The sequence below is a fragment of the Eschrichtius robustus genome, chromosome 16 (assembly GCF_028021215.1).
Source record: "Eschrichtius robustus isolate mEscRob2 chromosome 16, mEscRob2.pri, whole genome shotgun sequence".
NCBI classification, from domain to species: Eukaryota; Metazoa; Chordata; class Mammalia; order Artiodactyla; family Eschrichtiidae; genus Eschrichtius; species Eschrichtius robustus.
In genome coordinates this window covers 58,600,039-58,672,127 of record NC_090839.1, presented here as the reverse complement: position 1 = coordinate 58,672,127, position 72,089 = coordinate 58,600,039, and the positions used below count along the sequence as shown (strand labels likewise).

Genomic DNA, 72,089 nt, shown 5'->3' with positions numbered 1-72,089 from the left:
AACCCTAACACTAACCCTAACCCATACCCTACGCCTTACCCGAACCCGTACCCTAAGCCGTACCCTAACACTAACCCTAACCCTAAACCTATCCCTAAGCTACCTTGACTGCTTCTGCCTCCAATAGGTTTCCTAAGCACTAGTGTTTTAAGAAACAGGTTAAAAAGAGAATCCTAATGTGATTTCTTTATAATGGGTGTGTTCCTTATCTTATCCTAGTGTCTAAACTATTGTCCCTAGCTGGACCCCCAAATAATATTCCTTTACGTGCTAAAGGGTATCTAGAGAGTGGGATAGGTTTAATAACAACCCTAACCCTAACGTCTACCCTAACCCTAACCCCTACCCTAGGCCTAACCCGTAGCCTAAACCGAGCCCTAACCCTAAAACTAACCCTAACCATAACCCTAACCCATACCCTATGCCGTAACCGAATCCGTAGCTGAACCCGTACCCTAAGCCGCACCCTCACACTAACCCTAACCCTAAGCTACCCTTGACTGCTTCTGCCTCCAATAGATTTCCTAAGCACTAGTGTTTTAAGCAACAGGTTAAAAAGAGAATCCTAATGTGATTTCTTTATAATGGGTGTGTTCCTTATCTTATCCTAGTGTCTAAACTCTTCTCCATGGCTGGACCCCCAAATAATATTCCTTTACGTGCTAAGTGGTATCTAGAGAGTGGGATAGGTTTAATAAATACCCTAAACATAACACGCACTCTAATCCTAACCCGTACCCTAAACCTAGCCCTAACCCTAAAACTAACCATTACACTAATCCTAACCCATACCCTATGCTGTACTCTCACCCGTACCGCAACCCATACCCTAAGCCGTACCCTAACCCTAACCCTAACCCTATCCCTAACCCTAAACCAAACCCTATTCCGTACCCTCGCCCGTACCCTATACCGTTCCCTAAGACGTACCCTAACCCTAACCCTAACCCATACCCTAACCCTAACACGTACCCTAATCCTGACCCATACTCTAAACTTAGCCCTAATGCTATAACTAACCCTAACCCTTACTCTAACACATACCCTATAACGTACCCTCACCTTTACCCTACCTCGTACCCTAAGCCGTACCCTAACCCTAACCCGTACCCTACGCCTTACCCTCACCCGTACCCTAATCCATACCCTAAGCCGTACCCTAACCCTAACCCTAACTGTAACCCTAACCCAAATCCTACGCCATACCCTCACCCGTACCCTAACCTGTACCCTAAGGAGTACCCTAACCCTAACCCAACCCCATACCCTATCCTCACCCGCACCCTAAACAGTACCCTAAGCCGTACTGTAACCCTAACCCTAACAATAACCCTAACCCTAACCCTAACCCTCACCCGTACCCTAACCCGTACCCTAAGTCATACAATAACCCTAACACTAACAATAAACCTAAACCTAACCATCACCCGTACCCTAAGCTGTACCCTAACCCTAACCCTAACAATAACCCTAACACTAACCCTAACCCTAACCCTAACCCTACGCCGTACCCGAACCTATACCCTAAGCCGTACCCTAACCCTAACCCTAACCCTAACACTAACCCTAACCCTAAGCTACCCTTGACTGCTTCTTCCTCCAATATATTTCCTAAGCACTAGTGTTTTAAGGAACAGGTTAAAAAGACAATCCTAATGTGATTTCTTTATAATGGGTGTGTTCCTTATCTTATCCTAGTGTCTAAACTCTTCTCCATGGCTGGACCCCCAAATAATAATCCTTTACGAGCTAAGGGGTATCTAGAGAGTGCGATAGGTTTAATAACTACCCTAACCCTAACGCGTAACCTAACCCTAACCCCTACCCTAAACCTAACACATACCCTAATCCTAACCCGTACCCTAAACCGAGCCCGAACCCTAAAACTAACACTAACCCTAACCCTAACCCATAACCTAGGCTCTACGCGAACCCATACCCTAAGCCATACCCTAACCCTAACCCTAACCCTAATCCTAACACTAAGCTACCCTTGACTGCTTCTGCCTCCAATTGATTTCCTAAGCACTAGTGTTTTAAGGAACAGGTTAAATAGAGAATCCTAATGTGATTTCTTTATAATGGGCGTGTTCCTTATTTTATCCTAGTATCTTAACTCTTCTCCATGGCTGGACCCCCAAATAATATTGCTTTACGTGCTAAGGGGTATCTAGAGAGTGGGAGAGGTTTAATAACTAACCTAACCCTAATGCATACCCTAAACCTAACCCCTACCCTAAACCTAACACATACCCTAATCTTAACGCGTACCCTAAACCGAGCCCTAACCCTAACCCAAACACTACGCCGTACCCGAACCCGTACCCTAAGCCGCACCCTAACCCTAAACCCAACCCTAAGCTACCGTTGACTGCTTCTGCCTCCAATAGATTTCCTAAGCACTAGTGTTTTAAGAAACAGGTTAAAAAGAGAATCCTAATGTGATTTCTTTATAATGGGTGTGTTCCTTATCTTATCCTAGTGTCTAAACTATTCTCCCTAGCTTGACCCCCAAAAAATATTCCTTTACGTGCTATGGGGTATCTAGAGAGTGGGATAGGTTTAATAACAACCCTAACCCTAACGTCTAACCTAACCCTAACCCCTACCCTAAGCCTAACACGTACCCTAATCCTAACCCGTACCCTAAACCGAGCCCTAACCCTAAAACTAACCCTAACCATAACCCTAACCCATACCCTACGCCGTAACCGAATCCGTACCCGAACCTGTACCCTAAGCCGCACCCTCACACTAACCCTAACCCTAAGCTACCCTTGACTGCTTCTGCCTCCAATAGATTTCCTAAGCACTAGTGTTTTAAGGAACAGGTTAAAAAGAGAATCCTAATGTGATTTCTTTATAATGGCTGTGTTCCTTATCTTATCCTAGTGTCTGAACTCTTCTCCATGGCTGGACCCTCAAATAATAATGCTTTACTTGCTAAGGGGTATCTAGAGAGTGGGATAGGTATAATAACTACCCTAACCCTAACACGTACCCTAACCCTAACCCCAACCCTAACCGTAACACGTACCCTAACCCTATCCCTTACCCTAAACCGAGTCCTAACCCTAAAACTAACCCTAACCCTAAACCTAACCCGCACCCTAAGCCGTACCCTAACCCTAACCCTAACCCTAACCCTAAGCTACCCTTGAGTGCTTCTGCCTCCAATAGATTTCCTAAGCACTAGTGTTTGAAGGAAGAGGTTAAAAATACAATCCTAATGTGATTTCTTTATAATGGGTGTGTTGCTTATCTTATCCTACTGCTTAACTCTTCTCCATGGCTGGACCCCCAAATAATATTCCTTTACGTGATAAGGGGTATCTAGAGAGTGCAATAGGTTTAATAACTACCCTAACCCTAACGCGTACCCTAACCCTAACCCCTACCCTAAACATAACACATACCCTAATACAAACCTGTACCCTAAACCGAGCCCTAACCCTAAAACTAACCCTAACCCTAAACCTAACCCATACCCTACGCCGTACCCGAACCTGTACCCTAAGCCGTACCCTAACCCTAACCCTAACCCTAAGCTACCCTTGACTGCTTCTGCCTCCAATAGATTTCCTAACACTAGTTTTTAAGGAACAGCTTAAAAAGAGAATCCTAATGTGATTTCTTTATAATGGGTGTGTTCCTTATCTTATCCTAGTGTCTAAACTCTTCTCCCTGGCTGGAACCCCAAATAACACTCTTTTACGTGCTAAGGGGTATCTAGAGAGTGGCATAGGTTTAATAACTATCTTAACCCTAACGCGTACCCTAATGCTAACCCCTACCCTAAGCCTAACACGTACCCTAATCCTAACCCGTACGCTAAACTGAGCCCTAACCATAAAACTAAACCTAACCCTAACCCTAACCCATACCCTACGCCGTACCCGCACTGGTACACAAACCCGTACCCTAAGCCGTACCCTAACCCTAACCCTAACACTAACACTAACCCTAAGCTACCCTTGACTGTTTCTGCCTCCAATATATTTCCTAAGCACTAGTGTTTTAAGGAACAGGTTAAAAAGAGAATCCTAATGTGATTTCTTTATAATGGGCGTGTTCCTTATCTTATCCTAGTGTCTAAACTCTTCTCCATGGCTGGACCCCCAAATAATAATCCTTTACGAGCTAAGGGGTATCTAGAGAGTGCAATAGGTTTAATAACTACCCTAACCCTAACGCGTAACCTAACCCTAACCCCTACCCTAAACCTAACACATACCCAAACCCTAACCCGTACCCTAAACCGAGCCTGAACCCTAAAACTAACACTAACCCTAACCCTAACCCATAACCTAGGCTCTACCCGAACCCGTACCCTAAGCCATACCCTAACCCTAACCCTAACCCTAACGCTAACCCTAAGCTACCCTTGACTGCTTCTGCCTCCAATTGATTTCCTAAGCACTAGTGTTTTAAGGAACAGGTTAAATAGAGAATCCTAATGTGATTTCTTTATAATGGGCGTGTTCCTTATCTTATCCTAGTATCTTAACACTTCTCCATGGCTGGACCCCCAAATAATATTGCTTTACGTGCTAAGGGGTATCTAGAGAGTGGGATAGGTTTAATAACTAACCTAACCCTAATGCATACCCTAACCCTAACCCCTACCCTAAACCTAACACATACCCTAATCTTAATGCGTACCCTAAACCGAGCCCTAACCCTAACCCAAACACTACGCCGTACCCGAACCTGTACCCTAAGCCGTACCCTAACCCTAACCCTAACCCTAAGCTACCCTTGACGGCTTCTGCCTCCAATAGATTTCCTAAGCACTAGTGTTTTAAGGAACAGGTTAAAAAGAGAATCCTAATGTGATTTCTTTATAATGGGGGTGTTCCTTATCTTATCCTAGTGTCTAAACTCTTCTCCATGTCTGGACCCCCAAATGATATTGCTTTACGTGCTAAGGGGTATCTAGAGAGTGCGATAGGTTTAATAACTACACTAACCCTAACACGTACCTTAACCATACCCCCTACCCTAAACCTAACACATAACCTAATCCTAACCACTACCGTAAACCGAGCCCTAACCCTAAAACTAACCCTAACCCTAACCCTAACCCATACCCTACGCCGTACCCGAACCCGTAACCTAAGCCGTACCCTAACACTAACCCTAATCCTAAACCTAACCCTAAGCTACGCTTGACTGCTTCTGCCTCCAATAGATTTCCTAAGCACTAGTGTTTTAAGAAACAGGTTAAAAAGAGAATCCTAATGTGATTTCTTTATAATGGGTGTGTTCCTTATCTTATCCTACTGTCTAAACTATTCTCCATAGCTGGACCCCCAAATAATATTCCTTTACCTGCTAAGGGGTATCTAGAGAGTGGGATAGGTTTAATAACAACCCTAACCCTAACCCCTACCCTAACCCTAACACGTACCGTAATCCTAACCCGTACCCTAAACCCTGCCCTAACCCTAAAACTAACCCTAACCCTAACCCTAACCCATACCCTACGCCGTACCCGAAGCCGTACCCTAAGCCGTACCCTAACCCTAAACCTAACCCTAACCCTAACGCTAACCCTAAGCTACCCTTGACTGCTTCTGCCTCCAATAGATTTCCTAAGCACTAGTGTTTTAAGGAACAGGTTTAAAAGGGAATCCTAATGTGATTTCTTTATAATGGGCGTGTTCCTTATCTTATCCTAGTGTCTAAACTCTTCTCCATAGCTGGACCCCCAAATAATATTCCTTTACATGCTAAGGGGTATCTAGAGAGTGCGATAACTTTAATAACTACCATAACCCTATCGCGTACCCTAACCCTAACCCCTACCCTAAACCTAACACATACACTAATCCTAACCCGTGCCCTAATCTGAGCCCAAACCCTAAAACTCAGCCTAACGCTAACCCTAACCCATACCGTACGCCGTACGCGAACCTGTACCCCACGCCGTACCCTAACACTAACCCTAACCCTAAGCTCCCCTTGACTGCTTCTGCCTCCAATAGATTTCCTAAGCACTAGTGTTTTAAAGAACACGTTAAAAAGAAAATCCTAATGTGATTTCTTTGTAATGTGTGTGTTCTTTATCTTGTCCATGTGTCTAAAATCTTCTCCATGGCTGGACCCCAAATATTATTCCTTTACGTGCTAAGTGGTATCTAGAGAGTGGGATAGGTTTAATAAATACCCTGACCCTAACACGCACTCTATTCCTAACCCGTACTCTAAACCTAGCCCTAACCCTAAAACTAACCATTACACTAATCCTAACCCATACCCCATGCCGTACTCTCACCCGTACCCTAACCCGTACCCTAAGCCATTCAATAACCCTAACACTAACAATAAACCTAACACTAACCCTCACCCGTACCCTAAGCCGTACCCTAACCCTAACCCTAAAAATAACCCTAACACTAACCCTAACCCTAACCCTAACCCTACGCCGTACCCGAACCTATACCCTAAACCGTACCCTAACCCTAACCCTAACCCTAAGCTCCCCTTGACTGCTTCTGCCTCCAATAGATTTCCTAAGCACTAGTGTTTTAAGAAACAGGTTAAAAAGAGAATCCTAATGTGATTTCTTTATAATGGGGGTGTTCCTTATCTTATCCTAGTGTCTAAACTCTTCTCCATGTCTGGACCCCCAAATGATATTGCTTTACGTGCTAAGGGGTATCTAGAGAGTGCGATAGGTTTAATAACTACACTAACCCTAACACGTACCTTAACCATACCCCCTACCCTAAACCTAACACATAACCTAATCCTAACCACTACCGTAAACCGAGCCCTAACCCTAAAACTAACCCTAACCCTAACCCTAACCCATACCCTACGCCGTATCCGAACCCGTAACCTAAGCCGTACCCTAACACTAACCCTAATCCTAAACCTAACCCTAAGCTACGCTTGACTGCTTCTGCCTCCAATAGATTTCCTAAGCACTAGTGTTTTAAGAAACAGGTTAAAAAGAGAATCCTAATGTGATTTCTTTATAATGGGTGTGTTCCTTATCTTATCCTACTGTCTAAACTATTCTCCATAGCTGGACCCCCAAATAATATTCCTTTACCTGCTAAGGGGTATCTAGAGAGTGGGATAGGTTTAATAACAACCCTAACCCTAACCCCTACCCTAACCCTAACACGTACCGTAATCCTAACCCGTACCCTAAACCCTGCCCTAACCCTAAAACTAACCCTAACCCTAACCCTAACCCATACCCTACGCCGTACCCGAAGCCGTACCCTAAGCCGTACCCTAACCCTAAACCTAACCCTAACCCTAACGCTAACCCTAAGCTACCCTTGACTGCTTCTGCCTCCAATAGATTTCCTAAGCACTAGTGTTTTAAGGAACAGGTTTAAAAGGGAATCCTAATGTGATTTCTTTATAATGGGCGTGTTCCTTATCTTATCCTAGTGTCTAAACTCTTCTCCATAGCTGGACCCCCAAATAATATTCCTTTACATGCTAAGGGGTATCTAGAGAGTGCGATAACTTTAATAACTACCATAACCCTATCGCGTACCCTAACCCTAACCCCTACCCTAAACCTAACACATACACTAATCCTAACCCGTGCCCTAATCTGAGCCCAAACCCTAAAACTCAGCCTAACGCTAACCCTAACCCATACCGTACGCCGTACGCGAACCTGTACCCCACGCCGTACCCTAACACTAACCCTAACCCTAAGCTCCCCTTGACTGCTTCTGCCTCCAATAGATTTCCTAAGCACTAGTGTTTTAAAGAACACGTTAAAAAGAAAATCCTAATGTGATTTCTTTGTAATGTGTGTGTTCTTTATCTTGTCCATGTGTCTAAAATCTTCTCCATGGCTGGACCCCAAATATTATTCCTTTACGTGCTAAGTGGTATCTAGAGAGTGGGATAGGTTTAATAAATACCCTGACCCTAACACGCACTCTATTCCTAACCCGTACTCTAAACCTAGCCCTAACCCTAAAACTAACCATTACACTAATCCTAACCCATACCCCATGCCGTACTCTCACCCGTACCCTAACCCGTACCCTAAGCCATTCAATAACCCTAACACTAACAATAAACCTAACACTAACCCTCACCCGTACCCTAAGCCGTACCCTAACCCTAACCCTAAAAATAACCCTAACACTAACCCTAACCCTAACCCTAACCCTACGCCGTACCCGAACCTATACCCTAAACCGTACCCTAACCCTAACCCTAACCCTAAGCTCCCCTTGACTGCTTCTGCCTCCAATAGATTTCCTAAGCACTAGTGTTTTAAGAAACAGGTTAAAAAGAGAATCCTAATGTGATTTCTTTATAATGGGGGTGTTCCTTATCTTATCCTAGTGTCTAAACTCTTCTCCATGTCTGGACCCCCAAATGATATTGCTTTACGTGCTAAGGGGTATCTAGAGAGTGCGATAGGTTTAATAACTACACTAACCCTAACACGTACCTTAACCATACCCCCTACCCTAAACCTAACACATAACCTAATCCTAACCACTACCGTAAACCGAGCCCTAACCCTAAAACTAACCCTAACCCTAACCCTAACCCATACCCTACGCCGTACCCGAACCCGTAACCTAAGCCGTACCCTAACACTAACCCTAATCCTAAACCTAACCCTAAGCTACGCTTGACTGCTTCTGCCTCCAATAGATTTCCTAAGCACTAGTGTTTTAAGAAACAGGTTAAAAAGAGAATCCTAATGTGATTTCTTTATAATGGGTGTGTTCCTTATCTTATCCTACTGTCTAAACTATTCTCCATAGCTGGACCCCCAAATAATATTCCTTTACCTGCTAAGGGGTATCTAGAGAGTGGGATAGGTTTAATAACAACCCTAACCCTAACCCCTACCCTAACCCTAACACGTACCGTAATCCTAACCCGTACCCTAAACCCTGCCCTAACCCTAAAACTAACCCTAACCCTAACCCTAACCCATACCCTACGCCGTACCCGAAGCCGTACCCTAAGCCGTACCCTAACCCTAAACCTAACCCTAACCCTAACGCTAACCCTAAGCTACCCTTGACTGCTTCTGCCTCCAATAGATTTCCTAAGCACTAGTGTTTTAAGGAACAGGTTTAAAAGGGAATCCTAATGTGATTTCTTTATAATGGGCGTGTTCCTTATCTTATCCTAGTGTCTAAACTCTTCTCCATAGCTGGACCCCCAAATAATATTCCTTTACATGCTAAGGGGTATCTAGAGAGTGCGATAACTTTAATAACTACCATAACCCTATCGCGTACCCTAACCCTAACCCCTACCCTAAACCTAACACATACACTAATCCTAACCCGTGCCCTAATCTGAGCCCAAACCCTAAAACTCAGCCTAACGCTAACCCTAACCCATACCGTACGCCGTACGCGAACCTGTACCCCACGCCGTACCCTAACACTAACCCTAACCCTAAGCTCCCCTTGACTGCTTCTGCCTCCAATAGATTTCCTAAGCACTAGTGTTTTAAAGAACACGTTAAAAAGAAAATCCTAATGTGATTTCTTTGTAATGTGTGTGTTCTTTATCTTGTCCATGTGTCTAAAATCTTCTCCATGGCTGGACCCCAAATATTATTCCTTTACGTGCTAAGTGGTATCTAGAGAGTGGGATAGGTTTAATAAATACCCTGACCCTAACACGCACTCTATTCCTAACCCGTACTCTAAACCTAGCCCTAACCCTAAAACTAACCATTACACTAATCCTAACCCATACCCCATGCCGTACTCTCACCCGTACCCTAACCCGTACCCTAAGCCATTCAATAACCCTAACACTAACAATAAACCTAACACTAACCCTCACCCGTACCCTAAGCCGTACCCTAACCCTAACCCTAAAAATAACCCTAACACTAACCCTAACCCTAACCCTAACCCTACGCCGTACCCGAACCTATACCCTAAACCGTACCCTAACCCTAACCCTAACCCTAAGCTCCCCTTGACTGCTTCTGCCTCCAATAGATTTCCTAAGCACTAGTGTTTTAAGAAACAGGTTAAAAAGAGAATCCTAATGTGATTTCTTTGTAATGTGTGTGTTCTTTATCTTGTCCATGTGTCTAAAATCTTCTCCATGGCTGGACCTCAAATATTATTCCTTTACGTGCTAGGTGGTATCTAGAGAGTGGGATAGGTTTAATAAATACCCTAACCCTAACACGCACTCTAATCCTAACCCGTACCCTAAACCTAGCCCTAACCCTAAAACTAACCATTACACTAATCCTAACCCATACCCCATGCCGTACTCTCACCCGTACCATAACCCGTACCCTAACCCTAACCCTAACCCTATCCCATACCCTATGCCGGACCCTCACCCATAACCTAACCTGTCCCCTAAGCCGTACCCTAACCCGAACCCTAACCCTAACCCAAACCCTATTCCGTACCCTCGCCCGTACCCTATACCGTTCCCTAAGCCATACCCTAACCCTAACCCATACCCTAACCCTAACACGTACCCTAATCCTGACCCATACTCTAAACTTAGCCCTAATGCTATAACTAACCCTAACCCTTACTCTAACACATACCCTATAACGTACCCTCACCTGTACACTACCTCGTACCCTAAGCCGTACCCTATCCCTAACCCGTACCCTACGCCTTACCCTCACCCGTACCCTAATCCATACCCTAAGCCGTACCCTAACCCTAACCCTAACTGTAACCCTAACCCAAATCCTACGCCTTACTGTCACCCGTACCCTAATCCATACCCTAAGCCGTACCCTAACCCTAACCCTAACTGTAACCCTAACCCATATCCTACGCCATACCCTCACCCGTACCCTAACCTGTATCCTAAGGCGTACCCTAACCCTAACCCTAACCCAACCCCATACCCTATCCTCACCCGCACCCTAACCCGTACCCTAAGCCGTACAGTAACCCTAACCCTAACAATAACCTTAACCCTAACCCTAACCCTCACCCGTACCCTAACCCGTACCCTAAGCCGTACAGTAACCCTAACCCTAACAATAACCTTAACCCTAACCCTAACCCTCACCCGTACCCTAACCCGTACCCTAAGACATACAATAACCCTAACACTAACAATAACCCTAACCCTAACCCTCACCCGTACCCTAAGCCGTACCCTAACCCTAACCCTAACAATAACCCTAACCCTAACCCTAACCCTCACCCGTACCCTAAGCCGTACCCTAACCCTAACCCTAACAATAACCCTAACCCTAACCCTAACCCTCACCCGTACCCTAAGCCGTACCCTAAGCCGTACAATAACCCTAACACTAACAATAACCCTAACCCTAACCCTCACCCGTACCCTAAGCCGTACCCTAACCCTAACCCTATCCCTAACCCTAAACTACCCTTGACTGCTTCTGACTACAATAGATTTCCTAAGCAGTAGTGTTTTAAGGAACAGGTTAAAAAGAGAATCCTAAGGTGATTTCTTTATAATGGGTGTGTTCTGTATCTTATACATGTGTATAAAACCTTCTCCATGCCTGGACCCCAAATAATATTCCTTTACATGCTAAGTGCTATCTAGAGAGTGGGATAGGTTTAAAAAATTTCCTAACCCTAACGCGTACCCTAACCCTAACCCATACCCTAACCCTAACACGTACCCTAAGGCGTACCCTTACCCATACACTAATCCGTTCCCTAACTCTATCCCTATCCCAAAACGAACCCCTACCCTAAACCTAACCAGTACCCTAAACCTAATCCGTACCCTAATTCTTGCCGTAACCCTATCCAGAATCCTAACCCTAACCCTAACCCATAAACTAAACAGTACCCCAACCCGTACCCTAAGCCATACTGTAATCCTAAACGTAGACCTAACCCATTACCTAAACCTTACACTAACTTGTAAGATAAGCCTTACCCTAACCCTATCCCTAACCCTAAACCTAACCCTAACCCATACTCTAAGCGATACACTAACCCTAACCCTAACCCAAACCCAAAATGAACCCCTACCTTAACAATAACCAGTACCCTAAACCTAATCCGTACCCTAATCCTTGCCCTAACCCTAACCCGAATCCTAACCATAACCCTAACCCATCAACTGAGCGGTACACCAACCCGTACCCTAAGCCGTACCATAATCCTAAACCTAGACCTAGCCCATTACCTAACCCTTACATTAACTTGTAACGTAAGTCATACTGTAACCCTAACCCTAACCCGAATCCTAACCCTAAACCTAACCCATAACCTAAGCCGTACCCCAACCTGTACCCTAAACCGTACCCTAACCCTAAACCTAACACTAAACCATACACTAAGCCTTAAACTTACTCGTGACCTAAGCCATACCCTAACCATAACCCATACCCCAACCCTAACCCATACGCTAAGGCGTACCTTAACCCTAACCCTAATCCGTTCCCTAACCCTAACCCTAACCCAAAATGAACACTTACCCTAATCCTAACCCGTACCCTAAACCTAATCCATACCCTAGCCCTTGCCCTAACCCTAACCCTAACCCTAATCCCAACCCTAATCTGTACCCTAATCCTTACCCTAACCCTAACCCGAATCCTAACCCGAATCCTAACCCATAACCTAAGCCATACCCCAACCTGTACCCTAAGCCGTACCCTAACCCTCACCCTAACACTAACACCCTAAGTCTTACACTTACTCGTAAACTCAGCCGTACCCTAAACCTAGCCCGAACCCTAACCCTAACCTTGAACCTAATGCTAAACCTAACCCCTACCCTAACCCTAACCCATACCCTAAGGCGTACCCTTACCCATACCCTAATCCGTTCCCTAACCCTAACCCTAACCCAAAACTAACCCCTACCCTAATGCTAACCCATACCCAAAACCAAATCCGTACCCTAATCCTTGCCCTAACCCTAACCCGAATCCTAACCTTAACCCTAACCCATAACCTAAGCTGTACACCAACCTGTACTCTAAACCGTACACTAACCCTAACCCTAACACTAACCGATACACTAAGCCTTACACTTACTCGTAACGTAAGCCGTACACTAAACCTAGCCCGAACCCTAACCCTAAACTTAACCCCAACCCTAACCCCTGTCCTAAGCCTCAGCCATACCCTAACTCTAATTCGTACCCTAAACCTAACACTAACCCTAACCGTTACTCTAACCCTAAACCTAACCTGTATTCTTAGCCATACCCTAGCACGTACCCTAAGCCGTTCCCTAACCCTAACCCATACCCTAAGGCGTACCCTTACCCATACCCTAATCCGTTCCCTAACCCTAACCTTAACACAAAACGAACTCCTAACCTAAAGCTAACCAATACCCTAAACCTAATCCTTACCCTAATCCTTGCCCTAACCCTAACCCAAATCCTAACATTAACCTTAACCCATAACCTATGCCGTACCCCAACCTGTACCCTAAGCCGTACCCTAACCCTAACCCTAACACTAACCCATACTCTAAGCCTTACACTTACTCGTAACCTCACCCGTACCCTACGCCTGGACAAACCCTAAACCTAACCTTAACCCTAACCCTAACACTAACCCATAACCTAACCCTCAGCCATACCCTAACCCTAATCCGTACCCGAAACCTAACAATAACCCTATACTTAACTCTAACCCTAAACCTAACCTGTACTCTTAGCCGTACCCTAACACGTACCCTAAGGCATACCCTAAACCTAACCCATACCCTAAGGTGTACCCTTACCCATACACTAATCCATCTCTAACCCTAACCCTAACCCAAAAACGAACGCCTACCCTAACCCTACCCCATACCCAAAACCTAATCTGTACCCTAATCCTTGCCCTAACCCTAACCCGAATCCTAACCCTACCCCTAACTCATAACCTATGGCGTACCCCAACCTGTAGACTAAACCGAACCCTAACCCTCACCCTAACACTAACCCATACACTAAGTCTTACACTTACTCTTAACCTCAGCCATACCCTAAACATAGCCTAACCCCTAATCCTAACCTTAACCCTAACCCTAACCCCTATCCTAACACTCAGCCATACACTCACCCTAATCCGTACCCTAAACCTAACACTAACCCCAACCGTATCTCTAACCCTAAACCTAACCTGTACTCTTAGCCGTGCCCTAACATGTACCCTAAGCCATACCCTAACCCTAACCCATACCCTAAGGCTTACCCTTACGCATACCCTAATCCATTCCTGAACCCTAACCCTAACCCAAAACGAACCCCTACCCTAACCCTAACCAGCACCCTAAACCTAATCCGTACCCTAATCCTTGCCGTAACCCTAACCCTAACCCATAAACTAAGCAGTACCCCAACCTATACCCTAAGTCGTACTGTAATCCTACACCTAGACCTAACCCATTATCTAACCCTTACAATAACTTGTAATATAAGTCGTACCCAAACCCTAACCCTAACTCGAATCCTAACCCTAAAGCTAACCCATAACCTAAGCCGTACCACAACCTCTACCCTAAGCCATACCCTAACCCTAAGCCTAACATTAACCAATACACTAAGCCTTACACTTACTCTTAACCTAAGCCGTACCCTAAACCTAACCCATACCCTAAGGCTTACCCTTACCCATACCCTAATCCGTTCCCTAACCCTAACCCAAAACGACACCCTACCCTAACCCTAACCTGTACCCTAAACCTAATCCGTACCCTAATCCTTGCCCTAACCATAACCCAAATCCTAACCCTAAGCCTAACCCATAAACTAAGCAGTACCCCAACCCGTACCCTAAGCCGTACTGTAATCCTAAACCTAGACCTAACCCATTACCTAACCCTCACAATAAATTCTAACGTAAGCCGTACCCTAACCCTATCCCTAAACCTAAGCCTAACCCGGACCCATAACCTAAGCTATACCCTAACCGTAACCCTAACTGTAACCCCCACCCTAACAGTAAGCGTCTGCTAATCTTAATCCGTATCCTAAACCTTACCCTAACCCTAACACTAACAGTAACTCTAACCCATACCCTAAGACATACCCTTACCCATACCCTAAGCGGTACCATAAACCTAACCCTAACCCTACCCCTAACCACTATCCTAACACTAACCCGTACCCTAAACCTAATCCGTACCCTAATCCTTGCCCTAACCCTAACCCTAACCCTAAACCCTATCCTAACCCTCACTCATACCCTAACCCTAATCCGTACCCTAAACCTAACCCTAACCCTAACCGTAACTCTAACCCTAAACCTAACCTGTACACTTAGCCGTACCCTAGCACGAACCCTAAGCCGTAACCTAACCCTAACCCATACCCTGAGTCGTACCCTTACCCATACCTTAATCCTTTCCCTAACCCTAACCCTAACCGTACCCCTACCCTAAACTTAATCCGTACCGTAACCCTAATCCGTACCCTAATCCTAAACCATACCCTAAGCCGTACCCTAACCCTAACCCTAACCCTAACCCATACCCTAAGCCTTACACTTACTCGTAACCTAAGCCGTACCCTAAACCTAGCCCGAACCCTAACCCTAACCTGAAGCCTAACCCTAACCCTAACCCCTACCCTAACCCTCAGCCATACCCTAACCCTAATCTGTACCCTAAACCTAACACTAACCCTAACCGTAACTCTAATCCTAAACCTAACCTGTATCGTTAGCCGTACCCTAACACATACCCTAAGCCGTACCCTAACCCTAACCCAAACACTAACCCTAACCCTAACCCATACCTTAAGCCTTACACAGTGCCCAGGGTCACTGTGATGTTAAAGGCGCTGATGCCCATGAAAAGGCTCTACTAACTGGAAATGTGCTGCCAGGATGCAAGCTCTCTTCCTCTCCAGTAAATCTCTCTCAAGGGTAAGACAACTTGATTAGATGCTGTTGTCAGGCGCTAGGCACAAGCACAGCCCTGGGGTGTTGCTTTAAGTCTTGACTCTTGAGAAGTTCACTGGCGATTTACACTGAATTGTCAAGGAGAAGTAAACGGGGTGGCTTACGCAGGGTATCTGAGAAGTACGCCAGACTCCCAGGCCCCCCCTAGCTTCCCCTTTCCTAGCTCAGAAGCAAAAGACGTGCGCCACGAAAATGTCAAGGAATCGACAAAATGCAAAGCACGTCAGCAGCACCACTTCCTGCCTAGCAGATATTGAAGATTTAAAACATTAATGACACTAACAATAATTACCTGATAAGATACTATTGCACTTTCTTATAAACTGGTACACTCTCCCTAAAAAAGCACGTCGGCAAATCTGTAGTGTAACTGACAGTACTGCACTGTGTCAATTTGCTGGTGTGATCCCCAAACTATGGTACAGAAGATGTTACCACTGGGGGAGCTGGGTGAAGGGTACATGGCACTTTCTATACTATTTTGGCAACTTCTATGTGAACCTAATATTATTTCAAAATAAAAATTTAAAAAGCAATCATTTGGCCATAAGTATCAAAAGCTTAAGAAAGGTCCCACCCACTTCGAGGAATCTAGTTTAAGGATTAGCAGACAATGATGCACAAAGGTATTTGTTGCAGTGCAATAGACAAATGCAAACAAAACAAAACACAACATGAAAACAGCCAAAATGTCCAGTAATATAAGAATGGTTAAAAAAAAAAAGGGACGAAATATTACCTGGTCATTAAAAGTCATTTATAAGTAATTTTTAATGACAGTGGAAAATTCTTTTTCCCTTTTTCGACATTTTTGGCAGGATAGAGCACTGAATATATAGAGTTTGATTTCAGCTATTGTTTGGGAATAGGTACACACAAAGGAAAAGGAAAAAAACTTGTAAAATATATATATACGAACATTAAAAAATAGATTCTAAAGCTCCCTGAGTACAGTGACTTGATCTGTTTCATTCACTCCTGGGTCTCCCGCATCTGGAACTGTGTCTGGCATGCAGTGGGCATGCAATGAAATGCATATTGTTGAATTTATCTGGGGAATGTAAAATTATGAGGAAATGTTATTTGCTGTTCTACAAATTTTCCAGAGAGTAGGCAAGATTTCCATAATCAGAAAAAAATAAGGCGCTTGTTTTTAAGCCGTATGCGAGGCATATTCCTCATGGTTTTCTGAGATGTTCACTCTTTTGAGGGGGTGTGAACAGAGGCACCAGCAGAACCACTGGTCCTGCACCCGCCGGCCCTGCTGGGTCATCCTCACGCTGCTGAGAAAACAACGAAGGGTGGAGAAAACCAGCGCAAGAGGAGGGCAAAGTCAAGAGCAGCCAAGGTCCAGGGTCCAGTCTCCCTCCTCACTTTTCATCTAGTCAACACGCGCTCCGTGAAGAGCCCACTCCCCCTCAGCCTGAGACGGCGAGCGTTACCTGTACAGTAGACGGTCTGCGCCACGGTGGCCGCGAGGATGCTGGCCAGCCCGGTGCCCGCCCCGAGCTCCAGCACTGTGCGACCCCGGAAGAGGTCCCGCTGGGACAGGATGTAGTCCGCCAGGAGCAGGGCGCCCCGCCACACCTGGAGGGGAGAGGGACCAGGAACAAAGGTGGCCTGCGGCTCCCGAGAGACCCTTCAGGGCCGTGGGAAGCGGACGGGACCTACCCACCTGCTTGCCAACATCCTCCAGGGGGGTGGCCATGGTGTGCTCTGGACGGGATGGAAACCGAGAGAGAAAGGGCCACCGTGAAAATGGGGATGGAAAGAACACAGACAGACGGGGTGCGGGGGAGGCAGCAGAAACACAGACCAGGCTACAGTCAGGAGGGGGCGTGTGAGCGTCACTCTCATTCAGATCTCTGGGTCTCGGCCCGCAGCCCGGAGACTCGGGTCACAGGAGGACTTGGCCCAACTTAATGAAACACACACACCCCACACTCCACTTTTTTATGTTCAGTAAACGCATGTTACGATCATAATATATTTATGTTCTTTTGATCAACTGTATGGGAATAATAATCACAACTCATTCCAAAATATTTTCTGACACTCAGAACCACACTAGAAAGTTAACAAAATAAGTTTCAGATTATATCCTTTTTAGATGAAACATAAGTATGTTAGGAAGTATCCTCAAGCACAAAATACATTAGGACAAAATCTGGTGCTGGTTGTTGGGGGGAGGTGGAGAACAGAACTATGAGATCAAGGAGAAAAGGGAATGAGGGCAAACGTTTTTTCTGTTAAATAAGAACTGGCTCTCGTATCTTTAAGCAAGATGGTGACGGCCATCAAAGCACCACGACACACGCACGGCAGGGAAGCTTCACAGGCTTGTCAGACTAGTTCACATCAAACCCCAGGCTCACATCAAACCAGGAGCAGGGAGTGGGGTGGGGTGGGGGGACAGCAAGGCTGAAGGGGTGTGTGTGTGTCTATGTGAGTACGTGTGCATGTGCGTGAGAGAAGAGGCCTCCTCGCTTTCCAGCCCTGCTCTGGACCCTCAGCGTCAGCTCCCCCCATCCCGCCCACCCCTCTTCCCCAGTCTCTGCAGCCCACGGCGCACTGTCCCTGGCCCACTGGCCCCTGGCTGGGGCTCGCGTCTCCCCTCCTCCCATCTTTCTTTGTCTCCTTCCAGTTTGCCTGGCTGAGCCAGGGGCACCCTCCCACGGGGATCTCGGTCATCTACGCCTGGTCTTTTCTCTGAGGGGGCCCGTGGACTTAAGTTTTGCCTCCAGCTGCATTTAAGGGGTGCCAGCCTCCCTTGAGTGAGAACATGGGCTGAGCTCAGGAAGACCTGCGTGTGACCCAGGCTCAGTCACGCAGTCTGGCCGGTGGCGTGAGTCACTGAACTTCTCAGCACCAGAGCCACAGTTTGCTCCTTTACAAGATACAGAAATAACATCACCTCATTCATGGGCTCAATGGCCTCCCTAACCAGGGTCAAGGGCAGGGAGCTCCTGCCCCAGGGGAAAGTCACACTTTATATTTAAACAATTCCAGTGGTGTCTTAAGAACATAAAAGCCCAGCCTGAGGAACACACGAGAAACTCCAGGGTTAGCAAATGGGGTTAGACAGACAGTCTTAGTATCTGAGCGGTACCCTGCCCCTACCAGGACGGTCTCTAGACCTGCAGGAACCCAGACTCTTCTCCTCAGCCCGTCTCCCTCCTCCACACTCAGATCAGTCCCCTGGAATGAAAGCTGACAGCAGCTCACGTTTCTTGAGCACCTACTATGCACCAAGCACTGTGTTAAGAACTCTACATGTGCCATCTCTCTCAGTTCCTCACAACCAGAGGAGATTATACCCATTTTACTAACAAGAAAACTGAACTCTGAGAGGTTAAAGTACTTGCCCAAGTCACAGGCCAATGGAAAAGGCACGTGACTCAGGATCCGACAGCCCAAGTTCTAGCCTTGCCTGAGTTCTCTTTGCGTCCCAGTTTATCTATAAAATGGGGGAAATGATCATAATGTACTTTGAACCTTGGGTCTGTGGATTCCTAGCAGGTGCGTGGATAAACTTTAGATTTTTGACAATCCCCTGAAGTAGCCTGGAAAACACATTCTCCTCCCGCTAAGGGAATTTGATTTTAATCAGTTTCTCAAATGGGCCTATAACCTTAAAAAAAAAGGCTTGGCTTACGAATGCGAGGAACAGGGTAGCCAGGGGAGGGACACCTGCTTAGCACCTGCTCTGCACCAGGTCCCGCAGGAGCACTTACTGGGCAGTATTTATGAAATCACCACCAAAACCCAGGGAGGGCAGCTTCCCCGACCCCTTTCATAGGTCCAAAAACTTGAGGCTCTGGGTGGGCAGGATACTTGTCCGGGGTCCCCTGGCTTGTGAGGGGTGGAGGAGCTCTACAGGATCCTAAGACCAGGACCCCTTCCCTTGTGTCACATTTTACAGATGTGAGTGTACAGCTCCGGATGGAATAATTAGGAGTTACTGCTTAAGCTCAGGTATTAAATGACCTTTCTATTCTCCTCCCTCAGGGCAAGTAGGGACCAAGTGACAGTGAGCTGAAAAGGAGGGTGAACTTCCAGGCGCTGTGAGACGGGGCTTCACAGCCAGGCGGAGCTGGCGGCACACTGACCCTACCCTGCCCTGTGGGACTTTGCTCTCAGCTTGCAGGATGGGAACCTCCTGGAACATTAAACATGCGCCCTGGAGGCCAAACAGCTCGCTGGGAAGTCTGCTGCTCCCCTCCACAGGGAGGCCAGTTAAGTGAGGGCTGAGGGAAAGGAGCAGTCATCGACCCCCCAAGAATAAAACTTTCCAATGTTCTGATCACGTGACATGGGTAAGAAACATGGGCTGTGGTGTCAGACGGACCTGAGTGTGAGTCAAGGCTCTGCCACTGACTAGCTGTGTGATCTTGGGCAAGTTCCTCAACCTCTCTGAGCCTCAGTTCCCTCCTCTGTGAAATGGGAATACTCATCCCTGGAAAGGCCATGAGGACCAGAGGTAATCCACAGAAAACAGAGTAGGGCCCCCACCAGGGTGGTCTAGAACCAGCCTGCTTGGTACCCAGCAGGCACACGGTAACCATCTGCTGAACGGATGACCGCATGGCTATCAGAGCTGCTGTTCCGTCTGCGTTCCTGAGAGCGCCCAGTGGACCCCATGTGCGCAACCCAGGCCTTTACCTGGGACCTCAGGCACCATCCAGGACCCTGCATCTCAGTGAACAGACTCACATCAGAGCAGTGCTGGGGATGGCCAGAGCCCTGGCTGTGGAGATGGATCAGGCGGACTCAGAACCTTCCTCCCTGCCCCCGAACTGCACGGCCTTGGGCTCGTCACTTCCTCATTTGTAGGACCCCTCAGAGAGGCTGAGAAGACTATGTATGTGAGGTGATGAAGGTAAACATCAAAGCACAGCAGGTGCCTCATCGTCGCTGGCTTCCTGCCCCTACAAGGACAAGGACGCTCTGGGCCCTGACTGAGTGCCTGCTGAAACCTCCTTCCGCCCCACCTCTCCTGTCACTGCATCCCTGCCTCCTCCCACCCCCCACGCCCCCAGCTTCTAGCTCCCAGCTCCCAGCCCATCTGCTGGGCCCACACACTCCTCCAGGTTAACTTTGGATCTCCCTCCCCCTCTGCCCTGCTCCAGCTCCAGAATCTGCCATGGCTCCCTGCTGCGGGCTCCTGCGAGCCAAATCTTCCACAAACAACCCCGACCCACACCCTGGCATGCTACGTAGGATCAGAGTACTGATGCAGGAGGCAGCAGCAGTGAAGCTTCTGGAGCAGGTGACGGCCAAGCTGGGGCTTGTACAATCAGAAATGTGTTAGGGAGCGAGCCCTCTGGGAAGGAGGCAGAAGCAGAGGTGCGCAGGGAGAACGCGCATGGAGGGTGAGTGGGTGAGGGTGGTGTGAGTTGAGGCTGGAGAGGAGGGCGGAGCCACCTCACACAGGGGCCCTGGCGCTATGCTGAGCATGTGGACTGTGTCCTGAGGGCAATGGGGAGCCACCGAAGAGTCTGGAGCAGGAGGGTGACCCGACAGCACTTTGACAAGCTCCCCTGCTGCCAGCGGCACTACTGGAGCCCAGCGTCTGGACGCCGGTTCTGCTAACCTGTCCTGCCCTGAGATGCCTGGACGGGCCCGCGCTCAGCAGCCTTGTGCCCCGATTGACACTGTGGCGCTGCCTGGCGGCAGGTGAGCAGCCCTTTATTTACCTATTTTGATGACATCGTAGGGGCTACTCTCTTGTGCTTCGTCTCCCAGGACGTCATCTTCCTCCTGCGTTAGAATCATGGGATGTACCTTGTCTCTCGGAGGCCCCGAGGGCTCGGAGGGAGAGGCAGCCCGTGGTCTTCTCACAACGTCCAAGTCCCCATCCTCATCCAGCTGAGCTGCCACCTCCTCCTGGCTGGTGGCATCAGCCCCAGCCTGGAGGGAGACCCCCTCACTGCTGCAGCCACTCCCCGGAGGGGACCTGTCAGGAGGAGTCACCTCTGCGGGATGGGCTCTGTGATTGCCACCCTCAGCCCCCGAGTCTGTCTGAGAGGCTTGGTTCCACAGAAGCTTGAACTGGGACAGGAAGACTGAAAGGCAAGACAAAACACAAAAGCAGAGTATTTCCAAACCGTCTCCTTTTCTAGTTCCCTTCCTCAATTTCCACGTGGGAAGAGTTTTAAAGGCCAGGTGAAAAAAAACAAAACAAAACAAAAAAAAGGACAAGGACCTACTGTATAGCACAGGGAACTATATTCAATATCCGGTAAATAAACCATAATGGAAAAGAAAAAAAAAGAAAGGCGAGGTGGAAATATCATAAAACCGGCAGAAAAGGTCTGTTTGATTCGGCTGTGATGCTGCAGCCTCCAGAGCAGCCCCTGTCGGATGAGCACCTACACTGCAGGCACTCGGCTCACAAGAGCTCATTTACCCCTTACAGTGGCTACGAAAGTGGCAGTGTCCCTCTATTTTATTTATCTTTTATTTAAAAATTTTTTTGGCTGCGCCACACGGCCTACAGGATTTTGGTTCCCGACCAGGGATGGGACCCACGCCCCCTGTAGTGGAAGCGCGGTGTCTTAGCCACGAGACCACCAGGGAAGTCCCAGTGTCACTCTGTCTTACAGATGTGGAGGCTGGGGCTCAGAGGTTACGTGAGCTGACCAAGGTCACACAGCTGTGGGTGTGGCTGAGGCGGGATTCACACCCAGGCTACTCAACCCCTGCGCTTCTGCCCTCCTCACCGCACCGTTCAGCCTTAAGCTTGAAGTGACGACAAGGATACTGTGTCCCTCACCACCTGGTGGCCAGAAAGTCACTGGGACAGGCTTTGGTAAGAGCATGGGTGCCAGGAGAGTTGGGCTGGAGGCAGGGGGTGTCCTGGGCCAGAGTCCTCCACGTCCCCCGACTGTCTGACCCTGGGGCAACTCGCTTATCTGTTCTGAGCCTCAGTTTCCTGAATCCAGGAATCCAAACTGGGACACGAGGGAAAGGGGAGTTATGAACTGCACCAGAACAAGCAAATACAACAGAGTGATCGGAGCTGGGGAAGGTGGCCAGGGAGGGAAGAACGTTCTAGGCAGAGCGAAAAGCAAGAGCAAAGGTGCTCAGAGAGGAAGGTACATGCAGTGTGTGAGGGGCGGAAAGGAGCAGACAGTGGCCGCTGAGCAGCGAGGGCGGGAGAGAGAAGTGTGGACACACGGGCAGGGGCTGGGTGGGGCTGGGCCTCGCAGGCCAAGGTGAGGGCTCTGATTTCCTTCTAAGAGCAAGGGAAGCCACTGGAGGGTCTAAATCAGGGCGGTGGTGTGATTTGCATTTTTCACAGGACCCCCTGGGCTGCTGGGGAGAGGAATGAGGGAGTGTGTGCAGGAGAAAAAGCAGGGAGCCCTGGTGGGAGGAGTCAGCCGGGGGTAGGGGCAGTGGGCTGGGGGAGTCCCCGGGCCCCGACTCCCCCACTGGCCTGTGGGCTCCCCCAGGGCAGAGCTCGACTCATTCCCTCTGCGTTCCCGGCATCACGTCCAGGTCTGGCACAGAGCAGGTGCTCGGGAAAGCACAGGGGTTTGCTCAGTGAAACAAGGGCACTTAAGAAGTGGTGTGAGGATAAGCTAAGCGATCCAGTCTTCCCAATCCTTTCTGTGAGAAAGCAGGAAACACAGTGGGCTCGCTGGGGTGCAGGGACCTTACCGGGCTGCCCCACGCCACTCAGCCGCACCATGAGGTGTCTCTGGTTCGGGGTGTGGAGGTGGACGTCTGACAGCACGGTGTCGCTTTTGAAGGTGATCTCGTCCATGGCGGGGGCGGGAGACGGCAACCATGGCCTGGGCTCCCCACCAACCGTGGGACAGCAGCACCTGAGAGGCGAGAGCAAGTCCTCAGGACAGCAGGTCCCAGAGGGGAACAGTGTAAACGACCCCAGCCAGGCGGCAGAGAGCTCCCTTTTCAATCCTCTCTTAATTCTTCCTGAAGGAGAAAGTCTCAGAGCCTTGGCAAGGGAACAGAATCCAACTAGAACTGTTATTTTGTTTTGCACTGTGTTCATTTTCATACTAATCGTTTATTTATGGCAAGAGATCTACATTTCCATTTATACTGATAAAGTTTTCCTTCCCTTTTTTATTTTTTCCATTTTTTTTATTATGAAAATTTTCCAATAGCAAGTTGAGGACATAGCATAATAAATAGCCATATACCCACTGCTTAGATTCCATGATCATTAATGCTTTTTCACATGATCAATCAATCCATCTTTCTAGGTTTTTCTCCCCTGAACTGAGCACCTTCTAGACATCACACCATTTAACCCCTAAATAATTCTTCAGTGTCTGTCTCCTAAGAACATGCTCTTACATAACCATAAGACCATTAGCAGACCTAAAACAATGAACGATTCCCTTATACCATTTAAAACCCAGTTCATGGTCAATTTTCTCCATTTGACACCCAAACGTCTTTTGCAGCTAGTTTTTCCTAAACCAGTATTCAATCACAATTTATGCTTTGCATTTAGAAGTTGTTTTCCCTATAACCTTTTTCTTCTAGAAGTTGGCCCCAGCTGCCCATATATCATTTGTTTTTAAACCTTCTTTTTAAATAAAAAAAAAAGTGAGTGGATTTAAAGGAAAAGCAACTAAGGGAATCACTGTACAGGTGATATACAGATATGGAAAAATTATGAAGGCGACACAGTAATAACTAAAATTTGGAAAACCATGCTGGAGGCAAGGTGGTCAAAAACAGGAAGGCTTTCCCTCCATCCAAATGTTCCACCTCATCAAAAAGCATTAAACAGCAGCAGCTGCGTGCAGACAGCGCCTTGAGCTGTGATGCTGGGCAGAGCAGATATAAACCCAGTCTCCTACCTCCTTGCTACATGACCTTGAGAAAATGACTCCACCTCTCTGGACCCGTTTCTTCAGCTACATTCTCACCTTGCAGGGCTGGCGGTAGGTGGGGGTGTGGGGGGAGATATGTGGGGGGAGGGTGTTAAGTGCTGAGCAGAGTCTTTGGTCTGCAGCAATTGTTAATAAATCCTTGGTTTCAGATGTTTGACCCAAACCTGCCCACAATCCCTGACCTCCTACAGGAACTGTTCCTACCTGGGTAGGTGTGTGCACTACGTGTGTGCCCCACGCATGTCATGAGACCTCTCGGGCCTCCATTTCTTCAACTGGAAAATGGGATCGTCATAACCCAGGCTGTCCACAATCTGAGTCCACATAACTGGAGTGCCTACATTTAAGTACTTTCCATGGGGAAGCAAAAGTTGTACCAACACAAACATTTTTATAAAAGAGTCGCCCCTTGCTGGCTGGCTTTCCTATCTAACGCTATAAGGCAGCACAAAGCAAGTGGGTTGTGAAGTGAGGCTGTGAATCTGGCAAAGGGATGCAGGATTTCATGGTGTCAATGAAAGCAATGGAGAAGAAATGCTCGACCCTCAGGCAAAAGTCCTCAACCAATGAGGACTGGAAAAATTAGGATGGATCCAGGAAGAGGATCTAGTCTAAGTACAGCTTAGACCTACCACGACCAATCGTTTTAAAGACAGATCTGGCTCTCCTGGGACTGAAAAAGGTCCCGGGGGAAAATATTGCAACCGCATACCAAATACTCTTAAATACAGAGAAAAGCCAAACCCGTATTCTTAATTTCTAGTTGAAATTTCAATTTTAAAATCCAACCTGCACAGGTCTCCCAGGAAACGCACTCTACAATGGAGTACTAGGTTAAGTGGATTCCCTTTAAGGGGCTTTTCCTAGAACCAGATCTCTGGGAATGCAGAGGCACTTTGTACCTGTCTCAGGGTCTGTGTGAGGATTAAATGAGACAATGATCACTTTCAGGGTTCAGGACATAGTAAGTGCTCAATAAATGCCAATAGGAAATATTATCATTATAGTGGTGATAAGAATAATTATTAAATGATGTGCTGGAAGATGGAATAAGGCAATAGTTTCTCTATTTAGGAATAGCTGACTCACAGTCTGTCTGGGAATGCTGGGGCTGGATGGGCTTCAGTCCCCTCTTCTCACTGGGGAGGAGGGAAAGGACACCCCGACTGCAGATGGGACCTCTGCTTCCTCCTTTGGGCAGCTGACAAGTGTCCTTGGCTCCTCTAAGGCTGTGGGGGCCAGACGCAGACGCTGTCATCCTAACCCTGTCAGGAGTGCCCACTAAAAGCAGTTTGCTGGGATCTGGGGGTTGAAATGCCTCCCCGCCTCCCAGGCTTTCTCTCTGCCAGGCGTCATAAGGTCATCAACAATCAGGAAGTAGGCGCGATTCTGGAACCGAGGCCCGGGTCTGTGGGGCAAAGACTTGGCCCTGGCCGCGGCGCGGAGCCGTAGTCAGGGGCTCCAGGGTCCTCGGCCCTCGGGGCTCTTCGTTCTCTCTGTCTTGCCGCCTCCCTGAACTCCAACTGGCGAGCTAAGCATTGCCCTCTCAAACTGCAGTCACAGCTCGGGCATCACCCTCCCTTCCTAATCCAAAACCGAGGGGGGCTGCATGGACCCCGAACGGAAACCCAGAGGAAGGCATGGACTCCTTCTCCCAACACCCTAGCTTCGAAGGGGAAACTAAGGCTGAGTGGGGACTTAGGCTTCAGGCCCGTGGGAGTCCGCACTTCAAGGCCAGGCTCGGTGCCAGGAGGCTCCCTGCACCCTTCCGCCTGCCGCCGCCTCTCCCACGGGCTTACCCACCGCCGGCTGCTGCCTGAAGTCCCAACCGAGCCCCTCACCACGGTGCCCAAGCCGCCGCCATTGCAGGCAGCCTGCGCAGGCGCGGCCCCACCCCATACGCGTGCGTCCCTCCTCGTCGCCCATGACCACGCCTACCTGTCGAATCGCGCATGCGTGCCAGCCTCGCTGGCAGCCTGGTGCAGCCCTGAGGAGGTGACTTTCGCACCTGCACAGGTTTGCTCGCACCTGCACAGGTTTGCTCTCACCTGCCCGGGTTTGATGGGGTGGCCGGCCTGGGTGGGACGGGTCTGCGAGAGGGGGGCCGTTAGGTCGCCCCAGGTCACCCAGCTAAGTGGCAAGGCTTGGATTCGAACCCGGGTAATAGGGCTCTAGAGCCTGTGCTGTTAACCAGCACACTAGCTATATATTAATTATCGTTATCCTTGCTCTTAGTACTCATTAACATAATAGCTGGTCCTCGTTTCATTCATTCATCCACTCGTCAAGTCTCCAACACCAGGCGAATGAAGAACCGCAGGTTAATTAGCGTCTAACAGGGAATGAAATCTGATACAACTGTTGCACTTCAAGTAAGCTTCCAAGCACACAGGACCACAGATGTAAAATGTGCACACATTTACATGCACATACGGAGGGTCAACATCAGCTTCATGGATAAAACATGAGGGGGTGGTTAATAGGGTGACCAAGCAACATAAATAAGTGTTTTTAAAGGAAACAGATTGTTTCCTGAACTCCCCAGGACAGTGCAGGGGGAGCCGGCTGGGCATCTTGGGACCCCGTTTTAGTCTTGGTTGGGTTGTTCCCAGGGGATGTCTGGGTGCTAAGAGGGCACCGAGGAAGGTGGTGTAGACACCTCTGGGTTTTTTGTCTAAAAGCTTGTGAGAATAAAGCAGGCAGAGCCATCTTTTAAAAACAAAAGTCAGATTACGTCCTTCCTCTGTTCAAACCCTCGGAGGCCCCCACCTTGGACAGAAGGAATTCAGTATTCTCACAGTCATCCCCTCCCCATCTCATACCCGACTCTGCTCCCTCCTATTCACCCGGGAGGCTTCTCTCCAGGACACCCACCTGCCTTGTTCCATTCCCTCACTTCCTTCTGGCCTGTGCTCAGGCATCATCCTCTTCTCAGTGAGATCTTCCCAGACCATCCTATTTAAAATAACCACTTCTCGGGGAATTCCCTGGTGGTCTAGTGGTTTGGACTCTGCGCTTCCACTGCTGGGGGCCCAGGTTCGATCCCTGGTCAGGGAACGAGGATCCCGCAATCCCCACGCCCTGGCCAAAAAAAAAAAGCCACCTCTCCCCACCGAGGCACTCCCTGGTGCATAGGAGCTGCTCAAAAAGTTCAATTTGTCGAATGAAAGAAGAAAGAGGAATGTGTGCTCACGGGGTGTGCAGAGAGGGTGGACAAAAGCAGACGTGATGTCACTGCCCATCTTTGGGCTGCCCGGATGTGTTAGGGAGCTGGACAGAGAGCTGCTGGGGGTCTGGGCAGCTCCTCACTGAGATGTTGAGGTAATTCACGTCATCCCAGGCTGTCTATCATCCTCAGCGTCAAGTTCGAACTCTCCACTTGGACCCTGTTAACCTTTCCTCCCTGAGGCATGGACAGTATCCATTCTCCTCTCCTCCTATAGTTGTATAATATTTTTGCTGGGCACACACCTCCGTCAAATTAAAAACTATTTCCCAGCCTTCCTTGCAATAGCAAGGACATGGGGTTAAACTAAAGGGATTAAGCCAATGGGATGTAAGGGGAAGTGTTACGGAGCAGTTTCTGGGACCCTCCCTTAAGCAGGAAACTGGGGAGTCTTTGGTTCCTGATACTTTGTCCCTTCCATCATTCATGGGGCCCCAAACAGATGTGCTATGAGGGCCCTACACTAAGTTATGGCAGAGTGGCAAACCTACTTGGGGGTCACCTCCTCCAGGAAGCCTTCCCTGATTCCCCCTCCTCCAGCTCACGACAATGAGTCTCTGGGCCCCCCCAGTCCTCTCTACTGTCTCCATCAGAGCACCTGTGACTCCCCCACCAGGTTGTGAGTGCCTTGGAGGCAGGAGCAGCTGCTGGTTCCCATCAGCAGCTTAGGCTGGATTTCTCCATATCCACAAAGGAAAAGAGAATAATGCTTGTAAAGCAGTTAGCATCATCTTTGGCATGCTATGAGCACTCAAGAAATGACAAGAGCACCTATAAACTATTGCAGTTGACCCTTGAACAACATGGGTTTGAATTGCACATCATGGGTCAATTTATAGGAGGATTTTTTTCCACTAAATAGGTACTATGGTACTATACAATCTGCGGTTTGTTGAATCTGCAGGCTGTAAAGTTATATTTGGATTTTCTTTTTCAAATTATTTTCCCATTTAGGTTATTATAGAATATTGAGCAGAGTTCCCTGTGCTATACAGTAGGTCCTATATTTGGATTTTCAATTCTGCAGAGGGTCAGTGCCCCTAACCCCTGCGTTGTTCACAGGTCAACTATATTATTGCTTATACTAGTTCATTCAGGTGGTAAACGCCCCAGACGTGTTGGAGGGGGCGGGCAGGTGGAGACCATTGTTCACCATTCGGCCAGGCCCTGCAAATGTGAATGATGGAACTCTATTAAGGTTCTTATGGCTGCTGTAACAAATTACCACAAGTTTGGTGGCTTAAAATAAAATGAATTTATTTTCTCACAGTCCTGGAGGCCAGAAGTTCAAAATCAAGGTGTCATCAGGGCTGGGTTCTCTCCAAAGGCGCTCAGGAAGGATCCTTCTGTATTAGCTTGAGCTGCTGTAACAAAATATCATAGATTGAGTGGCTTAAACAACTGAAATTTATTTTCTCACAGTTCTGGAGGCTGGAAGTCCGAGATCAAGGTGCCAGCATGGCCAGGTTGTGGTGAGGGGATCGCCCCTTGGGTTGCAGACAGCCACCTTCTCACTGTGTCCTCACACGGTCTCTTCTCTGAGTACATGAATAGAGAGGGAGCAAGCTCTCTAGTGTCTCTTATAAGGACACTAAACCTATCAGATCAGGGCCCCGTCCTTATGACCTCAGTTAACCTTAATGACTTTTTTAGAGGCCCCATTTCCAAATACAGCCACACTAGGGGTTAGGGCTTCCATATATGAATTTGGGGGGACACATGCAGCCTGTAATACCTTTCTTGCCTTTCTCCTAGCTTCTGGTGACTCCCGGTGACCCCTAACTTGTAGATGAGTCACTCCAGTGACACATTTGCCTCCATCTTCACATGGCCATCTTCCCTCTGTGTCTATGTCCAAATCGCCTTCTCTTCTAAGGACACCAGTCATTGGATTAGGGCCCACCTAAACCAGTATGACCTCATCTTCACTTATTTACCCTGCAAAGACCCTATTTCCAAATAAGGTCACATTCACAGGTTTGGGACTTGAACACATCTTTTGGGGGAACATAATTTGACCCATAATAGAAAATATCTTAGAACAGATATTCCAGATCTAGTTTTTCAGCCCCCAGCTGTGTGAGTCACCTCAGCTTTGGGGGTCCTCCTGGCTGAGACTCCCAGACATCGTAGTGCAGAGACAAGCCAGCCCCGCTGTGCTCCGTCCGAATTCCTGGCCCACAGAATCCATAAACATAACAAAAGTGTTATTATGGTCTATGCCACTAAATTTGGGGGTAGTTTGCAACACAGCAGTAGGTGCTCAGAATAAGGGGGAAGGAAAGCTGCCCTTCTTCACAGAGCTTTGCAGATTAGGGGGAGAGGGCCCCCCGCTTTCCTGAGTCTCAGTTACATACACAACCACCCCTGAGGCTCAGACAGGTGAGGTGCTTTGCTCAAAATGCCAGCTGCTGAGTGGTAGAGCTGGGATGCAGACTCAGGTCTCTGAAATGTCCCAGCGTTGAATGGGGCCTTAGAGTGAAAAGCCGTTTCTAGCATCCCAGGCACGTCTTTTCCTTTGAGAGTCTCCCCCCAGGCTTGGCGATGCAAGGGTTACTGCGCTAAGTCCCATATGCTGGAGTGTACATCACCCCCACTGCCTGGGCTAATGACAAATCATGTATGCAACAGAGGAAAGCGGATGGCCTGCCAGATGTGTGATAAGAAACCAGCTTGCAGGAAATTGCTATCAGGTGATCATTATTAGCCCGGGTATTCAGAGCAGACCCGTTTCCAAAGGTCATGCATTTACTAAATGCTTGATGCGTTTTCCCAATCGGCCCTGGAAGATTTTGTTCTCCTGGAGAGAAAGCTCTTCCCCTGGATCTGCTGAGAGCAGGTGATTATAATTCTACACCTCCCCCACCCCCGCATCTCACCAGCCTCTAACAGCAGCTGCTACAAATGAACAGTGATTGCCTTTCTGGTTCCTGGTACTGCATAGAGAGAAACCAAGCTGACCCTCGCGTGCAATGGATGTGGGTTCAAATCCCAGCTCGGCCACTCAGTAATCATAATCACTCATTTGATGCGTGATTATGGAGAGCTTTTCACATGCTAGGTACTCGGGCAAGTTACTTTACCTTTTTGAAACTTAATTTTCTAATTTCTCGAGTACTGATAATAATACCTACCTTGAAGCGTTGTTGTGAGAATGAGTGAAATAGAATGTGGAAAGTTCCAGGCACGACTTTCCTGCACTTCTTGAACTGATCTGAGCATATCTCTTGCATTTTAAAGAACGCACCAATTTCACTAATTTTACCAAGTCATATTGTTAGATTTTTAAAAAGCCAGTTAAGCCAGGTCACCTTCAAGGGGCCTGGAAGGAAGTGTTTGGCCTTTGTGATGGTGTCACGATGTGGTTCGAGATTCTCCCCGGGGCTGCTGTCATGGCCGCATGCTTGTTCATCCTGGGAATGGCCACTGCACGCATCCACAGGTTCACTAATGGGGGCAAGGAAAAAAGGGTTGCCCATTATTCATATCAGTGGAACTTGGTGGAAAGAGATAGGTGCATCTCTGGAGCTGATCGTTACTATGTGCCAAAGGGTTTGGAGAACATTGACTAAGGAAGCATTTTCCTGATTGATGAAAAATAACTCAGTTATGCTCATCTACCGCTGCTAGAAGGTTATGCAGTGTATTGTGTAGCATGCAGTGTATTTTGTACTGTGTAATAAAAATAAAACAAAAAAGTAAAATAAATAAATAAATAAATAATTTAAAAAGCAAGTTACATAAATCTGGAGCTTGGGATGAACACACACACACAACTATATGTAAGACAGATAACCAACAAGGACCTACTGTATAGCACAGGGAACTCTACTCAATATTCTGTGATAACCTATATGAGAAAAGAATCTAAAAAAGAATGAATATATGTATATGTCTAACTGAATCACTTGGCTGTACACCTGAAACGAACACAACATTGTAAATCAACTCTACTCCAGTAAAATTAAAATAAAAAAATTTTAAAAGCCAGTTATGATGCCATACATACTGTATAATATTAGTTAAGTAACAGAAAACACAAAAAATTATATGTTTTCTCAGGATATGTGCACATTATGTAAATACACAGAAAAAAATCTGGAAAGATGCCTTCTCAGGATAGGGGCTGGGATGAAGATAGGTTTGAGAGGACTTTGTCTTAATTTTTAAAGGGCTGCAACATATATCACTTCTATGGTTAGAAATTTATTTAAAAATGAAAGTGCACAGCGGCTTACACTGGTCAAATGTGGGACAATATGAGCCTTTAAATGAATATTTATTGGCAAGAATCAAACATGACACATTGAATAAAAGCAATCTATGTAAACAGGTACTCAAAACAAATGTGTCTTAGTCCATTGAAACTGCTATACAGCATACCATAGAGTAGGTAGTTTATAAACAACAGAAATGCTCACAGTTCTGGAGGCTGGAAGTCTGCGTTCAGGGTACCAGCGTGGTCAGGTTGTGGTGAAGGCCCTCTTGGGGTGACACAAACATTCAGGACAGTGCTTGTACACGAATGTTCATAAATCACTATTCATAGTAGCAAAAAGAAACAACCTAATGTCCATCAACTGAAAAATGGATAAATAAAATGTGGTCTATCCATACAGGGGGAAATTAGCCAGCCTTAAAATGGAAGGAGTATTGATACATGTTACAGCGTGGATGGACATTGAAAATATGAGGCTCAGTGAAATGTGCCAGACACAAAAGACCACACACGTACTGCATGATTCCACGTATAATGAAACATCCAGAAAAGGCAAATCCATAGAGACGATAAGCAGACTAGTGGTTGCCAGGGGCTGGGGAGAGGGAAAAATGGGGAGTGACTGCTTAATGGGTGTGGGGTCTCCTTTGGGAGTGATGAAAATGGCTTGAAACTAGATGGGGGGGTGGTTGTACAACACTGTAAATGTACTAAATACCACTGAATTGTTCACTTTAGAATGGTGAATTTTATGTGAATTTTATTTCAGTTAAAAAATCCATGAGTTCATAATGATACTAAAAGACTTTTTAAAAGGGTGGTGGATGGAAAACTGCGGTGAGAAACTGTAGAAGGAAGGATGAATAGAAATAGAAAATCACTCTTTAAAGTCACCTTAATGCTGACTGATCCAGATAAGAATCATCAATGGATGTTAAACCCTTGGGAAAAAGACAGTTGAGGTACAAGATAGTCACACAGGCCACACTGACCTGACCACACTGCCGCCCTCATCGCAGACTTCCAGCCTCCAGAACCGTGAGAAATAAATTTCTGTTGTTTATAAGCTGCCCAGGCTGTAGTATACGGTTATAGCAGACTGAATGAACTAAGATATAATCTACATACTGTCAAATTCACTATTTTAAAGTGTACAAATGGGTGGATTTCGTATATTCACAACATTGTACAGCCATCACCACTGTCTAATTCCAGAATATGTTCGTCACCCCCAAAACAAACACTGTGCCCATCAGCATCCTCCTGTAACTGAAAGTGGGGTCCCGCTGCTCGCTGCTCAAAAGCCAATAAAGAGGCAAAGTTGGTGGAAAGTAAAGTTTGCTTTATTTTGGAGGCCGGCAACTGGGGGGAGGGGCAGACTCCTGTCCGAAGGCCAACTCCCCCCCACTGACAACCAGGGGGCAAGAGCTTTTATAGGCAGAGGGAGTGGGCTACATGCAGAAACAGCACAGGCAGCTCTGACAGTCATCTTGAAATTGGTCATTGGTGGTCTGACCAGCACCATATTGATTGTTTTAGGTACAGTTAACCTTCAGTTCCCGGGTCGGTTTGTTCCCATATCCTTGAGGCCAATTCTCGGAATTGTGGCAGCTTGTATCATGGCTACAGCCTGGTCATCATGTAGTTAACTTCTTCCACCTGATGGGGGTTTCAGTATCTATAATACAGCTCACAGGATATGGCTCAGAATATTATCTATAGACCTTGAGAGGGAACTAAGGGCTTACTGACTTTGCTTACTGACTAAACTATTATCGTTTTGTCCTGTTTGACTGCTTTTCTTTGCTTCTACATTCTCTCACTTCTCTGATTAAACTTATTCTTTGGCTAAAGTTTTTCCACAGACAAAAGGCAGGAGGATATGGGGGTGGGGGAAGGACCATAGTGTCCTGTTTCGTTTCACTCCCCATTGCCCTCTCCCATGGCAAATGCCAAACCACTTTCTGTCTGTGGATTTGCCTCTTTGGGGTATTTCATATAAATGGAATCCTACAAAATGCACTCTTTTGTGTTTGGCTTCTTTCACTGAGCATGTTTTCAAGGTTTACCCATGTTGTAGCATGTATTAGTACTTCATTCCTTTTTTTTTTTGAGATGTCTTATCAATTGTCAAATTAATTTATTCTAAGTTGCCAGTGTAATTTTTTAAAACATGAGTTGGTAAACTCCAATCTGATTAAACATATGTCTGTGGCTGAGAATGCTTTTTTAATTGAAGTATAGTTGATGTACAATTTTATATGTTATAAGTGTATGGTATAGTGATTCACAATTTTTAAAGGTTATACTCCATTTGTAGTTATTATAAGTACTTTATTTCTTTTTAATGGCAAAATACCATTCCATGGTATGGAGAGACCACATTTATTTATTCATTCATTAGTGGATGGACATTTGGGTTGTTTCTACTTTTTGGCTGTTATAAATAATGGTGCTATGAACGTTCATGTAAAGTTTTTGTGTGGACATACATTTTCATGTCTCTTGGCTACCTACCTAGGAATGGAATTGCTGGGTCTTTTGGTGACTATGTTTAATCTTTTAAGGAACAGTCAAACTGTTTTCCAAAGTGGCTGCATAATTTTATATTCCAACTCCAGCTGAGTGTGAAGGTTCCAGTTTCCTGGAGGTTAGTCTTATTGGGAAACTCTTGGAACCAGTGTAAAACACATGCCTCTGAGTTGTCTCACCCAAAGGGTGAGGGTGCTGGGGCATTTATACACCAAATCCCACAGTCATTGGTTAGGGCTGCTAATTTCTTGGCTTTTCTGGTTGGCCGTGGGTGAGCAGAGTGACCCTAGAGAAAGCCTCTGGTGCTGCCTATTAGATGTTGGGCCTGGATGCGTGGAAAAAAGGGACTCAGTGAAGTATCTCTGCTGCTGTTCTTATGAATTGTTTAAGGATAACCCAGCCAATTCTCATATCTCCCACAGCCTGCTGTGGCCCTCACAGAACTGCAGATGCCCTTTTAATTGTGTTAAAAATCACACAATTTAGGGTCTGTAGTGATCTGAAAAGCATCCTCCAAAAATTCATATCCACCTGAAACCTCCGAATGTGACCTTATTTGGAAATACGGTCTCTGTAGACGTAATCATTTTGGATTTAGGGTGGACCCTGAATCCAATGACAAGTGTCCTTACAAAAAGAGGACTTCCCTGGTGGCCCAGTGGTAAAGAATCCGCCTTCCAATGCAGGGGCACAGGTTTGATCCCTGGTCAGGGAACTAAGATCCCACATGCTGCGGGGCAACTAAGCCCATGTGCCACAAAACTACAGAGCCCACGCACTCTGGAGCCTTTGCGCCACAACTAGAGAGAGAAAACCCGCACGCCACCACTAGAGAGAAGCCTGAGTGCCACAACGAAAGCCTGCGCACCACAACGAAAAGATCCCACATGCCTCAACGAAGATCTCATGAGCCTGCAACTAAGACCTGATGCAACCAAAATAAATAAATAAAAAGAGGAGAGGATGCAGAGAGAAGAAGGTGATTGAAGACAGAGGCAGAGATTGGAGTGACCAGTCTACAAGCCAGGGGACACCAAAGATTGCTGGCCACACCAGGAGCCGGGAGAGAGGCAGGGGACAGATCGTCCCTCAGAGTCTCTTGCAGGAATCAACCCTTCTGACATCTTGATCTTAGACCTCTGCTGTCCAGAACTGTGAGAGAAGAAATTGCTGTTGTTGAAGCCCCCTAGTTTGTGGTACCCAGTTAGGAAGCTAACGGGTGGTCTCAGCTGGTTGGTGCCTCAAGGCTCTAGTGTCCCCTGGGCTCCGAAGGCCAGTGCCCAGCCTGGTTTCCACCTCCACGATCAGCTCCTTCTGAAGTTCACAGTCTAAATGCTCCCTGCTCAGATAGGCCTTCTCCCCACCGCCCCATCCTGTGTTGCCCCCTACCATCTGTGCAAGGATCTCTATCACACACCTGTTTTATTTTCTTCCTAGGCCCGTGGCTCTCCAGAACGACCTGTTATTTAATTTCTCCGTGTTTATCATCTGTCTCTTGCACTAGCATGTAAGATGCATGACAGCAGGGCCTTGCCTGCCTGGTTCACTGTTATCCTGAGCACCTGTGATAGGGGACTCTGCAGAAAGAACGAGAGGCTGGAGACCTTCGGAGTGCCTCTGGAGGCGCTACTGCCCCAGATGTCATGGGGAAGATGTAACTTCAGAGAAGCTGGCCCTTGACACCCCACCCACTCGCTGTGCATGGTGGGCAGAAGAAGTTTTGCTGAAACACTTAGACCAGGATCAAAATGTTCTCTTTTGAGATGAGCTTAAGAAGTCACCCTGTTCTTTCCTGTGTCTGGCTTTGGGAGAATAATGAATATTTCCAAGTGTCACAAGCCTACTCTGTTTTCCTTCTTCCCAGATTACCCCAGGACCCAGGATGCTGGTGGAAGACTTTGAATGGCATCTTCTCTTCCTGGTGAGGCTCCCTCCCTCTTCTTATTATGGCTGTCTCCTAGCAAGGTGTCCGATTGCTGCATCTGAGCACTTATTGTAGGGTAGCAGTGGAATCACCAGGATCCAGATAGTGGGGTACATCCTCTGAATAGCAGAAGCAGTGTGGGGGGAGGCACAGGGGAGGCTAATGCACCATCTCCCCAGGGAAGGATTAGCTACTTTGATTTATTTATTTATTTTTAAAATTATTTTTAAGCTGCTTTTCAACTGTCTCTGCCCAACGGCTTCTTTGGGTCTCCCCTCTGATTTCTATTCAATTTTATTTAAAATATGTCTCTTTTCTTCAAGCTTGGGCAGGGATTGATCTTTGCTAGCTGAGTAAGGGACAGTAACTCCGGAATGCGAAGCCATGTCCTGTTTAGTAATTCCTGGACGAATGGAGGCTGTGCCAGGCATCTCATATGTTTTATCGCTTTTAGTTCCCACAACAACCCTATGAGTGAAGTATTGTTCCCATTTTATAGATGAGGTCAGACAGGTTAAGTCATGTGCCCAACATCCTTTCCTTCCCTTTTCTTTTCTTTCCCTCCTGTTCCATCCTTCTTTTCTTAAAACATGAAAAAATTAATAAACTTTATTTTTTAGAGCAGTTTTAGGTTCATAGCAAAATTGAATGTTAAGTACAGAGATTTATATCCAATATATCCCCCGCAAACTGCCCCGCCCCCAATCTGTAGCCCCAGGAACCTCTCCAGCTGAGCTGTAGTTACCTGTTTCTCCGAGTGCCTTGAAATCCACCATGCAGGCGGGCAATGGTGGTCTCGACACTCAGGAAAGTGGTGACTTGATGGATGCCCATGGTTCCTCTCATAGAGATGATTTCTTGTTTGTTCCTGAGAGTCCTCTGGGGGTCATGGCTGTATTGAGTAAGAACTTCCTAGAACACATTGTGGTTTGAAATGCTGGACTTGGTAGATGGGGAATAGGCTGGGAGAGGGAGAAAAGCACCGAACTGGGCCCAGGAGGGACGCTGGGCAGCTTAAGGGAGACATGGGTTGAGAGTCTGGGCTCTGGACTCTAGTAGACCTGGGACTGGCCCCCAACTGTGAGACTTTGGGTGACCTCTCTGAGTGTTGGCTTCTTTCTGGGTGAACCAGGATAGGCTGGTCCACTGCCTTCTCCCCTGCAATGTGCCCCCATCCTATGTAGGCACTCCCCCCAGAACAGGAATGGGGACTCTTGTTGGAGAGTCAGAATGCAGATGGCCACTTTCATTCTGCTCCCAGCCTTTGTGATCTTTTTTTTTTTTCTCTCTCCAACTCAGAATTTCTCTTTTTTAGCTGACGATACTCCGGGAGGCTTCAGATCCTACAAAGGCACTTTGATCATATGGCTCATCGTCAGCTCCCTTTATCTTGGGAACATCTGGCGAACCAAATCTAATCAATACAGAGCGGCAGAGGGCTCACGGAAGGTCCACATCTTCCCGGGTCTCCTTCAAGAGCACTGAGTCACGATGAGGCTGCCTTGCCTGAGAACTCACACCTGTCTGGACATACCCAGCAGTGCAGAACACAGCACCCATGGGTCGGGGGCCTGCTGCAGGCTCACACACGACATCTCCAATTCTCCAGGCCATAACCCTAAACCTAACCCTAATCCTAACCCTGACCCGGACCCTAAACCTAACCCTAACCCATACCCTAACCCTAACCCATACCTGTACCCTAACCCGTACCCTAAACCATACCCTAACCTTAACCCCAACCCATACCCTAACCATAACCCGTACCCTAAACCTAACCCTAACCCTAAACCTAACCCATACCATAAGCCATACACTAACCCATACCATAAGCTGTACACTAACCCTAACCCTAACCCTAACCCATACCCTAAGCTGTACCCTAACCCGTACCCTTAGCTATACCCTAAACCTAATCCTAACCCATAACCTAACCCTAACCCATACCCGTACCTGTACCCGTACCCTAACCCGTACCCTAAACCGTACCTTAACCTTAACCCCAACCCATACCCTAACCGTAAACCGTACCCTAAACCTAACCCTAACCCTAAACCTAACCCGTATCATAAGCCGTACACTAACCTGTACCGTAAGCCGTACACGAAACCTAACCCTAACCCTAACCCATACCCTAAGCTGTACCCTAAACCATACCCTTAGTCGTACCCTAACCCTAACCCTAACCCTAACCCTAACCCTAACCCTAACCTTAACCCATACCCTAAACCTTACACTTACTAGTAACATAAGCCTTACCCTAAACCTAGCCCTAACCCTAACCCTAAACATAACCCTAACCCTAACCCTAACCCCTACCCTAACCCTAACCCATAACCTAACCCTAATCCGTACCCTAACCCTAACCCTAACTATAACCCTAACCCTTACCCTAATGGTAACCCGTCCCCTAAACCTAATCCGTACCCTAAACCTTGAACTAACTCTAACCCATACCCTAAGCTGTAACCTAAACCTAACCATAACCCCTACCCTAACCCTGACCCGAATGCTAACCCTAATCCTTACCCTAACCCTATCTCTAACACTAACCCTAACCCATACCCTAAGCCATACCCCAACCTGTACCCTAAACTGTACCCTAACACTAACGCTAACCCTAACACATAGCCTAAGCCGTACCCTTACTCGTAACCTAAGCTGTATCCTAATCCTAGCCCTAACTCTAACCCTAACCCTAACCCTAAACCTAACCCTAAACCCTACCTTAACCGTAACCCATAACCTAACACTAATCCGTACCCTAAACCTAATGCTAACCCCAACCGAAACCCATACCCTAACCCTAACCCGTACCCTAAACCTAATCGGTAACCTAATCCTTACCCTAACCCTAGCCTTAACTCTAACCGTAACCCTAACCATACCCTAAGCCGTACCCTTACTCATAACTTAAGCCATACCCTATCTGTAGCCCTAACCCTAACCCTAAGCCTAACACTAACACTAACACCTAATCTAACCCACACCCATACCCTAATACTAATCCGTATCCTAACCCTAACCCTAACCATAACCATAACTCTAACCCTAAACCTAACTGGTACCCTAAGCCATACCCTAACCCGTACCCTAAGCTGTACCCTAACCCTAACCCGTACCCTAACACTAACCCATACCCTAGCCCTAACCCTAACCATAACCCTAACCCTAATCTGTACCCTAATCCTTACCCTAAACCTAACTCTAACCTTAACCGTAACCCATACCCTAAGCCTTACTCCAACCCGTACCCTAAGCCTAACCCTAACACTAACCCCTACCCTAACCCTAACCCTAAACCTAACCCACACACTAAGCTCTACCCTATCCTATACCTTCAGCCATACCCTAACCCTAACACTAACCGTAACCCCCACCCTAATCGTACCCCATCCCCTGAACCTAATCTGTACCCTAAACCTTACCCTGATCCTAACCCTAACCCTAACACTAACCCATACCCTAAGCCGTACCCTTACTCGTAACCTAAGCTGTACCCTAACCGTAGCCCTAACCCTAACCCTAACCCTAACCCTAACCCTAACACCTAACCTAACCCTCACCCATACCCTAACAGTAATCTGTATACTAAACCTAACCCTAACCTTAACCATAACTCTAACCCTAAACCTAACCGGTACCCTAAGCCGTACCCTAAACCGTACCCTAAGCCGTACCCTAACCCTAACCCTAACCCTGACCCTAACTGTAACCCGTCCACTAAACCTAATCCATACCCTAAACCTTACCCTAACCCTAACCCTAACTCTAACCCATACCCTAAGACGTACACTTACCCATACCCTAAGCTGTACCATAAACCTAACCCTAACCCTAACCCCTACCCTAACACTTACCTGTACCCTAACACTAATCCGTACCAAAATCCTTGCCCCAATCCTAACCCTAACGCTAGCCCTAACCCTAACACATACCCTAAGCAGTACGGCAACCCGTACCTTAAGCCGTACCATTAACCCAAACCTAGCCCTAACCCATAACCTAACCCTTACACTTACTCATAACCTAAGCTTTGCCCTAAACCTAGCACTAAACCTAACCCTAACATTAACCCTAACCATAACCCTAACCCCTACCCTAACCCTAACCCATAACCTAACGCTTACACTTACTCGTAACCTAAGCTGTATACTAAACCTAGCATTAACACTAACCTTAAAATTAACCCTAACCATAACCCTAACCCCTACCCTAACCCTCAGCCATACCCGAACATTCATCCGTACCCTAAACCTAACACTAACCCTAACCATAACTCTAACCTTAAACCTGACCTGTACCCTTAGCCATGCCCTAGCACGTACCCTAACCCTAACCCATACCCTAAGTCATACCTTAACCTATACCCTAATCCGTTCCCTACCCCTACCCTAACCCTAACCTGTACCCTAACCCTAACCCTAACCCTAACCCTAACCCTAACCCTAACCCTAACACTAACCCTAACCCTAACCCTAACCCTAACACTAACCCGTACCCTAAACCTAATCCGTACCCTAACCCTTGCCCTAACCCTAACCCTAATCCTAACCCTAACCCTAATCCATAACCTAAGCCGTACCCCAACCCGTACCCTAAGCCGTACCATAACCCTAAACCTAGACTTAACCCATTACCTAACCCTTACACTTACTCATAACCTATGCCGTACCCTAACCCCAGCCCTAACCCTAAACCTAACCCTAACCCTAACTCAAACCCTAACCCTAACCCGTACCCTAAGCCATACCCTAACCCTAACCCTAACCCTAACCGATAACCTAATCCGTACCCTACCTATACCCTAAGCCGTACCCTAATCCTAACCCTAACCCTATCCTAAACCTAACCTGTACCCTAACCGTAATCTGTACCCAGATCTTGACCCTAACCCTAACCATAACCCATACCCTAAGCCGTACCCCAACCCGTACCCTAAGCGGTACCCTAACCCTAACCCATATCCTAAGTCGTACCCTTACCCATACGCTCATCCATTCCCCAACCCTAACCCTAACCCTACCCGTACCCCTCCCTAACCCTAACTCATACCCTAAACCTAATCCGTACCCTAATCCTTGCCCTAACCCTAACCCGAATCCTAATCCTAACCCTAACCCATAACCTAAGCCATAGCCCAACCTGTACCCTAAGCTGTACCCTAACCTTCACACTAACACTAACCCATACACGAAGTCTTACACTTGCTCGTAACCTCAACCGTACCCTAAACCTAGCCCGAACCCTAACCCTAACCTTAACCCTAACCCTAAACCTAACCCCTACCCTAACCCTCAGCCATAACCTAACCTTAAACCGTACCCTAAACCTAACACTAACCCTAACCGTAACTCTAACCCTAAACTTAACCTGTACTCTTAGCCGTACCCTAACATGTAGCCTAACCCATACCCTAACCCTAACCCATACCCTAAGCCGTACCCTTACCCATACCCTAAGCTGTACTATAAAATTAACCCTAACCCTAACCACTACTCTAACCCTAACCCGTACCCTAACCCTAATCCGTACCCTAATCCTTACCCTAACCCCAACCGTAATTCTAACCCTAACCATAAACAATACCGTAAGCCATACCCCAAACCTTACCCTAAGCCGTACTGTAACCCTAACCCTAACCCTAAACCTAACCCTAACCCTAACCCTAACCCTAAACCTAGCACTAACCCTAACCATAACATTAACCCTAACCATAACCCTAACCCCTACCCTAACCCTCAGCCATACCCGAACACTCATCCGTACCCTAAACCTAACACTAACCCTAACCGTAACTCTAACCTTAAACCTAATCTGCACTCTTAGGCGTACCGTAACACGTACCCTAAGCCATACCCAAACCTAACCCATACCCTAATGCGTCCCCTAACCCTAACCCTAACCGAAAAGGAACCCCTACCCTAACCCTAATCCATACCCTAAACCTAACCTTTACCCTAACCCATAAACTAAGCCGTACCCCAACCCATACCCTCAGTCGTACCGTAACCTTAAACCTAGACCTAACCCATTACCTGACCCTTGCACTAATTTGTAACCTAAGCCGTACCCTAACCCTAGCCCTAAACCTAACCCTAACCCTAACCCATACCCTAAGCGATACCCTAACCGTAACCCTAAACGTAACCCCCACCCTAACAGTAACCCGTACCCTAAACTTAATCCGTACCCTAAACCTTACCCTAACCTTAACCATAACTCTAACCCATACCCTAAGATGTACCCTTACCCATACCCTAACCTGTACCATAAACCTAACCCTAACCCTAACCCTAACCACTACCTTACCATAACCCATACCCTAACCCTAATCTGTACCCTAATCCTTACCCTAACCCTAACCCTAGCTCTAAACCTAACCCTAAACCATACCCTAAGCTGTACCCGAAACCCTACCCTAACTCTCACCCATACCCTAACCCTAATCCGTACCCTAAACCTAACACTAACCCTAACTGTAACTCTGATCCAAACCTAACCTGTACCATTAGCCATACCCTAACATGTACCCTAAGCCGTACCCTAACCCTAACCCGTACGCGAAGTCGTACCCTTACCCATACCATAATCCATTCCCTAACCCTAACCCTAACCCTAACCATACCCCTACCCTAACCCTAACCCGTACCCTAAACCTAATCTGTACCCTAATCCTTGCCTTAACCCTAACCCTAATCCTAACCCTAACACTAACCCTAACCCATAACCTATGCCATAACCCAACCCGTACCCTAAGCCATACCATAACCCTAAACCTAGACCTAACACATTACCTAACCTTTACTCTTACTTGTAATGTAAGCCGTACCCTAACCCCAGCTCTAACCCTAAACCTAACCCTAAACCTAACCACAACTCGAACAGTAAGCCTAACCTATACCCTAAGCCATACGCAAAGGCTAACCAAACCCTAACCCATACCCTAAGCCGTACACTTACCCATACCCTAGGCCATACTCTAATCCTAAACCTAACCCTAAGCCTAACCTGAACCCTAAGCCATACCCTAACCCTAACCCTAACCCTAACCCATACCCTAAGCCGTACCCTTACCTATACCCTAAGCTGTACCCGAATCCAAAACCTAAACCTACCCCTATCCTAACCCAAACCTGTACCCTAAACCTAATCCGTACCCGAATCTTGACCCTAAACCTAAACATAACTCTAACCCTAACAGTAACCCATACCCTCAGCCATAACCCAACCCGTATCCTAAGCCGTACCCTAACCCTAACCCTAACCCTAACCCTAACCCTAACCCTAACCCTAACCCATACCCTAAGCCTTACACTTACTCGTAACCTAAGCCATACCCTAAACCTAACCCTAACCCTAACCCTAACCTCAATCCTAACCCTAACCCTAACGCCTACATTAACCCTCACCCATACTCTAACCCTAATCTGTACCCTAACCCTAAACCTAACCCTAACCCTAACCCTAACCCTAACCCTAATCCTAACCCTAACCCTAATCCATAACCTAAGCCATACCCCAACCCGTACCCTAAGCCGTACCATAACCCTAAACCTAGACTTAACCCATTACCTAACCCTTACACTTACTCATAACCTATGCCGTACCCTAACCCCAGCCCTAACCCTAAACCTAACCCTAACCCTAACTCAAACCCTAACCCTAACCCGTACCCTAAGCCATACCCTAACCCTAACCCTAACCCTAACCGATAACCTAATCCGTACCCTACCTATACCCTAAGCCGTACCCTAATCCTAACCCTAACCCTATCCTAAACCTAACCGATAACCTAATCCGTACCCTACCTATACCCTAAGCCGTACCCTAATCCTAACCCTAACCCTATCCTAAACCTAACCTGTACCCTAACCGTAATCCGTACCCAAATCTTGACCCTAACCCTAACCATAACCCATACCCTAAGCCGTACCCCAACCCGTACCCTAAGTGGTACCCTAACCCTAACCCATATCCTAAGTCGTACCCTTACCCATACGCTCATCCATTCCCCAACCCTAACCCTACCCGTACCCCTCCCTAACCGTAACTCATACCCTAAACCTAATCCGTACCCTAATCCTTGCCCTAACCCTAACCCGAATCCTAACCCTAACCCTAACCCATAACTTAAGCCATAGCCCAACCTGTACCCTAAGCTGTACCCTAACCTTCACACTAACACTAACCCATACACGAAGTCTTACACTTACTCGTAACCTCAACCGTACCCTAAACCTAGCCCGAACCCTAACCCTAACCTTAACCCTAACCCTAAACCTAACCCCTACCCTAACCCTCAGCCATAACCTAACCCCAATCCGTAACCTAAACCTAACACTAACCCTAACCGTAACTCTAACCCTAAACTTAACCTGTACTCTTAGCCGTACCCTAACATGTACCCTAAGCCATGCCCTAACCCTAACCCATACCCTAAGCCGTACCCTTACCCATACCCTAAGCTGTACTATAAAATTAACCCTAACCCTAACCACTACTCTAACCCTAACCCGTACCCTAACCCTAATCCGTACCCTAATCCTTACCCTAACCCCAACCCTAACTCTAACCCTAACCATAAACAATACCGTAAGCCATACCCCAAACCTTACCCTAAGCCGTACTGTAACCCTAACCCTAACCCTAACCCTAACCCTAACCCTAACCCTAACCCATACCCTAAGTCATACCTTAACCTATACCCTAATCCGTCCCCTACCCCTACCCTAACCCTAACCTGTACCCTAAACCTAATACATACCCTAATCCTTGCACTAACCCTAACCCTAATCGTAACCCTAACCCTAACCTTTAACCTAAGCCATACCCCAACCTGTACCCTAAGCCGTACCGTAACACTAAACCTAGACCTAACCCATTACCTAAACCTTACACTAACTTCTAACCTAAGCCATACCGAATCCCTAGCCCTAACCCGAACCCTAACCCTAAATCTAACCCTAACCGTAACCCATACCCTAAGCCATACCCGAACCATAACCCTAACCCTAACCCCAATCCTGACCGTAACCCATCCCCTAAACCTAATCCGTACCATAAACCTTACCTTAACCCTAACCCTAACTCTAACCCATACCCTAAGCTGTACACTATACCATACCCTACGCCATGCCCTAACCCTAACCCTAGCCCTAACTCTAACCCTAACCCTAACCATAACCGTAACCCCCACCATAACAGTAACCTGTCCCCTAAACTTAATCCGTACCCTCAATCTTACCCTAACCCTAACCCTAACTCTAAATACCCTAAGTAGTACCCCAATCCATACCCTAAGCCGTACCCTAACCCTAACCCTAACCCTAACCCTAAACCACACACTAAGCCTTCCACTTACTCATAACCTAAGCCATACCCTAAAACTAGCCCTAACCCTAACCCTAACCTTAACCCTAACACTAACCCTAAGCCCTACCCTAACTGTCACCCATACCCTAACCCTAATCCGTACCCTAAACCTAACACTAATCCTAATCGTAACTCTAACCCAAACCTAACCTGTACTGTTAGCCGTACCCTAACACGTACCCTAAGCTGTACCCTAACCCTAACCCTTACCCTAAGTCATACCCCTACCCATACCCTAATCCGTTCCCTAACCCTAACCCTAACCTTAACCATACCCCTACCCTAATCTTAAACCGTAACCTAAACTTATTCCATATCCTAATCCTTGCCCTAACCCTAACCCTAACCATAACCATAACCCTAAGCCGTACCCTATCCCTAACCATAACCATAACTCTAACCCTAAACATAACATGTACCCTTAGCCGTACCCTAACACATACCCTAAGCCGTAACCTAACCCTAACCCATACCCTAAGTCGTACTCTTACCCATACCCTAATCCGTTCCCTAACCTTAACCCTAACCCTAAACGAACCCCTACCCTAACCCTAACCCGTACCCTAAACCTAATCCGTACCCTAATCGTAGCCCTAACCCTAACTCGAATCCTAACCCTAACTCTAACCCATAAACTAAGCAGTACCCCAACCATTGCCCTAAGCCGTACCGGAACCCTAAACCTAGACCTAAACCATTACCTAACCCTTACACTAACTTGTAACCTAATCCGTACCCTAACCCTAGCCTTAAACCTAACCCTAACCCTAACCCATACCCTAAGCGATACACGAACCCTAACCCTAACCGTAATCCCCCACCCTAACCGTAACCCATCTCCTAAACTTAATCCGTACCCTAAACCTTATCCTAACCCTAACCATAATTCTAACCCATACCGTAAGTCATTCCCTTACCCATAACCTAAGCTGTACCATAAACCTAACCCTAACCCTAACCCTAACCAATACCCTAACCCAAACCCGTACCCTAACTCTAATCCGTACCTGAATCCTTACCCTAACCCTAACTCTAACCCTAACCCTAAACCATACCCTAAGCCGTACCCCAACCTGTACCCTAAGCCATACCCTAACCCTAACCCTAACACTAACCCATACACTAAGCCTTACACTTACTCGTAACCTAACCCGTAACCTAAACCTAGCCCTAACCCTAACCCTAACCTTAACCCAACCCTAACCATAACCCCTACCCTAACCCTCACCCATACCCAAAACCCTAATCCGTACCCTAAACCTAACCCTAACCCTAACCGTAACTCTAACACTAAACCTAACCTCTATTGTTAGCAGTACCCTAATGCGTACCCTAAGCCGTACCCTAACCCTAAACCTAACCATAACCCTAACCCTAACCCTAACCCATACCCTAAGTCATACCCTTACCCATACCCTAATCTGCTCCCAAACCCTGACACTAATCCTAACCCTACCCCTACCCTATCCCTAACCCGTACCCTAAACCTAATCCGTTCCTCAACCTTGCCTTAACCCTAAACCTAATCCTGACCCTAACCCTAGCCCATAACCTAACCAGTGCCCCAACCCGTACCCTAAGCTGTACCGTAACCCTGAACCTAGACCGAACCCATTACCTAACCCTTACACTAACTTGTAACCTAAGCCGTACCCTAACCATAGCCCTAAACCTAACCCTAATCCTAACCCATACCCTAAGCGATACCCTAACCGTAACCCTAACCATAACCCCCACCCTAACCCTAACCAATCCCCTAAACTTAATCCGTACCCTAAACCTTACCCTAACACTAACCATAACTCTAACCCATACCCTAAGACGTACCCTTACCCATACCCTAAGCTGTACCATAAACCTAACCCTAACACTAACCACTACCCTAACCCTAAACCATACACTAACCATAATCCGTACCCTAATCCTTACCCTAACACTAACACTAACTCTAACACTAAACCTAAACCATACCCTAAGCCAAACCCCAACCCGTAACCTAAGCCGTACCCTAACCCTAAACCTAACCCTCACCCATACCCTTACCCTAATCTGTACCCTAAACCTAACACTAACCCTAACCGTAACTCTAATCCTAAAACTAACGTGTACCATTAGCCGTACCCAAACACATACCCTAAGCCGTACCCTAACCCTAACCCATACCCTAATTCGTACCCTTACCCATTCCCTAATCCGTGCCCTAACCCTAACCCTAACCCCAACCCTAACCCCAACATGTACCCTTAACCTAATCCGTAACCGAATCTTTATGCTAACCCTAAGCCTAACTCTAACCCTAGCCGTAACCCATACCCTAAGCCATACCACAACCTGTAACCTAAACCGTACCCTAACCCTAACCCTAACACTAACCCCTACCCTAAACCTAACCCTAACCGTAACCCATACCCTAAGCCATACCCTAACCCTAACCCTAACCGTAACCCGCACCCTAACCGTAACCCGTCCCTTAAACTTAATCCGTACCCTCAACCTTACGCTAACCCTGACCCTAACTCTAACCCCTACCCTAAGACATACCCTTACCCGTACCCTAAGCTGTACAATAAACGTAACCCTAACCATAACCTTAACCACTACCCTAACCCTAACCCGTACCCTAACCCTAATCTGTACCCTAATCCTTACCCTAACCCTAACCCTAACTCTAACCCTAACCCTAAACGATACCCTAAGCAGTACACCAACCTTACCCTAAGCCGTGCCATAACCCTAACCCTAACCCTAACCCATACCCTAAGTGATACCCTAACCCTAACCATAACCTTAACACCCACCCTAACCGTAACCCGTCTCCTAAACTTCATCCGTACCCTAAACCTTATCCTAAACCTAACTGTAATTCTAACCCATACCGTAAGTCGTACCCTTACCCATAACGTAAGCTGTACCATAAACCTAACCCTAACCCTAACCCTAACCACTACCCTAACACAAACCGATACCCTGACTCTAATCCGTACCCTAATACTTACCCTAACCCTAACCCTAACCGTAAACCATACCCTAAGCCTTAACCTTATTCGTAACCTAAGCCGTACCCTAAATCTAGTCCTAACCCTACCCCTAACCCTAACCCTAACCCTTACCCTAACACTCACCCATACCCTAACCCTAATCCGTACCCTAAATCTGACTTGTACCCTTAAACCTGACTTGTACCCTTAGCCATACCCTAGCTCATACCCTAAGCCATACCCTAAGCCCAACCCATACCCTAAGCCGTACGGTATCCCTAAACCTAGACCTAACCCATTACCTAACCCTTACACTAACTTGTAACCTAAGCCATACCGAATCCCTAGCCCTAACCTTAACCTAACCCTAACCCTAACCCTAACTCTAAGCCTAACCGTAACCCATACCCTAAGCCGTACCCCAACCCGTACCCTAAGCCATACCCTAACCCTAACCCTATCCGAACCCTAACCTGTACCCTAACCCTAATCCGTACCCGAATCTTTACCCTAACCCTAACCCAAATCCTAACTCTAAACCTAACCATAACCCATACCATAAGCTGTACCCCAACGCGTACCCAAAGCCGTACCCTAACCGTAAGCCTAACAGTAACCCCTATCCTAACACTAACCATAACCTATACCCTAAGCCGTACCCTAATGATAAACCGAACTTTAACCCACATCCTAACAGTAACCCGTCCCCTAAACCTAATCCGTACCATAAACCTTACCCTAATCCTAACCCTAACTCTAACCCGTACCCTAAGCTGTACCCTAAACCATACCCTAAGCCGTGCCCTAACCCTAACCCTAGCCCTAACCCTAACCCTAACCCTAACCGTAACCCCCACCATAACAGTAACCCGTCCCCTAAACTTAATCCGTACCCTCAACCTTACCCTAGCCCTAACCCTAACTCTAACCCATACCCTAAGACGTACCCTTACCCATAACCTAAGCTCTACCATAAACTTAACCCTAACTATAAACCTAACCACTACCCTAATCCTAACCCGTACCCTAAACTTAATCCGTACCCTAATCCTTACCCTAACCCTAACCCTAACTCTAACCCTAACCCTAAACAATACACTAAGTTGTACCCCAACCCGTACACTAAGCCGTACCCTAACCCTAACCCTAGCCCATACCCTAAGCCTTACACTTACTCGTAACCTAAGCCGTACCCTAAACCTAGCCCTAACCCTAACCCTAACCTTAACCCTAACACTAACCCCAAGCCCTACCCTAACCCTCACCCATACCCTAACCCTGATCCGTACGCTAAGCCTAATCCTAACCCTAATCGTAACTCTAACCCAAACCTAACCTGTACTGTAAGCCGTACCCTAACACGTACCTTAAGCCGTACCCTATCCCTAACCCTAACCGTAACTCTAACCCTAAACCTAACCTGTACCCTTAGCCGTACCCTAACATGTACCCAAAGCCGTACCCCAAACCTAACCCATACCCTAAGTCGTACCCTTAACCATACCCTAATCCGTTCCCTAAACCTAACCCTAAACCTAACCATAGCCTTTACCCTAACCCTAACCCATACCCTAAACCTAATCCGTACCCTAATCCTTGCCCTAACCCTAACTGATAACCTTATCGTACCCCAACCCGTACCGTAAGCCATACCGTAACCCTAAACCTAGACGTAACCCATTACTTAACCCTTACACTTACTCGTAACCTAAGCCGTACCCTAACCCTAGCCCTAACCTTAAAGCTAACCCTAACTCTAACTCGAACCCTAACCCTAACGCATACCCTAAGCCGTACCCTTACCCATACCCTAAGCTGTACCCTAATCCTAACCCTAACCCTAACCCCTGTCCTAACCCTAACCTGTACCCTAACCCTAATCAATACCCGAAACTTTTCCCTAAACCTAGACCTCACCCATTATCTAACCCTTACACTACATTGTAACCTAAGCTGTACCCTAACCCTAGCCCTAAACCTAACTCGAACCCTAAGCCTAACTGTACCCTAAGCCGTACCCTAACCCTACCCCTAACCCTAACCCTTACCCTAAGCCATACCCTTACCCATACCATAAGCCGAACACTAATCCTAACCCTAACCCTAACCCCTATCCTAACCCTAACCTGTACCCTAACCCTAATCCGTACCCGAATCTTTACCCTAACCCTAACCTAAACTCTAACCCTAACCGTAACCCATACCCTCAGCCGTACCCCAACCTGTACCCAAAGCCGTACCCTTACCCTAAACCTAACAGTAACCCCTACCGTAACCCTCACCATAACCCATACCCTAAGCCGTACCCTAACCATAACCCTTACCCTAAGCCCCATCCTAACCGTAACCCGTCCCCTAAACCTAATCCGTACCATAAACCTTACCCTAATCCTAACCCTAACTCTAACCCATACCCTAAGCCATACCCTAAACCATACCCTAAGCCATGCCCTAACCCTAACCCTAGCCCTAACCCTAACCCTAACCCTAAGCCTAACCGTAACCCTGACCCTTACCCTAATCCTAACCCATACCCTAACCTTCATCCGTAACCTAACCCTAACCCTATCCCTAACCCTAACCCTAACCCTAACCCATACCCTAAGCCATACCCTAACCATAACCCTAACCCTAAGCTACCCTTGACTGCTTCTGCCTCCAATAGATTACCTAAGCACTAGTGTTTTAATGAACAGATTTTAAAAAAATCCTAATGTGCTTCATTTATAATGTGTGTGTTCTTTATCTTATCCTAGTGTCTAAAATCTTCTCCATGGCTGGACCCCAAATAATATTCCTTTACGTGCTAAGTGCTATGTATACAGTGGGATAGGTTTAATAAATACCCTAACCGTAACACGTACCCTAACCCTAATGCATACCCTAACCCGTACCCGTACCCTAACCCTAACCCGTACCCTAACCCTAAACTACCCTTTACTCCTTCTGCCTCCAACAGATTTCCTAAGCTATAGTGTTTTAATGAACAGTTTTAAAAAATCCTAATGTGATTTATTTAAAATGTGTGTGTTCTTTAACTTATCCTAGTGTCTAAAATCTTCTCCATGGTTGGACACCAAATAATATTCCTTTACGTGCTAAGTGGTATCTAGAGAGTCGGATAGGTTTAATAAATACCCTAAGCCTAAAGCGTACCCTAACCCTAACCCATACCGTAACCGTAACTCGTACCCTAACCCTAACCCATACCGTAACCCTAACCGTAACCCTAACCCAGTCTGACTCTGAAAAGTGGTTCAGAAAAGTACAGTGACTCTTCTAAAATGTGCTTCCAGCTTTCTGGACTCAGGCAGCCTTGATGCCAATCTTAGCCCTGACCCCCACCCCCTGTCTCAGGTCAGGTTCTCCCAGAAGCTGACCCAGAGATGGGAATTCACATGCAAGTTATTTTTCAAGGGTTTCCAGGAGAAACTGAAAAGGGAGTGAGGGAAGCAGGACAGGAAAGGTGAGAAGGCCAGCATGAGAGAGGGCTCAGGTGGAATTCCAGCTTCAGCTTAATCCCACAGGGAGCTCTGGAGCATAAGTTATACCACAGCCTTTCCCCTTCCTTGAGACAGCATAGGAGTTTCCTTGGGCTGTTGTAAGAAACCAGCACAAACTGGGTGGCTTAGAACAACAGAATTCTATAGTCTCACAGTTCCAGAGCCTAGAAGTCCAATATCAAGGTGTTGGCAGGGCCAGGCTCCCTCTGAAGGCTCTTGGGAAAGATCTGTTACAGGCTTCTCTTCCAGTTGGCAACCCTGGACGTTCCTTGCCTTGTAGACGTATCACTCCAATCCCTGCCTCCATCTTTGCATGCTCTTCTCTTCTGTGTCTGTGTCTTCTCTTCTTATGAGGACCCTTGGATTTAGGCCCCTAACAGGTAATCCAAGATGATCTTCTGATGACGGACTCACTCGTCTAATGTCTGATCCATTTTGCACACTTTCCCAGACTTTTTGACCTTGCAAAGCCCTGTGCCTGTTCCGATGGCTTGGTTGGAAGCCCCTGAAACCAGCAATGGCTAAAATATACTAAAAAATATGACAGTGTACAGGGGGACTCTCACACCAAAAGGATGGAAAAGCTGGGAAAGCCAGACCTTGAGAGGGACAGGGTCCAGAGAGCTCAGGAAATTTAGGACGAAAGCAAAGGGTCCTTCTTCAAGGCGTTACCTTAGAAATGGGGTAACCCGGGGGGAGGGGCAAGATGGCGGAAGAGTAAGACGCGGAGATCACCTTCCTTCCCACAGATACAGTAGAAATACATCTACGCGCGGAGCTGCTCCTACAGAACACCCACTGAACGCTGGCAGGGAACGTCGAACCTCCCAAAAGGCAAGAGGATCCCCACGTACTTGGGTAGGGCAAAAGAAAAAAGAAATAACAGAGACGAAAGAATAGGGACGGGACCTGCACCAGTGGGAGGGAGCTGTGAGGCAGGAAGGGTTTCCGCACACTAGGAAGCCCCTTCGCGGGCGGAGACTGAGGGTGGCAGAGGGGGGAGGCTTCAGGGCCATGGAGGAGAGCGCAGCCACAGGGGTGCGGAGGGCAAAGCGGAGAGATTCCCGCACGGAGGCTCGGCGCCGAGCAGCACTCACCAGCCCGAGAGGCTTGTCTGCTCACCCGCCGGGGCGGACGGGGGCTGGGAGCTGAGGCTCAGGCTTCGGTGCTAGCCGGGAGGGAGTCCGGGAAAAAGTCTGCAGCTGCCGAAGAGGCAAGAGACTTTTTCTTGCCGCTTTGTTTCGCAGCGCGCAGGGAGAGGGGATTCAGAGCGCCGCCTAAACGAACTCCAGAAACGGGCACGAGCCGCGGCTATCAGCGCGGACCCCAGAGACGGGCATGAGCCGCGGTTGTCAGCGCGGACCCCAGGGACGGGCGGGAGACGCTGCGGCTGCTGCTGCCGCCACCAAGAAGCCTGTGTGCGAGCACAGGTCACTCTCCACACCGCCCCTCCCGGGAGCCTGTGCAGCCCGCCACGGCCAGGGTCCCGTGATCCAGGGACAACTTCGCCGGGAGAACGCACGGCACGCCTCAGGCTGCTGCAAAGTCACACCAGCCTCTGCCACCACAGGATCGCCCAGCCTCCTCCGTACCGCTCCCTCCCCCCGGTGAGTGAGCCAGAGCCCCCGAAGCAGCTGCTCCTTTAACCCCGTTCTGTCTGGGCGGGGAACAGACGCCCTCAGGCGACTTACATGCAGAGGCGGGTCCAAATCCAAAGCTGAACGCCAGGAGCTGTGCGAACAAAGAAGAGAAAGGGAAATCTCTCCCAGCAGCCTCAGAAGCAGCGGATTAAAGCTCCACAAACAACTTGATGTGCCTGCATCTGTTGGATACCTGAATAGACAACAAATCATCCCAAATTCAAGAGGTGGACTTTGGGAGCAGGATATATTAATTTTTCCCCTTTTCCTTTTTTTGTGAGTGTATAGGTGTATGCTTCTGGGTGAGATTTTTGTCTGTATAGCTTTGATTTCACCATTAGTCCTAGGGTTAGGTCCGTCCGTGTTTTTTTTTTTTTTTAACTTAAAATTTTTTTTTCCTAATAAATGTTTTCTTAATAATTTTTTCCTTATTTTCTATTTTTAGAAATTAAAAAAATTTTTAATAAGTTTTTTCATATTTTTTATTTCAAAAAATTAAAAATATTTTTTTCTTAATAAATTTTTTCTTAATAATTTTTTTCTTATTTTTTACTATAAAAAATTAATAAATCTATTTTTAAAAATTAAAAAAAAATTTTTTCTGAATACATTTATTCTTAATAATTTTTTTTCTTATTTTTTATTATAATAGCTTTATTTTATTTTATTTTATCCTCTTTCTTTCTTTCTTTCATTTTTTTCTCCCTTTTATTCTGAGCCGTGTGGATGAAAGGCTCTTGGTGCTCCAGCCAGGCATCAGGGCTGTGCCTCTGAGGTGGGAGAGCCAACTTCAGGACACTGGTCCACAAGAGACCTCCCAGCTCCACGTAATACCAAATGGCGAAAATCTCTCAGAGATCTCCATCTCAACATCAAGACCCAGCTTCACGCAACGACCAGCAAGCTACAGTGCTGGACACCCTATGCCAAACAACTAGCAAGACAGGAACACAACCCCATCCATTAGCAGAGAGGCTGCCTAAAATCATAATAAGGCCACAGACACCCCAAAACACACCACCAGACGTGGACGTGCCCACCAGAAAGACAAGATCCAGCCTCATCCACCAGAACACAGGCACTAGTCCCCTCCACCAGGAAGCCTACACAACCCACTGAACCAACCTTAGCCACTGGGGACAGATACCAAAAACGACGGGAACTATGAACCTGCAGCCTGTGAAAAGGAGACCCCAAACACAGTAAGATAAGCAAAATGAGAAGACAAAAAAACCACACAGCAGGTGAAGGAGCAGGGTCAAAACACACCAGACCTAACAAATGAAGAGGAAATAGGCAGTCTACCTGAAAAAGAATTCAGAATAATGATAGTAAAGATGATCCAAAATCTTGGAAATAGAATAGACAAAATGCAAGAAACATTTAACAAGGATGTAGAAGAACTAAAGAGGAACCAAGCAACGATGAAAAACACAATAAATGAAATTAAAAATACTCTAGACGGGATCAATAGCAGAATAACTGAGGCAGAAGAACGGATAAGTGACCTGGAATATAAAATAGTGGAAATAACTACTGCAGAGCAGAATAAAGAAAAAAGAATGAAAAGAACTGAGGACAGTCTCAGAGACCTCTGGGACAACATTAAACGCACCAACATTCGAATTATAGGGGTCCCAGAAGAAGAAGAGAAAAAGAAAGGGACTGAGAAAATATTTGAAGAGATTATAGTTGAAAACTTCCCTAATATGGGAAAGGAAATAGTTAATCAAGTCCTGGAAGCACAGAGAGTCCCATACAGGATAAATCCAAAGAGAAACACGCCAAGACACATATTAATCAAACTGTCAAAAATTAAATATAAAGAAAACATATTAAAAGCAGCAAGGGAAAAACAACAAATAACACACAAGGGAATCCCCATAAGGTTAACAGCTGATCTTTCAGCAGAAACTCTGCAAGCCAGAAGGGAGTGGCAGGATATACTTAAAGTTATGAAGGAGAAAAACCTACAATCAAGGTTACTCTACCCAGGAAGGATCTCATTCAGATTTCATGGAGAAATTAAAACCTTTACAGACAAGCAAAAGCTGAGAGAGTTCAGCACCACCAAACCAGCTTTACAACAAATGCTAAAGGAACTTCTCTAGGCAAGAAACACAAGAGAAGGAAAACACCTACAATAACAAACACAAAATATCTAAGAAAATGGGAATAGGAACATACATATCGATAATTACCTTAAATGTAAATGGATTAAATGCTCCCACCAAAAGACACAGACTGGCTGAATGGATACAAAAGCAAGATCCATATATATGCTGTCTACAAGAGACCCACTTCAGACCTAGAGACACATACAGACTGAAAGTGAGGGGATGGAAAAAGATATTCCATGCAAATGGAAATCAAAAGAAAGCTGGAGTAGCAATTCTCATATCAGACAAAATAGACTTTAAAATAAAGACTATTACAAGAGACAAAGCAGGACACTATATAATGATCAAGGGATCGATCCAAGAGGAAAGTATAACAATTGTAAATATTTATGCACCCAACATAGGAGCACCTCAATACATAAGGCAAATACTAACAGCCATAAAAGGGGAAATAGACAGTAACACAATCATAGTAGGGGACTTTAACACCCCACTTTCACCAATGGACAGATCATCCAAACAGAAAATTAATAAGGAAATACAAGCTTTAAATGATACATTAAACAAGATGGACTTAATTGATATTTATAGGACATTCCACTCCAAAACAATAGAATACACATTTTTCTCAAGTGCTCATGGAACAGTCTCCAGGATAGATCATATCTTGGGTCACAAATCAAGCCTTGGTAAATTTAAGAAAATTGAAATCGTATCAAGTATCTTTTCCGACCACAACGCTATGAGACTAGATATCAATTACAGGAAAAGATCTGTAAAAAATACAAACACATGGAGGCTACACAATACACTACTTAATAACGAAGTGATCACTGAAGAAATCAAAGGGGAAATCAAAAAATACCTAGAAACAAATGACAATGGAGACACGACGACCCAAAACCTGTGGGATGCAGCAAAAGCAGTGCTAAGAGGGAAGTTTATAGCAATACAAGCCTACATCAAGAAACAGGAAACATCTCGAATAAACAACCTAACCTTGCACCTAAAGCAATTAGAGAAAGAAGAGCAAAAAAACCCCAAAGCTAGCAGAAGGAAAGATATCATAAAGATCAGATCAGTAATAAATGAAAAAGTAATGAAGGAAACAATAGCAAAAATCAATGAAACTAAAAGCTGGTTCTTTGAGAAGATAAACAAAATTGATAAACCATTAGCCAGACTCATCAAGAGAAAAAGGGAGAAGACTCAAATCAATAGAATTAGAAATGAAAAAGGAGAAGTAACCACTGACACTGCAGAAATACAAACGATCATGAGAGATTACTACAAGCAACTCTATGCCAATAAAATGGACAACCTGGAAGAAATGGACAGATTCTTAGAAATGCACAACCTACCGAGACTGAACCAGGAAGAAATAGAAAATATGAACAGACCAATCACAAGCACTGAAATTGAAACTGTGATTTAAAATCTTCCAACAAACAAAAGCCCAGGACCAGATGGCTTCACAGGCGAATTCTATCAAATATTTAGAGAAGAGCTAACACCTATCCTTCTCAAACTCTTCCAAAATATTGCAGAGGGAGGAACACTCCCCAACTCATTCTACGAGGCCACCATCACCCTGATACCAAAACCAGACAAAGATGTCACAAAGAAAGAAAACTACAGGCCAATATCACTGATGAACATAGACGCAAAAATCCTCAACAAAATACTAGCAAACAGAATCCAACAGCACATTAAAAGGATTATACACCATGATCAAGTGGGGTTTATTCCAGGAATGCAAGGATTCTTCAATATACGCAAATCAATCAACGTGATACATCATATTAACAAATTGAAGGAGAAAAACCATATGATCATCTCAATAGATGCAGAGAAAGCTTTCGACAAAATTCAACACCCATTTATGATAAAAGCCCTGCAGAAAGTAGGCATAGAGGGAACTTTCCTCAACATAATAAAGGCCATATATGACAAACCCAGAGCCAACATTGTCCTCAATGGTGAAAAACTGAAACCATTTCCACTAAGATCAGGAAGAAGACAAGTTTGCCCACTCTCACCACTATTATTCAACATAGTTTTGGAAGTGTTAGCCACAGCAATCAGAGAAGAAAAAGAAATAAAAGGAATCCAAATCGGGAAAGAAGAAGTAAAGCTGTCACTGTTTGCAGATGACATGATACTATACATAGAGAATCCTAAAACTGCCACCAGAAAACTACTAGAGCTAATCAATGAATTTGGTAAAGTAGCAGGATACAAAATTAATGCACAGAAATCTCTTGCATTCCTATACACTAATGATGAAAAATCTGAAAGTGAAATTAAGAAAACACTCCCGTTTACCATTGCAACAAAAAGAATAAAATATCTAGGAATAAACCTACCTAAGGAGACAAAAGACCTGTATGCAGAAAATTATAGGACACTGATGAAAGAAATTAAAGATGATACAAATAGATGGAGAGATATACCATGTTCTTGGATTGGAAGAATCAACATTGTGAAAATGACTCTACTACCCAAAGCAATCTACAGATTCAATGCAATCCCTATCAAACTACCACTGGCATTTTTCACAGAACTAGAACAAAAAATTTCACAATTTGTATGGAGACACAAAAGACCCCGAATAGCCAAAGCAATCTTGAGAACGAAAAATGGAGCTGGAGGAATCAGGCTCCCTGACTTCAGACTAAATTACAAAGCTACAGTAATCAAGACAGTTTGGTACTGGCACAAAAACAGAAATATAGATCAATGGAACAGGATAGAAAGCCCAGAGATAAACCCACGCACATATGGTCACCTTATCTTTGATAAAGGAGGCAAGCATATACAGTGGAGAAAAGACAGCCTCTTCAATAAGTGGTGCTGGGAAAATTGGACAGGTACATGTAAAAGTATGAAATTAGAACACTCCCTGACACCATACACAAAAATAAACTCAAAATGGATTAAAGATCTAAGTGTAAAGCCAGACACTATCAAACTCTTAGAGGAAAACATAGGCAGAACACTCTATGACATAAATCACAGCAAGATCCTTTTTGACCCAGCTCCTAGAGAAATGGAAATAAAAACACAAATAAACAAATGGGACCTAATGAAACTTAAAAGCTTTTGCACAGCAAAGGAAACCATAAACAAGACCAAAAGACAACCCTCAGAATGGGAGAAAATATTTGCAAATGAAGCAACTGACAAAGGATTAATCTCCAAGATTTACAAGCAGCTCATGCAGCTCAATAACAAAAAAACGAACAACCCAATCCAAAAATGGGCAGAAGACCTAAATAGACATTTCTCCAAAGAAGATATACAGATGGCCAACAGACACTTGAAAGAACGCTCAACATCATTAATCATTAGAGAAATGCAAATCAAAACTACAATGAGGTATCATCTCACACCGGTCAGAATGGCCATCATCAAAAAATCTACAAACAATAAATGCTGGAGGGGGTGTGGAGAAAAGGGAACACTCTTGCACTGTTGGTGGGAATGTAAATTGATACAGCCACTATGGAGAACAGTATGGAGGTTCCTTAAAAAACTAAAAATAGAACTACCATATGACCCAGCAATCCCACTACTGGGCATATACCCTGAGAAAACCATAATTCAAAAAGAGTCATGTACCAAAATGTTCATTGCAGCTCTATTTACAATAGCCAGGACATGGAAGCAACCTAAGTGTCCATCATCGGATGAATGGATAAAGAAGATGCGGCACATATATACAATGGAATATTACTCAGCCATAAAAAGAAATGAAATGGAGGTATTTGTAATGAGGTGGATGGAGTTAGAGTCTGTCATACAGAGTGAAGTAAGTCAGAAAGAGAAAAACAAATACAGTATGCTAACACATATATATGGAATCTAAGGGGGAAAAAAAGGTCATGAAGAACCTAGTGGCAAGATGGGAATAAAGACACAGACCTACTAAAGAATGGACTTGAGGATATGGGGAGGGGGAGGGGTGAGATGTGACAGGGTGAGAGAGTGTCATGGACATATATACACCACCAAATGTAAAATAGATAGCTAGTGGGAAGCAGCCTCATAGCACAGGGAGATCAGCTCAGTGCTTTGTGACCGCCTGGGGGGGTGGGATGGGGAGGGTGGGAGGGAGGGAGATGCAGGAGGGAGGAGATATGGGAACGTGTGTATATGTGTAGCTGATTCACTTTGTTATAAAGCAGAAACTAACACACCATTGTGAAGCAATTATACTTCAATAAAGATGTTAAAAAAAAAAAAAAAAAGAAATGGGGTAACCCTACGCCCCAAGCACTTTCCTTCATCACGGTCTCTATTCACGAGGCATATTCTGGAAAGAAGAGCATCTGATTGGTCTACCTTGTCCTGAGTGTGTGGGGCACCTTGATTGACAGCCCCTCTAAGACTGAGCAATGCAGGGGATGGTTCCTCTAAGAAAAATTAGGGTACCATTGCCTGAAGAAGGAGAAGGGGTGCTGGGGAGCCTCAAACCCCAGGTGTCCACCGCAGAGTCCCTTCTGATTCCTGGTGTGCCAGCCGTACCAGGCTGCTGGTGGTTTTGCAAGGACAATGCTCTCCCTCCGAGTCTTTGCACCCAGAACGCCCTCCCTTGTGACTTGGCCGTTGATTAGTTCCTACACATCTTTCAGGCTCTCCATCCTTTGGAGTCTTCCCCATCCCCTTGCCAGGCTGAATCAAGGGAACTTTGTGTTCCCGCAGGGGGGCCTGGGCTTACTTCTATCAGCTCCTAGAGGTGGTGGCGCTGTGGTCTCCTTCTCGTCTCTCTAGCCCTTATCCAGCTTCTGGACCTGGTGCCAGCTCAATAAATAGCGATTTTTGGTCTGACTTTGGATATTCTTCCTGTTCTGTGGGGGAATTTTAGCTGCAGGAGAAAAGGGCAGCTTTTGTGCAAAAAAACAAAAATTTCGATTTCTTCTCTCCCAGTTGGGAAAATGTGTTGCTGTCAGAGCAGCGCTGAGCTCTGTGGAGAAGGAGGGAGCAAGATAGCTTAGTGGGGTGGTTCAGGGAAGGTGTGCTGGCAGGAAGACAAACAAGAGGTGCTTCATTTTCTCTGGGATAAAGCTGGAATGCTGGGGGAGGGGCACACAAGGGCTGAGGGACCTGGAATGGGATACAGGAACCAACAGCCATCCCCAGAGGAGGCAGTGCCACGTGCACACAAAGGCCTGGGCTTTGGAGTCTTGGATTCAAGTCCTCTTTTGTTAACGAGCTATGTGAATTTGGGCAAGTTATCAATGTCTCAGAGCCTCAGTTTCTTTCATCTATAAAATGGGGATAATAGTGCCCACCTGACAGAGTTGTTTTAGGGATTAAAGGGAACAGCCCAGCTTGGTCCCTGGTTTATAGTATTTGCTCAATAAACACACATGCTTCTCTTTAGTTCCTGAGCAGTTCTCATAGAACCATGGTCCCAGGCCAAATCCAGCCTGGCTATTGTGAGTAAAGTTTATTAGCAAACAGCCAGGCCAACTCATTTACAATTGTTTATGGCGTCTTTCATGCTACAATGATAGAGCTGAATAGTTGTGTCAGAGATCATATGGCCAGGAATGCCTTAACTATTTACTATCCTGGTACCATACAGGGTTAGTTGGTAACCCTTTGTGTATATATAAGATATATATCTTATATACAGAGTCTCATTCTTTCTAGACTGTCACTCTGTCACCGTAGACTAGGGAACCCAAATTCAAATGATCCCAGGGGTCTCACCAGTCATGCCAATATGCAGTTTGCTAATGTAAACATTTTTGTGGATGAATAAGCTATCTTCCATTTTTCTTGAAACACAAGTTCTTCTACGTCTTCTTGGTTGTGTGTTTGTTTTCCATGTTTGATTGAGATAGGGCACTGAGAAATTTATTCATTCAATAAGTGTTTATCAAGTGCATGGTATGTGCCAGGCAGTCTTCTGTAAGCTGAGAATAAAGCAGTGAACAAAAGAGACACCCACTCGGTCCTGCCCTCATGGAACTTCTGTTCTAGTGGGAGGGAGAGAAAATGTGTCAATTAACTTGCAATATTGGGGGGTGATAATTGCCCTTATGAAAGGCAAGGCATGGCAGCAGGACGGAGAGAGAGGTGGGGGCCATACTGAATCTGGTGGCCAGGAAAAGCCATGCAGAATGGAAGGCTGAATGGATTGTCTCTCTCCTTGAGCACAGACAAAAGTTTTTGTATTCAAAGAATCAACACTGGGAAAGAGGAATGAGAAAAGCTCCCTTGGGGCTGGATAGAAAATGGGAGCATCCAGAGACCTGGTCTTTGTTCCTCCCAGAGTTTGGCGTTCACACTCAAGAGAGGGGAGACATAATAATAATGTTACCAAACGCAAGTAGTTCGTGTTCCTGATGCACAGTGAGGCCAAACAAACCCAAACGCAGGAGTTTGGAGCAGATAAAGGTTTATTGCAGGGACATGCAAGGAGACGGGTGGCTCATGCCCCCAAACCCCCAAACTCCCCGAAGGGTTTCAGCAAAGCATTTTTAAAGGCAAGGTAAAGGAGGGGCGTGTTTAGTTGTTGCAAATTTCTTGGTGCCGGAATCCTTTGTTCTTGCAGCTGTCCATGTAGGTCAGGTCACGATGTTCCTGTAAACCTCCAACAAGACAAAAGTTATTCTCTGTTCTGCAATTTTTTTATCTCCATGTGAATGGAAAAGAGCCTTGAGAATGGGCTGTCCTGTCTATTTCAGGCTATAGGCAACATTCTTAACTGGAAGCAAAAGCAATAGAATACAAAGGTTCAAGTAAAAGAAACAGACCCAATATGGAGTCAGATTTGTTCTTCCCTATTACAATAATAGCAATAATAATAATAATAATGGCAGCCAACCCTTACTTAGCCCTTTCTGCAGGCTTGGCACTGTTCTAGTTGCTTTATCTAATCCAGTGAACCCAACTGATGCAAAGGAGGGGGGTATGGAATCCTGGAACCCACAATGCGGGTGTTCCCACAGCTGAAATGTCTTTTATACACCTTGCCTAGACCTGTCTTGAAAGTAAGAGGGTCTCGTATGGCAACACTATCTACTATGATAATCACTGTCCCAAATGACTATTTTTTTCTTTTGTTAAAAATAATCTGCACTTAAAAAAAATTATTTATTTATTTGGTTGCGCCGGGTCTTAGTTGCGGCAGGTGGGCTTCTTAGTTGTGGCTCCAGGGCTCCTCAGTTGCACCCTGTGGGCTCCTTAGATACGGCATGCATGTGGGAGCTAGTTCCCTGCTCAGGGATCAAACTCGGGCCCCCTGCATTGGGGGCACGGAGTCCTATCCACTGCACCACCAGGGAAGTCCCCCAAATGACTATTGAGCACTTGAAATGTGGCCAGTGTAACTGAGGAGCTACATTTAAAATTCTTAAAATTAAATCGCCACATGGTGAGTAGTGGCTATCATTTTGGATGGCCTAGCTCTAATCCATATAATCTATAAAATTATAAACCTACCGTCTCCTTCACATTTCTTCTGCCAAAATCCAGATGTCCTGTTACCTACTTAATATTTTTCTTTAAATCGAATCACCTTGTTAAAATAATCTTTAAAAGAGCTCTGGGTGCTACTGCTGCAGTGGAAAAGTGCCATTTCTTACCAGGCAGAGAAGGTGGCTGTGAAAGTGAATATCATGGGAAACGAGGCAAGCCTACTGGACTCTCTCCTGGAACTGCCCAAGTCTGAGCCTGGAGCTTGCTGTCTTGGTAAAAAGGGAAATGGACAAGCGTCATCTATAAGGGCATTTGTTCCAGCAACAAATTGAGACTTCCTCCTGGGAGCGATCAGAGGGCTGAAGGAGCATGGGAGAGGAAATAGCTGTCTCTCTGTGTGATCAGATGTTACTCAATCCTTGACGTGCACCATCTGAAAACACTCTCCAATCCCACCCACCCCTGGAGGATGCATCCCACCCACCTCCAGAAGATGCAGCCCCCCCTTGGGAAACTGGCCCATGTGCAAGCTCATGAAGGGCAGCTGGGGCTGTTTCGCTCCGCATTTGCTCCCCAGGGCATGGTACACTTTCTGGCACATAGTAAATGCTCAATAAATGCATGTTAAAGCCTTTCCACCCCGCCTTACCCTGGCTCTTTCACCTCCCTTGCCCCAGCCGTCACCTTTGCAGTCATCGAAGGTGGGCATGGGTTGGAAAGATGAAGCAGCTGTGCACATCGGCAGAGACCAACGTCTTCTCCTGTCCAGAACTCCACCAAGGAACACTCATCACAGGCCCAGCAGCCCTTCTGCCAGGAAGGGTCTTGGTGAGCAGATAGTGGGGTGACTTTGCGTTAGTGCAGAATTGGGGATGGGCCCAATGAGCATCTTCCTTACCTATGATAATGTGTTAGGGCATGATGTCCAGGGGTGGACAGGGAGACGCCCACCCCCAACCCATCTAATGAGGCAGGAGGGATCATCATTGGTAATGCCTGTGAAAATACTCCTGATCTGAAAAGGGGCTTTCGGGGGACATGGCTGTCCTTCTAGTGGGCTCTGAGCACCGTGCTCCTCTTTGCAGCAGGAATTGGAGGGTTAGCAACGTTGGCTCTGGGCAAGTTACATCACCATTCTGTGTGCCTCAGTTTATCTGTAAAGTGGGAGTAATGATAACACATTCCTTCATAGGCTGTTGCGAGGATGGAATTAACTTGGGTAAAGTATTTATAACGGGGCCTGACGCACAGCAAGCACTCAACAAACATTTGCCAATTTATGATCGTTTTTGTTGCCAGGGTGGGGCGGGCCACGGAGAAGCCCCTCAGCCTTCTAGAGACCCTGTCCTGGGCTCGCTGTGTCGCCGACAATGCTCCAGACCTGGAGCCCTTGTGAGCAACGACCAGGGCACCGCAACCCCGCTGGCTCTGACCTTTGCGTCCAGCCAGCTTTCCTTCACCAACGCTCTTCACGAGCTGCTTTTTTGCCACACACTGTTAGGCAGAGGGGTTGTTTTCCAGGTCAGCTGACAGTGTGAAGTGTGAAAAGGTTAGAGTGCGGACGTGGGAGATGAGGCGTGTGCAATGGAAACGACGTGAGCTCCAGAAGAGGGCGGTGGTGTTCTGGCCGTCACCTTCCCTCAATATCCATTCTGGAGTCATAATTGCTAAAGGGGGGTGGCTGTGCCCATTCTGCTCGCAGCACTCCTTCTCGAATCACACTACTGACCTGGGTTCTGGGTGGGGCTGTCAATCATGACACTCCTGCCCCTGGAAGCTGCGTCATGTGATCCAGGATGGCCAATCATAGAGCCCCAACCTCCTGGTGATGTAATTCTAGCAAGGGGCATGTGACCCAAACTGGGCCAATCATATTCCTTCAGGTTAGCCTGTGGATTTTGGGAGAGGGATGCTTCTGTTCTCCCAGGCTTGCTAGGCCGGGAAGAAATAGGCCTGTCATGTGGATAGAGCCTGAAAAACAGAAGCAAACAGAGCTAATAGATTGGTAAAGACAGAGTCCTGACAATAGATATCCTTCCAGCTCCTGGATACAGCCATGCCTGGAGCCAGCCACCCAGAACTCCCCAGTTCTGTGAGCTCTTTTTAGCTTAGACTATCTTGAGTTAGGTTTCTGAAACTTGAAACCGAATGAGCGCAAACACCGTAAGATTTATTGAGCACTGGCCTTATGCAAGACATGGTAGTAAGAATTTTATGAGCATTGTCTGATTCATTTCTGGTGAGTCACTTCATCTCTTGGAGACTTCATTTGCTGGTGTGTAAAATGGGTATAATATGATAAGAATAGGATTGTTGGGAGACTTAAGTGAAGTAAAACATACAAAGCACCTGTCATAGGGACTTCCCTGGTGGTCCAGTAGTTAAGACTCTGTGCTCCCAGTGCAGGGGGCACGGGCTCGATCACTGGTCAGAGAACTAAGATCCTGCGTGCCACGTGGAGTGGCAAAAAAAAAATGAGAGAGACAGGGACAAAGCACCTGGCATATAGTAGGTCCTCAAGAAATGTTAGATACTTTTCTCAGGCTAGGGAACTCTGTGATGAATATCTTTGAATGTACTTTTTGGAGCAATTGCCTCTCTATTTCTCAAAGTGGAATGGCAAAATCAATGGGTATGCCCTTCTTAAGGTCCTCAACACGCAGCCCCAGACTGCTCTCCAGAAACATGCCAATCGTATTAGTTACCTGTTGCTGTGTAATAAATCACCACACGTTTAGTGGCTTAAAAGAGCATACATCTATTATCTCGCCATTTCTGTGGGTCAGGAACCCCGGGCATGGCTTGGTTGGGTCCTCTTTTTCAGTCTTTCATAAGCCTGCTATCAAGCTGTCGTCTGAGGCTGGGGTCTCATTTGAAAGCTCAACTGGAGCAGGCTTTGAGTCCAAGCTTACTCAGGTTGTTGGCAGAATTCAATTTCTCCACAGCTGGTTACTGAGGACCTCAGTTCCTCACTGGTGTCAGCTAGAGGGCCACGTATAGTTGCTGGCCATGCTGACCTTTCCAACATGAAGTGTGCAGGCTGAGAAGGCAAATAGAGAAATTCTGCCAGAAAGATGGAAATTACAGTCTCACATAATGTAGTCACAGAAATGACACCCACCACCTTTGCTGCATTCTACTGGTTAGAAGAAAGTCCCGTGTCCCATCCACAGTCACAAAGAGGGGGATTACGCAAGGGTGTGATTACCAGGAGGTGGGATCATAGGGGACCATCACTTCTTTCTTTTATGAATTGTGCTCTTTGTGTTTTGCCTAGGAAATCTCGCTTAACCTGAAGTCACAAGGATTTCCTCCTAGTTCTCCTCTAGTTTTGTAGCTTTAGTTTTTGCACTTAGGCCTGCAATCCACTCAGAATTAATTTTTATATTCAGTGCAAGGTGTGGATCGAGGTTTATTTTCATTTTTGCAAATGATGTCCAATTGAATGATGTAATTATAGTTGAAGAGAAAACTCTACATGTAGCATGATTAAAATTCTAATAATTAGATCTTATATATCGTGAATGCTTACTATGTATAAGCCTCTAGCTAAGTGTTTTACCTGCATTATTTCATTTGCTTCTCACGACGACTGAATGAACGAAGAACTAGTTATATGTCTTCTCAGAGCTATGCATATGATAAGTTAGAGCCCACTCTTGACTGACACATGATCTATGAGATATTTTGTTAAATTAACAAAGCAAGGTATAGAGTATACTGCCATTTGCACCAAAAAAAAAATGGATGCACAGACACACACATATGCACATATTTGCTTACATAACATATCTCTGGAAAGGTAGAAAGAAACTGCTAAGTGTGGTTCCCTCTGGGGAAGGGAACCTGGTGTCTGGGATGAGGAGAGGGAGGGAGACTTTTTAGGGTATGGCATTCTGTACCTTTTGAATTTTAAAACTGTGTATTTCACAGCTTATGTCAATATTACCTGCACAAGGAATACACAAACTTAGAGAAAAAGAAAAGAACTCCTGGTGGTCTGCCTTCAAAGCCTGTACTTTTGCCTACCATCCTGGCTCTTTTTTTTTTAAATCTTTTTATTGCTTCAGTTCTCTTTGCCTTGATATTCCTACCTGTTAACTGTGGATGATATAGCCACAGTTATAACCTTGTAGAATTGTAATTCTATAACCTTGTAGAATTGCCATGAGGACTGGGGCGATGCAAGGAAAACACTCAGAGCAGGGTCCCACACCCAGAGAAAGAAAGAAATGCTACTATCATGATTTTATTCATAGAAAAAAGATTAGAAAGAAACGCACATGACAGGTTAACAGAGGTTTCTCTGGATAATGAACAACTTTAATTTTTTTCCTTTTTGCTAAGAATAAAAAAAAGTTACATAGTATTTTTATACTGAACATTTCCACTCCTTCCTGGCCCATCCCATCCTAAGAGTCTCTGATTGCACATTCTCTGCGGAATTCTACTCAGACTTTAAGTAATGGCCGAGGTTGGATAAGGTCAGGTTTGTCTGTCTTGTGTCTAGATGCCTTATTTTCCTCAGCTGTTGTAGAAAAGAGAGACTTCTTAACATTGGAAAGATGTTTCTGAACAAAATTCCAGAGCCAGGGAGAAGAATGGAAGGAGGTAGGGAGGGTAGTGAATGTGCTTGCTTACTTACTTACTTACTTTATTTATTTATTGGCCATGCTGCACGGCTTGTGGGATCTTAGCTCCCTGACCAGGGATCGAACCTGTGCCCTCGGCAGTGGAAGCACGGAGTCCTAACCACTGGACCACTAGGGAATTCCCCTGAATATGCTTACTTTAATAGGCATCAATTATGCCCATTCTTCAGATGGGAGAAAGATGCTTATAGAGGTTTCAGAGATTCAGACGAGTTGGGGACTGGAGGTAAACGACTGAATTGTTGAAGCTTCCAGCCAAGCTACCATTTCTGTCTCAATGATATGGAACCACAGGGGCAAGTGGCCTGGCTTGTTTGGAGACATCAGCTACCTGGTTTCTTTCCCCAACGTTGCTTGTGTTGATGTTGGTCTGGGGAGCAGGGTGGAAAGTGTAGCCAGGTGTCCTGCAGTTCAACCCCAGAATGCCCCAAATGCCCTATTTATGCCCCAATTGCAAAGGCAGTTTGGCTTGGGAACCTCTTTTGGGAAGTCTTCTTTCACTGGCTCTAGACCTCAACCTTCTGTCTTTTGTAGCAGAGTAGAGACCAGACCATGCTCTTAGGAATCAGGTAAACCCACTTCAAATCTCTTTCCCTTTTGTGACTTTGGGTAAGTTACTCCACCTCTCTAAGCCCTGGTTTCCTGATCTCTAATGTGGGGGTGATAGTGAGTCCCTACCTTTTGGGGTTTGTGCTAGGCAGAATCATCGCCCCCCAAAGGTGTCCGAGTCCTAATCTCTGAAACCCGTGACTGTGTTACTCTCCATGGCAAAGGGGACTTTGCAGATGTGATTAAATTAAGGATCTCAAGATGGGGAGATTTTCATGTATTGCCTGTGTGTGCTCAATGGGATCACAGTGTCCTTATAAGAGAGAGCCAAGAAGGTCAGAGAGAGAAGGTATAAGGGCAAAAGCAGAGGGAGCAGAGCTCCGAGAGGAGGGAAGATGCTATGCTGCTGGCTTTGAAGATGGAGGGAGGGGCTACAAGCCAAGGAATGCAAGCGGCCTGTAGATTCAGCACAGCACTGCCCACACCTTGACTTTAGCCCGAGGAAACTAATTTCAGACTTCTGACCCCCAGAACTGAAAGAGAATAAACTTGTGTTGTCTTAAGCCACTCAATTTGTGATAATTTGGAATAGCGGCCACAGGAAACTCATGCAGGGTTGCAGTGTAGATGAAATCTCAGGAACGTGACAAGGTATGGGGGAGAGTGATTGGCTGGAGGAGGGAGTGGGGGGCTGTCTGAATATCCTGCTATGGGAAGGGCTTTTAAGTCAGACCTTCACAAATGGTAGTTGTCCTCAAACAGTATGGTTTCGACCTTCTTCTGTGACTGCATGTTCTACGTCGTGTTGAGTGTATTCCTTTCCTGTTCTGTGTCTCCTGGGACACTGTGAGGTCCTCAGAGGAGGAAGGGGACCTTGTCTTATTCCTATTGTATCCTTTGTGCCTGGCACACAGTAGCTGCTCAATAAACGAGAGCTTTCAAAGCTGAACAGAGATGCCCCTCTTCTCATCTTCCATGTGGGCTTGCAGAACTGTGCTCTTTCCTTTCTGGGTCCCGCTTTCCTCCTCTGTAAGACGATTGGGCTGATACTGTGGTTGCTTCCAGCTCTATGGTTCTAGTGCCTCTGCCTCTCCCCCAGACCCCGCTGAGCCACTGTATTGAGAAGGACCAAATCTGTCTCTCACGGTTGCAGGTCCTGGCTGGGGAAAGTATTGGCAGTGGCCCCAGCAGCAGGCAATTTCAAGAGAACATGACCTCGGAGATCTGGCTGGTTCCAGACCCACCTCTTGTGATGTCCAGAATCTCTATTAGCAAATTTCTAGTCTGACCTTTGCTTACCCCAGCCTGGGAGGGCTGCAGGGAGCTGGCTGGAGGCTGGCGCTGGGCACTGATGTGGCAATTCTGGCACTAACAATCTGGAGAGATGCTGTCTCCTTGGGAGCTGCAAATGCTTTCAGGGGGAGGGCTGGGTCAGGCTGGCTGCTGTCTGCAGCACTGGGGTAGGTGAAGGTGTCAGACCTAATTGTTCAGATTCATACCCAGGTAGTGGCAACAGCCCAGAGTTGGGAGTCTGGCCTGGATTTGAAAGCCAAGTCTGTGCCTTATTAGATATCTGACCTTGCTGGGTCAAACTCTGAATGACTGTGTCATGTTTTGTACAACAGGGACCCACGCTAGTAGCCAGAGCTAACATTTACACTGGCTGTTTTTTAGGGGTTACCGGGGACTCTGCTCAGAGCTTCACATGTTTGATTCCAGGTCGTGTCCTTGTAATCCCAAGGTCAGGATCATCTTATGTCTTCTCTACAGATGGAGAAACTGAGGCTTAGGGAGGCCTGGGACCTCGTGGTCCCAGGCTAGGAAGGGCTGCAGGTGTGGTTTGATCCTGGGTAGCCTGCCTCCAGAGCTGTGTGCTGATCATAGACCCCCAGGATGTGCTCAGTCAATACTTGTTTGGCTCCATGGATGCCCAAAATTCTGGCTCCCTCTGCCTCCCGGCTGCCAGCAGATTGCTGTCCGTGGTGCTGAAAAGCAAATTCCTGCTTCTCAGTATGAGGCAGCGCAGGCGCTGATGCCCTCCTCTTTCTTTTTAAATATTTCTTCTTGGCATGTTTGAAATGCACTCCTCCCCTCTTCTCAAAGCGTTTTCCACATATTCTAATAATTATGTTGGTATGACTCTGCATAGGTCACAAAGTACTTTTATACCCACCATCATTACACCCTCATGGTGCCCTTCTGAGATTGGTACGTATGAGTGCCCCCATTTTACAGCCGAGAAAACTGAGGCTCAGAGAAGAGAGGCTATTTCTCTGGGCTCACACAGCCTGTAAGAAGCTGATTTAAGACTCAAAACCAGCCTCTGGAATCCCTGTTCAATGCCCTTTCTCCACCAGTCTGGTACCCAGCATGGCGCCTGGTGTGGCTTGAATCCTAAATGCTGTGCTGCTTGGATTCTGCCTCAGGAGCCTTCAGGTTTTATCCTGCCTCTTCAGTTGACTGACTGAGTAATGATAGCATCCGATGTTTGATGTGCTCCACCCCTCCCCAGATTCGTTGTAAAACATTACTCTCTGTGCCTTTTAGAGTGACCGAGCATGATTCAGGTACATTACATCAAAATCCTCAGGAAAAATAGAATGATCAAAGCTTACAAGGTTGTCTTTGCAAAGGGGCCAGGAAGAAGTTCTCCTTATGTAGAAGAGAGACGTGGGACCTAGTGAAGGAAAATGCCTGTGCTGGGTGGAGAGGCACCATCCACCCTGCCATCATCCCTTCTCTTTGTTCTGGTCATAGCACCTTGGTTTTCCTTTGGGGAGCCAGCTATGTTTGCCAGATAAAAGACAGGACACTCAGTTAAAATTGAACTTCAGATTAAACAACAACGATAACAATTTAAAAAGTATAAGTGTATCCCAAATATTGCATGGAACATATTTATACTAAGATTTTATTATTTATTTGAAATTCAAATTTAACCAGGCACACTGTGCTTTTATTTGGTACATGTGGCAGCCATGACACTGCTTAAACTCAAATGGTTAGGATGGGACCAATTCACCCTGCCTTGGTTCCAGGAGCAGGCAGGCGATCCAGGCTTGGCCAATCAGAGCCTTCTATCCCTATCACTCATAGAGATTGGTTCAGAGACAGGGATATGGGCTTCGATTCTGGAAATCTGGCTTGCACCACTGAGAAAGAGATTTGTTCTTTTTGTTGGGGTTGCTAAGCGGTGAAAGGTAGCTCCTGGGGTCCAACAAGTGA

At 46.4% G+C, this 72,089-nt stretch overlaps 1 protein-coding gene and 1 pseudogene across 1 annotated transcript; one reads left to right on the top strand and one right to left on the bottom strand.

Moving 5' to 3' along the window:
• Positions 1–17,081: 17,081 nt before the first annotated feature.
• LOC137749784 (methyltransferase-like protein 22) lies at positions 17,082–26,564 on the bottom strand. The gene is made up of 7 exons (XM_068524026.1): positions 26,515–26,564; positions 23,508–23,674; positions 21,819–21,910; positions 21,542–21,605; positions 17,521–17,561; positions 17,288–17,432; positions 17,082–17,128 (listed from the first exon to the last, which is right to left on the bottom strand). Exons 2-7 carry the CDS (start codon positions 23,611–23,613, stop codon positions 17,121–17,123), a joined length of 456 nt encoding a protein of 151 aa, XP_068380127.1. The 5' UTR covers positions 23,614–23,674; positions 26,515–26,564; the 3' UTR covers positions 17,082–17,120.
• A 4,736-nt stretch (positions 26,565–31,300) lies between these two features.
• Positions 31,301–31,513, top strand: LOC137750553 (NADH dehydrogenase [ubiquinone] 1 alpha subcomplex subunit 1 pseudogene; annotated as a pseudogene).
• The last annotated feature ends 40,576 nt before the right edge of the window (positions 31,514–72,089 follow it).

Bases quoted from the DNA above. Each gene is read 5' to 3' on its own strand.
- LOC137749784 (XM_068524026.1), bottom strand. From the start codon at position 23,613: ATGGACGAGATCACCTTCAAAAGCGACACCGTGCTGTCAGACGTCCAC. The intron at 21,911-23,507 runs GTAAGGTCCCTG...CTTGCCTTTCAG, and splicing joins GAGTGGCGTGGGGCAGCCCG to TCTTCCTGTCCCAGTTCAAG. The intron at 17,433-17,520 runs GTGGGTAGGTCC...TCTCCCCTCCAG, and splicing joins TGGAGGATGTTGGCAAGCAG to GTGTGGCGGGGCGCCCTGCT.